We start from the raw sequence: 50,987 nt of genomic DNA, 5'->3' as shown, positions 1-50,987 counted from the left end.
CTGCCCAGAGTGAGGGCCAGCTCCACCCCTAGCAGGTCACTGAGCAGACAGACCCAAAAGAGGACCCATCTGAGCCCCCAGGAAGTCGTCAATCCCCTAAGGGAGGCCTGGCCAGAGGCAGGAATTTCACATTCCCTGACTCCCAGCCCGGAGCTTTGACCGTCACTGAAGACGACAGCCCAACCAAGGGCTTTTGTGGCTTAAACACCTCTCCAGCCACCCAAGCTAAGCAGACCCAGCTTGGCCAAGCTTTGAATGGGGCCTCCCAGGCACTGCAGCACCTTGCACGTCGGTCAGTTGGTCAGGGTCACTCTTCCAGTCGTCAGCTCTGAAACCAGTGCTTTGTCAGAGGCCGCTAAAGGTGCCAGTTTACTCAAGGCAGCACCTTATGGCCGTGAAAGCACCTCTGGCCCTAGAAGACTCATGAAGAAGACACTGTTATGGTGCAGTGGCCCTGCATGAAATGAGTGTGACAGGCCTCAGGGTAGTTTGTGGCACATGTCCAGGGCACTGGGTATCTTCAGAGCTGAGCTGTCTGCTCAAGCACCAAAGGGACCCAGAAGTCTCAGGGCTGGCAGTCCAACCACCACCAGGGGCATCCATCTCCACGTAGGCCAGGAGGAAGGTGCCAGAGGCTGCAGGCTGGGATGGGCTACTGGAAAGCAGGTGAGCTGGGCAGCGGCCAGGGCCAGAGAGCAGCTCGTGCAATCCCAGGGAAAGGGACAGCTTGGGCATCATGACAGCTGAGCCACACTGCAGGCACAGCAAGGGGACAGGCCAGCAGTACGGGTAGGATAGAGGCAGCCGTCACAGGGCCAGGCCCAGCACTGCTCTGGGTTCAGCCTGGGGAGGTACAAGTCCTGCTGGCCCATCGTAGCAGGCCTGCTTATCAATCCTCCATCCTCCCTGCAGCAGCAGCAGCCCCCTTCTCTCACCCACCCCCCGACCCTGCCCCAGCTCTGGCCCCCACTGCTTTGCTGCACTAATCCCCATCTCAGTCCCAAGCCCTGCCACTGCCCACCTCCCTGCTGGGCTCACACAGTTCTGCCACTGCCTCTCCCACCCAACCCAGCCTCCCATCCCCAGCCACGCAGCTGCCCTGCTAACCCTGAAACAGCCACCCACTTCTCTGGAAGCAGGATCGGGCCCATTTGGGGAGCATCTCCCCTCCCCCCGTGATGCCTGTCAGCACCCCTGCAGCACACAGGCCCACCCAGCCCTGCTTTGTGGAAGGGAACAAATCGGGGGGGACAGTTATTATTCACCCCAGAGACGTGGCGCTTGTTCTGGTATGAGGCCAAAGAGCAATGAGGACAGGAGGGTTTTATTTGCAGGTCCACAGGCCGCCAGCTGGGCAGTAAATTAATCTGGGGCAAGAGGAGGCCCCGACTGTTGGATCCAGCCCTCCCGTCTGCAAGCTGGCTTTGCAGAGGGTCCCACAGGAGGGGTTCTTTTAACTGTTTCTCTCCCCAGAGCTCGGCCAGGAAGGACGGCAAAGGGTTTGAAATCAACACAGCCGAATGAAACGTACAAGTGGGCAAATCAGAGCCCCACTTACCTGCCCCGGACAGAGCCCCGGGCTTCAGGCTCAGCTCACACAGTTAACTCCTTCCAAGGAGTGGCTGAGCTGGGTGTCCCCCCATTCCCCACTGGCCCACAACTGCCAGTTACGACCCACTAGCTGTCTCCTTTCCCTGCTTCTCCATACTCCGAACCAGAAACATCAGCTTGGGAGCTGAGAGTCAAGCTGGGTGGTTTCCTGTTTCCCCTCTCACCTCGGATCCGTAACAAAGGAGAAGTTAACAGAGATCCTCAGCACTAGGCTCTAAGGGGGCCCCATCCATTCCCGGTGCAGCAGGTGGGCAGAAAGGATCAGTCAGCCCGCAGGATCATGGCACACAAGGAGGCAGATGCTGGTGCCAACTTCCAGAGCTCAACTGGCCTTGCTGGATTAATGGGAATAGATCCCAGCTCCCTGTCCCAGACCAGACTAGCCTCACCAGGCTAACAGGGACCAACCCCAGCTCCTTGGCCCAGGACCAGGCTGGCCCCACTAGGCTAATAGGGACAGACTGGCCCCACTGAGGGGCACCAGGGCTGGGACAGGAGGGGGCTGTGAGTCAGGGACAGAGCTCAGCTCCCTGCCGTAGAGCAGGGCTAAGCGCAGTCCTAAGCAGCGACAAGTCACTGAATAGCTCTGGCAGACTCAGGGCAGAGCCATGGGGTGGTGGGGGTGGCAGGGGCTGTACCCATCACTTTCAGGGTGAGGAAGCAGGAGCAGCGCAAGGAATTCACCCCTTGCCCCCCAAGGCAGGCCCCACCCGCAGCCCCTGGAGGGTGATGAAGCGACTGGGGCAGATTTCAGCTCAGGCCCCAGGGGCTGGGTTCCAACACAGCAGGTGCTGAGCCCTTTCCCTGGCAGCACTGGGCAGTGACAGCCAGGCCCCATGTGGCCACACTGGCAGCAGGAGCACCCAACGGTGCTGCTATTGGCCCCATGACTGTTGTCTGCCCGACCCCCCATGGGATCAGCTGCCGGGGTCCTGCCACACCCCCGCCAGGGCATCAGGCTGGTGAGGCGCACGGTGCCCTTCAACATTCAAACAACAGGCCAAGGTCCTCCAGTGAGAAGAGGTGGGGGTGGGTGGCTGCAGCTCAGACTGAGGGGTATCGGGAGAGCCAGACACGGCAGAGGCAGGGCAGGAGCAGGAGGCGACGGTGGGGTAGCAGTAGATGATGGGGGGTGGACCTGGCACTGAGTCCTTTCCCCCAGAGTCCCAGCAGAGGAGCCAAGGACGCCCGGGGGATCAGCACAAAAACGCAAGAGGAGGGACCGGGCGGGAGTCAGGCTGCAGGTAAGACCAGCCGGGGGCAGAGCAGCGCAGAAAAAGTCACGCGTTACAGTGAGTTGCTGATCCAGGCACATCCCCCCACAAGAGGGCACACTGCTTGCCCCTCCCCGCACAGCAGGACACCCCCTGTGCACCCACCCATCCGCAGTGAAGGCATGGGCAGCCGGCAGGCCCACCCAGGCTCCTGCCAGGATCAGGGCCATGGCCCCACCCGGGGCTGTCACAAAACCAGGACCCTGAGCTCTGCTCCCTCCCTGCAGGTAGACGTGCTGGGACGCTGGGGAGAGATGACGACACTGCCCATCAGAGCTCGAAGATCTCGTCCTCCCGGTCCCGCAGCGAGGTGGCCCGCGTGGTTTTGGTGAGCGGCACAGGGCCCAGCAGGGAGCGCTGCTGGGCGCGAGGAGAGGGCTCGCTCTGCGCGGTAAAGGTCCTGCTAGCTCCCGACTCAGCCCCAGTGATTCTGCAGGGAGAGACGTGGGGGTTAGCGCTCAGAGGGGAAATGACTGCCACATACATGTCCCGCCTGCTAGCGAATCCCCCAGCTGTGCCCTGCTGGGGTTGGGATGGTGGGAGGCATCTGACCCAGCACAGCACCCTCCGCTGGGGCTGGGAAGGATTCAGGCAAGGCACATGGGGCCAAGGCAGGGGCGGGGTCCTACACTAATTTTTCCATCTGTGTGTGAAATAAATTTTATGTGCACTGAGGCATGTGCGGATGTGCACCCCCAATAGAAAGTCACACTGCCGGCTGCGGGCGCTCTGCTGATCAGCTGGGTGGCCACCCAAGTGCTCAGCTTACAGGGGACCCTGTTGCTGAGGGTGCAATAGACCAGAGATGACAGAGTACAGAGGGGAGAAGGACTGTGGAATCATGGCAGGATCTTTGTCCACAGCAACAAAACCATCACACAGCTGGGTCACCCTGGGCTGGAGTGAATCAGCACAGCTGGGAGCAGGGAGGAGGCCATGGGCTGGAGCTGCTGGCTCAGACTGAGGGGCAGTGGCAGAGCTGGGAGCTCCGGAATGGGATACGAGGGGGCTGTGGATCAGGACTGAAGGGCTGGCAGAGCTGGGGGAGGGAGGTCCTGGTCAGGGCTGAGCGGCTGGCAGAGCTGCAGGGGAGCATGGCCAGGATTATGGGGCTCCAGCAGAGTCAGGGGACTAGGAGCTCCGGACAGGGATAGGAGAGGGCTGCAAGTCAGGATTTCAGGGCTGGATCCTCACTCAGCTTCATGCAGAGAACTTCAACAGTCAACGGCGTCATCTAGTGGTCCCAGAGACTAGTCACAGGCAAGCGGCGGCTCCCTCCTTAGCACAGCCAGCTCCACCAACACAGCCTCCAAGGCCCAGCTGCAGCAGAAGGGCATTCCCAGCACAGCAGCTGCCTGAGGGTGATGGTGGCCACAGGCTCCTCCAGCTCCACCCTGAGCTAACACACTGGTGGTTTGTCCCCACTACAGCACTGCACCAAGGAGAGGGAAATAACCTGCCAGCAGCTGCCAATCAAAGCTCATGACTTCCAGTTCTAGGAGATGTGTATCTCCAATTAAATAAATAACGCTATGTCCTATAGCGACTCCAGGCCACCTGGTAAAATTACTTGAGTTCAAGAGACTGCAGCAGCAATCGAGGGTACAGATGCTCAAACTAACATCAAACTGACAGAGCCCCAGCTAAAAAGAAACAGGGTGTGGTCAGATTCTCTCTCTTTAGCATATCTTTAAGGCTTAACACAAGAACGGCCAGACCGGGTCAGACCAAAGGTCCATCCAGCCCAGCGTCCTGGCTGCCGACAGTGGCCAATGCCAGGCGCCCAAAGGCGGTGGACTGAACAGGGAACAATCAAGCCATCTCTCTCCTGCCATCCATCTCCAGCCTCTGACAAACAGAGGCGAGGGACGCCATTCCTACCCATCCCAACTAACGGCCATGAACAGACCTAACCTCCATGAGTTTATCTGGCTCTTTTTAAAACCCTCTTATAGTCCCAGTCCTCACAGCCTCCTCTGGCGAGGAGTTCCACAGGTTGTCTGCACATTGCATGAGGAAGAACTTCCTTTTATTTGTTTTCAACTGCTACCCATTAATTTCATCAGTGTCCCCTAGTTCTGATATTACAGGAACAAGTAAATCATTTTTCCCTGTTCACTTCTTCCACACCACTCTCCACTTCATAAGGCATTAGGATGCATACGGGGAGGGGGTGACACAGCTATTCCCACCTCCCTGATGTGGGGAGAAGTTACACACCCGCGCCCCTATACACCTCTAACATGTGGGGGGGAGGTGACACAAACGCAACCCTTCCTGCCTGGCTCGGCCCCCAAAATGGACCTGCCTCTCCTGGTACTGCCTCTCCCCAAGTCAGCATGTGCAGGGAGCCCACCAGGTCACACTCTGGGCCCACCCGCCCCAGGTTTCGTGAGGGCTCACTCTAGAAGGTGCCCAGAAGCAGCATTTGAGCGCTGTGCAGGTAGGAGGGAAGGGAGGGGAGCTGTTTCCAGCTGCAGGGGAGGAAGAAGGGGGATGGGATGATCCGGCCTGTGTCTTGGCAGAACTCTTCTCCTTCCTTACGTGGCTGAAAGCCCCTTTGCCTGCACAGTCCTGGAAGGCAGCTAACACCTCCAGGCTGCTGCTGGTCTCCAGCATAACCCAGCTATCGCCTGGCTACACCACAGGCAGGATTCATTGTGCAGCAGGGCCCAGGGAACAAGACTGCAGGGGCTTCAGAAAACAAGGCCAGAGAGGTGGCTCAGCCAAGGAGGCAGCATCGCAGCCCTATGCTCTCTGTGGGCAGGAGCCAGGGTTGGGATGGGGTGCCGAGCCCCTGCCTCAGGGGCAGCTGTAGCGCTCGTAGGTCGCACCTCCTGCTCCCACTACTCCAGAGCTGAACTGGAGGCAGAGAGACTTCCCCAGACCAGTACTGGGCAGGGCTTGGCGGCTCCCGACCAGCAGGTCTTGGGCTTTCCCAGGGCATCGGCCCAGCCAGAGGCAGCAGGGGAAGAAGAGCCTGAAGACCAGGCTGTAGGTGAGCCGGGTGCTCCAACCAGGGGCAGGTTCTCCCCAAAGCGCTTGTAGTGGGATAGGGAGAAGCAGCGAGGATGGGGGCGAAGCTGGGAGGCGACAGCGAGAGAGGGAGCATGTAGAGGCCCAACAGGTGGGCAGTAGAAGGGACACAATCCCAGCTGCCTGCACTCACCAGCCAGCACCGCTCGCAGCCAGGGACAGCTGGAACCGGGATGGGGCGGGAGGCCCGGCTAACCAAGTAGGGGGCCAGATCTCAGCTATCAGGGCCTGCACTGACTGACCGGCAGGAAAAGTGGCCAGCCCCCATGCACTGCATCTTGCCAAGCCGCCCACCCCCATCATCAGCCACTAGAGGCCCCACGCACAGTTATCACCAGTGGGCGAGTGGCTGCTGAGCAGGGATCCAGCCAGAGCAATGCCAACATGGGAGGAAGATACAATATGGGACAACCTGCCTTCTTCAAGGGAAAATTTGGGACACCTGTAGGAGGCCTTAAATCCAGGGTGGTCCCTTTAAAAATCGAGTCACTCTAAGCATTCTGCCAGAGATGCAGATGCTGACAGACAGGGTCAGACCCAGGCCCCATCTGGCCCGGCCCACCCCACCACTCAGCAGAGACCAAGAGCTGTTTCCCTGGAGGAGCCCAGGAAACACCCTGTTGCCCTTGTGGATTCCTTCACACCCCAGTGCCCCAGCAGCGAGCACCACACGCCTGGCAGGACCCAATTTCTCCTCTCTTGTTTGCTGAGCACCAAGGGGAGATGAAGCAGAGAGAGGGGCCCTGGGAGCAACAGCATCCAAGTGTGTCTGTGAGCGCCCACCTTGTTGTGCATGGCTGTTTGTCACCTGCAGATAACTCACCACCACACACAATCTTATCCCCACTCTTCATGGCCAGGAGCTCTGGCCCTGGGTGCAACGTGCAGGGGCTGCGTGGAGGAGCCAACCTCAGGGGCTCCCACTGAGCTCTCCTCTGCAGGGCAGCTGCTGACAGCCCTGAGGACTCCAGGTGAAATGTGATCTGGGGTGGGAGGGAGCAGGCTACAGGGCAGGACGGGAGTAAGGGGATCTCACAGGCTGTAGCACTGGGCTCCTTTAGCTGGACAAGCACAGGGTTTCATTCCTCTCTCCACATCAAGGGGTACCTCAAAGCTGAACTGGGGGTGCTCCGGCATCACTGCGCCTCCTGCGGGAGGCAGCTGGCCCCTGGGGGGTGGTCTCACCCTGGAGCAGCCCCACAGAGGATACAAGCAAACAGAGAGGCAGCCAGCAGAGATTCGACTTTAGGGGTCTACACACCAGAGGAGCAGGTCTGGGGTTCAACCCCCTGCCCATACAGCCCAGGCACTGTGATAGTGCTGCAGTAACCCAAGGTGGCACTCACGCAATCTCCTCCTGCAGCTTCTTCACTGCAGCCTTCTTGGACCGGCTGATCTCCGAGTCGAGCTTCCTTAAGAAATCTGTGGCTGAGAGGTCATGGCGGGGGATGGCCCCTGGACGGGCCTCGCAGGTGTTTCTCTGCACTGGCTTCTCCTCTCCTGCAGGGGGCTGCCTGGCTCCTTCCTCCTCCTCCTCCTCCTCCAGGTTGAAGCCGTTGGCCATCTCCTTGGGCTCCATCAGGATGGGGATGTGCAGCGTCGTCTTGAGGAAGATGGAGTCACTGGTGTACAGCCGGTTTGCCCGCTTGATCTGCTCCATCTGGGAAGGGACCACAAGACTCATAACCCCTCTGGGAGAGACTTCACCGACCTTCTCTATCGGGGCCTGTCTCCCAAAGCCATTTTGCAGGCTAGATACTTAATACCACAGCACCACCAAGATGCAACCACTTCTGGGGTGGAAGGCCCCAGTGTGCAAACAGAACCCCAGGCAACGATGGAAAGCATGCACACAGTTGAACTGGGCTGCAGATGCTGGGCTTGTGCCAGCAGGGAGAAGGGCTCAGGGTCATTAGAGACTGAATGTGGAGGACAAGGGGGAGGCAAACTCACATGCTTGTGAGGCTCAGTGTTCAACTCAGCCAGGTGAGGACTGTCCTCTTGTGCAGGAGGGGAGAGGGACATGCCATTGTCGAGAGCACTAACTGGTCTGCCCTGCCTGCTTCCTATCCTCTGCCGGGGGGTGGAGGATGAGGGGAAACAGACTGGGACCCTTCATCTCCGCACGTGCCTTGTCTCCAGCCCATAGCCTTTTCCACCTGACCACCTGCTCATTGGGTCCCTGCAAAACGAGCCGGCAAGTTCACAGCATCTGCCCTACAAACACAGCCAGCCCTCCTGGCCAGCAGCTCCAGTGAAAGTTGCCCTCTTCCCCTGCCCCTCCAGCTGCAGGGCAGCACATGCCTTCAGTGGGCAGCATGCGTGCATGGTCAGGAAGAACGAACTGGTGCTGTCAGGTTCCAGGCCTGTCAAGATTCAAAATGCTGAAGGCCACCCATGCCTGAGCACACTGCGGCCAGCAAAGCAGGCCCAGACCAGGCTGTATGTCATGGGGCAGGGGATTGTTCCCACCACCAAAGGAGTTTCTGCAGCAGAAGTCCACCTCCTGTGAGAACCATGAGACAGAAAGCCACAAAAACAGGAAATGAGAAGGGCGTGAGTGCATGTACGAGTGCACATTACCAAAGTCCTAGAAGCCGCACGAGGAAACGGCAATCGCAAGATTGAAGCCCTCAGCCCTGGCCCCACATGAGACTGCACATATTCAGCCCTCTCTAGCACTCGCTCATACACCTCCATCCCAGGGACTCCAGTGGGGAGCCAGCCCTGAGTTCCATGATCAGGGCACTGGATTGTAGATTCCTAGGGGCAGGGACTGGCTCTCTGATTTTGCTGCGACAGCCCTGGCTCCAGTCTGGAGTGATGTCAAATATTATAATTCACTAAGTGCATTGTGGAAGCCTCAGCCAAGAACTCAGAGACCCCTCTGCAGAGGGTTCAGAGGTGCCTGGACTCCAGAGGAGTGACTCCTACCAGCATCCCTGACAGAACCCTCCCTGCTTCAGTCTAGACACTCAGCAAACAAAATAAAAAAAGCACTCATGCAAAGCACTTAAGGAAAGCTAGTTGTCCAAGACACTCCAAACACAGTACAAAATGGGACACTCATAATCAGCGAAAATCGATCAGGCCCCAAGCTGCAGGATGAGGGCTAACAGGAGGAAGAAGGGAAGCTGAGACATGTCAGGAAACCCAGGGGAAGAATTCACAATACAGACATAATTGCACGTTTTGCACATTTCTTGAGGGGCTCAAAAGTGTATTTAGGAGAGAGAATATAAAAGATCTGCAGCAATGTTATATCAGCAGTCTAGCACTTTACAAAAGGTAGGACCGTGGGACCAGCTCTTTTTATAATGGAGAAACTGAGGCACAGAGATGGGGCTAGAACCCAGGAGACCTGACTTCTGGTTCCCTGCTCTAGCCAGAAGACCTCACTCCCCTCCCAAAGCTGGGAACAGAAATCAGGAGTCCTGGCACTGTGATCCCTGTTCCAATAGCAGGACCTTAGCTACACCTCCCAGATTGCAATGGGAAGCTGTCATGCACACCTACCGTGACCCCATACTTGAGCGCCAGGCCCTGCAAGGTGTCCCCCGGTTCCAGGCGATGTTCCACCCTCCGCTCCCTCACTGGGGAGCACATCGACTTGACAAGGCTGCCGTAGGATCGGGTTCTGCTGCCGCAGAGCAGTCCAGCCCCTCCAGGGGTCCCTTGCCTGGAAGGGGAGGCCATCTCTCTCCCACACACCCAGCAAGTGGGGCAACCACTGCACACAGCAAAGCTGTCTGGGCTCTGAAGAGGGATCAGGCGTCCTGCCAGCACCCCATTTTCTGAAGGGTGCTCATAGCAGGTCCCTCCTCGGGCCGAGTAAACAATGCCCCTGCCAGCCAAGCCAGGGCTCCCCCGCAACCCCCACAAAGATCCCTGCGTTCTTTTTGTTCTCCCACTTCTCACCCTCTATTCCAGGGCGGCAACTTACACCCCTCGCAGCAAAACCCAGTCTGCACAGACGGGGGTGGAGGGGCCCCTTATTTCCCCCCCACCCAGAAATGAATGAAGGAGGGGTGTCCTCTCTCTTATCTGCCCCCTGCCCCACTTCTTTACTCGGGGGGAGGGGCAAATGTCGCTTCCCTCCCCCCCCACCCCCCAAGGATCCAGGAATCCCACCACCCACTGCCCGCTCCCCACGCCAGGGCAGTCAGCGTCTGCGCCGCGTCTAGCCACCACGAACAGCTGAGCGGAGCAGGACCAACCCCCTCCCCTCCTCCTACGCGCAAAGGCATCTGGGAAATGTAGTCACCCCCTGGCTAGCACCCTCCCGCCCGATCCCTGTCAGGTCCTCCCACGCCCTAACAATGCTCCATCCTTCCACAGGCTCAGGAGGAGGCACAGCGGGGAATTGTCCTCTCCCCTCCAACCCAGCCTCAACCTCAGCTACGGGAAGAGGAGAGGTGGGCCGGGACTACATTTCCCAGGGTGCCCCTCGCAGTCCAACCGTCTCCAGGCATCCTGGGCGTTTTTGGCCTACCGGGCCTGTCCGTGAGGCGCGCCCAGGGGCATGCTGGGAAGAGTAGTTCAGGAAGTAAACCACACCGGACGTGCTGGGTGGCCCCAGTTCCCATGGTTACTGCGGCGGGGGGATCTCGCCGTTCTAAGGCGACGCCATGTCCTTCAAACGGGAGGGGGATGACTCGGGTCAGCTGAACGTGCTGCAGGTGAGTGGCCGGGCCGGGACTTGCAGTCTCCGCGGGGCGGCCCGGGGAGCTTCAGCAGTGCCCAGCGCGACCGCCGGCTCCTCAGCTGGCCCATAGCCCCCCATCCCCGGCGCGGCCTCCAGGTCCTTCTCACTCCGCCTCCAGCCCCCACCCCCGCCTCCCTTGGTCCCCCCATCTTCCGCGCGGTCCCCCGCCTCCTCCGTCCGCGCACTGCCCTGACTCCCAGCTGTCCCCACCCCCAGAGGGTCCCCCCGGCACCTCCTCAGTCCGCCTTGACCCCCCCCATCCCCCGCGTGAGTCCCCCAACTTCTGGCTCCTCCGCAGTCCCCTCCTCGCCCCGGGTGCTGGCTGCCTCTATTCCCAGAGCGACCCCCCCGGCTCCTCATCAGCCCCCCCAACATTCTCCATTTCCAGAGCAATTCCTGAAGCCGCTCTGACTTCCCAGAGCGACCCCCCGTCCCCCTAACTCCCAACCTTCTCCCCTCCAAACTCTCCCAGTTTCCAAGAGTGAGGCCCCCACCCTGCCACCCCTCCCCTCCCAACCTCCGGGTCCATCCCCCAAGTGATCCTCTCCTCCTGACCTGCCCCCATCCCCAGAACAATCTCCCGAGACCTCTCAGCCCTGGGGTCCTGCCCTCCCTCCCTTCCTGCTTATTGGGGTTCTGTTCCTAGCATCCCCACTGACCTGCTGGGTAACCTGAGGCAAGTCACTGCTCAGCTGCTGCCTCAGTTTCCCCATGTGTAAAAGTGGCCTAATGATACCAGGTCTCTCTCTCAAAGTGCTGGGAGACCTGCAGAGGAAAAGCAGTAGATAAGCTCCAGAGGTGGTTGTTCTTTGTCTATAGAGCCCTATCAAAGTCACAATCCATTGTGGTTAATTTCACAGTCATGGGATTTTAAAAATCATAAAGGTAATGTTTTTAGCAATTTGAATCTGAAATTTCATGATGTAATAATATCTGTATTTGGGGAGAAGGGGATCGAGGGATTGTTCCCTTTATTTCTGTGCTCCTGCTCATGATGGTGCTGCCTTCAGAATTCAGTATCTTGGAGAGTAGCTGCTTGATGTCTAGGAGCCCAGCTCTAAAAGCAGTGCTACCAGCAGCAGCAGCAGCAGCACAGAAGTATGCATGGCATGGTACGGTATTGCTACCTTTAATTCTGTGCTACTGCTTGCAGAGCTGAGTCCTCAGTCAGCAGCTTCTTCTCTCCAGCTGCTCAGCTCTGGAGGCAACAGTGCAGAAGTAAGAGTAGCATGGCATGGTATTACCAAGCTTACTTCTGCACTGCTTCTGGTGAGAAACTCCCGAGCAACAGCCATGGCCCTGCAGCCACTCAGCTCTAAAGTCAGAGCAGAGGTAAGTGTGGCAATGCCAGGGCTCCCCTAAAATAACCTTGTGACTCCCACAACTCCCTTTTGGCTCAGGACCCCGGATATGAGAAATGGTGATCTCCCCCATGAAATCTGTATAGTAAAGTAAAAACAAAAAATGACCAAAACAAAAAAAGCAGTCCATTAGCACTTGAAATACTAACAAAATAATTTATTAGCTGATGAGTTGTCATGGGACAGACCCACTTCTTCAGATCTGATCTGATTGGAAGAAGTGGGTCTGTCCCACGAAAGCTCATCAGCTAATTAATTATTTTGTTAGTTTTTAAAGTGCTACTGGACTGCTCTTTTGTTTTGATAGTATATAGACTAGCACAGCTATCTCTCTTTTACTAAGAAGATGACCAGATTCCATAGTGGAAGATGAGATTTCATGGCCCATGACTTGTTTTTCATGGTCGTGAATTTAGTAGGGCCCAATTCATCCATGGCTACCCTGGTGCCATGTGCTTTGCTGCCCACACCTGAGATGTTGATTCATTCCCAAGTAATATAGCCTGTTCTTTCATTCAGAAAAGAAGAGTTGCAGATCTCCTGGCAAACTACATCCCAGAGGATGAGGCGCTGTTGCTAAGGAACGGCAGGTGTGTTAGATCTTCTCCCCAGCAAGTGACATGTTTCTGAGAAGACCACGTACCATAGAAATCTGGGCACATGTGAATCTTTGAATCAGTTCAGTTACTTACTTTGTGCATTAAGCATAAACCCAGATCCAGCTTTGGACTTTGAACTTCACCAAGAGTGCAGGTGCTGCGGTCTGGCCAGGAAATTGAAGCTGGTCTGGATGTTTGTTTGTTTGGCTTTGCAGACAGTTCCTACTATCCTTCCAGTGTAAAAGAGCCCTGTGCCCCCCAGAGAGCCACTGGCTAATATCACAGACTCAGCCAGGTTAGCTCCGTATTCAGAGTTATGGATGCCTGGCAGAGAATGAATGCAGTCCAGTGGCTGCAGAGTGAGGAATTTTGGGTTCCGTTCTTGACTCTCCTTGGGTGTCATTTAAGCTCTCCTGGCCTGTTTCCCCAGCTGCAAACTGGAGATAACTTTTAACAGAATTTCCAGATCTGAAGGGCTGGGTCTGTCCCACGAATGCTCGTCACCTAATTAATAATTTTTTTAGTCTTTAAAGTGCTGCAGGAGTGCTGGTTTTTTTGTGACGATACCGGCTAATGCAGCAGCCTCTCTGGGACTGAACAGAGGGCGTGTGGTTCAACATCTAGGACTCTGGAGTGGGATCCAGCGGACGCCTGCAGTCTCCTCCCGGCTCTGTCATTGACTCATTGGGCAAATCACTCAGTTTCCCCATGTGTAAGATGAGGAGAGTAGCACTTAACCTGGCTGCCTGTGGTTCTAGAGCCTCAGCCAGTTACATCCCACTGTGCCGAGTGAATCTGAGGATCATTGTCATTTATTCTAGTGGATGTCTCTCCTGCCTAGAGAGTTGCCAATTGCGCTGTGTCTCTTAATGTTGCTAAGTAATGGGCTGGGCGCATCTGCCCTAGCAGGTGTGTGTGAGGGGGAGATGCTCGCAGCTTGATCTGACCGTCTCTCCTCTCCTAGATATGCCTGCACAGTGTGTTTCCACCGTCCGGTCTTCGACACTCTTGACATGCTGACGGTCCACAGGGCTGGAAAGAAACATGTAGCTAGTAAGTCAGCCCCGAGGATTTGGTTGCTCAGGGAACTGCAGGCCCTGGGTAGTGGGGATGGTGCAGGAGGAAGGAAGAGTCCAGCTAGACTCCCAGAGCTCAGGGCAGCTGGTAGTACTGGGGGTAAAAGAGTTGTTTTACCACTGACAGATTGGATCAGACCCAAGGTCCGTCTCCGACAGTATCTTCAGTCTGGTAGTGGCCAGCGCCCGGTGCTTCAGGGGCAGATGTGGGAGAATCTTCCTGTTGTGTATCAGAGATCAGCTGTAGCTTGATCCCCTTGATCCAGCTTGATCCCCTCCAGAATCTACGCTCTGGGAGTCTCAGAGAGACAGTACGCATGAGCCCTATGGTGCTGTCTAGAGAGCTGCCTCTCAGGGTGTGTGGCCTGTCTGCCTAGGAAGAACAACAAACTGAGGTGACCCTGCAAGGTTGGGGACTTTCTGATGCTTGGATTGCTCAAAGCCATCCATCCCCCTGAGACACAGCAGACAGTGGCAGTCTGTGCCACCCCAAACTCTCAGCCACAAGAGCAGCTCAGTGGTGATGTACCTAGGGATGTAAAACTCAGGTTGACCAATTAAGGCGGGGGGCATCTGAGGCTGGGCTGAGCTTCCCTGCCCACAGTGTGCTGGGGACCCTGGCTGCTCTGGCCCTGCTGAAGCTTCCATGCCCACAGTGCTGCCACGGGTGGGGTGCACACTAACACAGCTGGAGCAAGCCTGGTTGCTGGCACAGCACAGACAGAGATGCTCCAGCTGGGCTGGAGCAACCCATCTGCAGCAGCCCCAGGCGTGCCATGGGCAGGGATGCTCCAGCCTGTGGGCATGGTGTGGCGGCTGAGTGGCCTCCCCACCCTGGGGTTCTTCAGACGGGCTGTTCCGGCCACATCGTAGTTCCACCCACTTGCAATGGCCCAGCAGGGGGGTGCTCCAGCCCCTACTGGTTAACCTGTAGCATCCCTAGATGCAGAGTGCCTTGCAAGGAGTCCTTCTGCCTGGATTAGCTTGTGTCTGTCTCTGTGTGTATCCCAGGCCTGCAGAAGTTCTATGGGAAGAAGCGCTCACATGAGAACGAGGTGCAGAAGCGGCGGCAGCAGGAATTCCTGCGGGCAGAGGAGGCAGGCACACAGGTTGGCACATGCACCCTGCAGGAGCCCTGCTCACAGCACTTCTCCAGGTGGCTGTCCTGAGCTTGTCTGTGTTTTCTTCAGGATCGTGCACATCCTGCACCCTTGCTGGCCCAGACCAAGAAAATTACGCAGAATGCTTTGCTGAAAGCCTCTCCCTACAACAGCTGCTGCCGAAGGAACAGGTAATACCCGTGTGTTCCCTGCCTGCTCGGGTTGAGGGTCCGCCATGGCATGGAAGGCTGGCGTAGCCTTGGATGGGTCTTTGCTGTTGGGCAGTGCCATCATCTGCTGGGTAGCTGCCCCAGAGAGCAGGCAGCTAAGGGCCATTTGCCCAGCTGGGGTCAGTTAGCATGACTCTGTGTACATCCATGGCATGGTACTGACTTACACCAGCTCAGGATCTGGCCCTGGATCCTTAAACTGATCATTTTCCTGGTGGCCAGTTTCTGAGTGAGATGGGAATGATTTCAGCACAGGGGCTTGCGAGTCTCTGCCCCACCTGTTTTATATTTCAGCAGCGAAACATGTATCACATTAAGGCAGCAGCTTTGAGAGGAGAGTCAGATGAGCTGAGATGAGGACATGGGTTCAGTGCCCAGCCCTGCGTGCTCACGGAAAGGGACTGAGAGAGAGGAGGGCTGCCCCTGTGCCTCAGTTTCCCCATCTTTAACAAGGGTAATATTTATTACCCTTATGCCGGGGGAGAAGTGTAGGTTACTCCCTCCCCACAAGTCAGTTGGGGATTTTCTGTTGAATGGGGTTGTCCCAGGTTGTTCCTGTGTTGCCAGTGATCTCAGGAGACCTGTCGTCTGTTTTAGGTCTGAGGGCAGCAGCTCAAGCTTCAGTTCTAGGATGGAGCCTGCTGCCTCCAGGGGTGCAGTGCGGAAGCAGCCGGGAGAGTCAAGAAGCACTGTAGTGAGAGGCGAAGGGGGTTGTGCTGCTGCGGACACCCCCTACTCCACGCAGCTTCCAGGACATGCCAGCCCTCGAGCAGGTACCAGCTTGGAGGGGCTGTGGGTCTTGCCTCTTCCTCGGAGGTGCCTGGGAACAGATAGAAGCCTGGCCCACTGCAGTGGCTTGTACGTTTCTTAAATCCTCTGGAAATTCTATTGCTCTTGTCCACTGGTTGGAGCCAGGGGTGCTGGGCAATGGTCCCTCTCATTTTTTTCAGCCATGGGCTGAATAAATTTTGTTATGTGCACTGAGGCATATGCGGATGTGCACCTCCAACAGAAACCCCACTACTGCCCACTGTGGGTGGCCATGGGTGCACTGCTAATCAATGAGGCAGCACCCAAATCCTTCCTGGGCAGCTGCCCAAGCACTCAGCTTGCAGAAAACACTGGCGCTGGGTTCTCTCTCCAGCTCTGGAACAGGAGTGTGTAGTCTAATGGTTAGAGGAGGAGAATGCTGGGAGTTAGGACTCCTGGGTTCTCTTACAGCTCCTACCATTGATTTGCTGTGTTTCCTTGGGGCAAATACCCAGGCCTTGGTTTCCCTTGTGGTGTGCAAGACCTCATCGTCACTCCATTTTGTAAGCAGTTTTGCAGATCACTGGGGAAATGCAAAGTGCCGTTCCCCCTGTTGCATGATCTCAGCCCTCCATGAGTTGCTGTTTCAGCTTGGACCTACCCGCATCCACCGAGGTGCCGAGGCCTCCCTGGAGGTGCTGGTGACAGCAGTGCTCCATACCAGCCTTCCAAGGCCTCGCAGCCTCATCTCGCCCTTTTCCTCCCATTCTAGATTCGCAAAAGGAACCTGCTGTGAGGATCAAGAGAAGCAGCAAAAGACGTCCCTGCCCGGCTGCCCAGCCCGGAGCCATCAGCCCTGAGAAGCGCCAAGCCCTGGAGCACTATCTCCGGCTCAGGAGGTGAGCCAGCCTCTGCCTGTTCCAGCAGAGCAGCAGGGTGCATCGGCCAGGGCCTGATCCTTGGGGCTGTGTGGTAGGAGCTCATCTCAACACTCAACAGCGGGAAAAGAGCCCAAGTCCTGGTGGCCAGCAAGGTGGCTTTGCCCTGCTAAGTGTCCTCCATGGCTCTGCCCATCTCGTTCCTGGGCTCTCAGGCATGCAGTCCCATAAAGTGCTCCCCGCCCGTCCGTCTCCAAGTGTTTTACAAAGGGATGTTGTAACAGGTGGATGGAAACTGAGGCACGGGAGGAGGGATGAAGTGGCTGGCACTGACGGAATTGGTTACAGAACCCAGAAGTCCTGGCTCCTAGTCCTGTGCCCTATCAGTACAGAAGCCATCTCCTTAGCACTATCCATTGGTTTTCTTAAACTGGCATTCCCCCGTCCTGTGCTTGTAACTCTCTGTCTGCCCTTCCCTCAGCTCAGGCTGGATCCAGGACCCTTCTGGCAAGTGGGTGAAAGATGAGAACGTGGAGTTCGACTCTGATGAGGACGAGCCTCCATCCCTGCCACCCTCCTGAGTCCCCAGCCACTCCAGCTAGCAGGATATACCCAGAAACCAGGCCTGGTACAGAGCAACACTGACCACTCGTGGGACTGGCAGAGGGGGGCAGGAACAGCCTGTCCTATATCCACCCATTCTCCTTCATGGCTTCGACTTCAGATATAAATCACCAGGGAAGAGGTGTGTTTCCAAACAGTTCCTAGAACACACCCTGCCCCCCAGCAAGACCACTGGTGCTTCGCCACGTCCATGGACACTGCTGGGGTCACTTGTGGTGGCAGCTGTCATGTCGCCACTCCTGCAGCTTACCAGCGTGAGGCTTGTTCTGTCTCAGAGGATGAGCCCAAGGATGAGGTGCAGCTCGCGGCAGGACACAGGAAAGCAGGGATTGTCGGAGGACATTAGTGCTTTGGGCTCACCTAGCATCTTTCAGTCCAGCATCTTAAAGCACCTGTCAGAGGGAGGCAAGCATCACTCCCCTTTCATATGGAGAAACTGAGGCACCGACTGGCAGCAACGTCCACGTGAGTCTGTGGGAAAAGTCAGGAATAGAATGCTGGAGTCCTGACTCCCAGTTCTGTTCAGATTGTCTTTATTAGGTATATTACGGTGGCACTAGGCACCCAGCTGTGAATCGGAGCCCCACTGTGCCGAGTGCGGCAGGCACAGCCGTAAGAGAGGCTCCCTGCTCCTGAGCTCACTGGTTAATGCTGTCTCCTGCCAGGCAATTTTGTGGGCTTTTTATCTGTGGTTTAAGTTGTTTTTAAAACATCAATCTTAAAATTGGATCCGCTTCTCCTTTCGCTGCAGTGCGGGGTTTGGGATGTGAAAAAGCTGTATAGAAATCCTCTGCTCTGCTTCCTGGCACCTGTCCTGCAACAGTCCACTGGGAAGCTCGTGCCTTCCTGAGTGCATTACATGTGATGCCTCATTTAGTGACCACACAGCAACAAGAAAAGGGCCATGTTATCCGTGAGGGGTTCTGGGATATGATCCAGCAAAGCCCTTGAACATATACTTAATTGTAAATATGGGAGAAGCCCCATCTGGTGCAGGGGGCTAAAATAATTATTAGGTGTATTAGGGTAGCAGCTTAAAGCCTCAGTCATTGACTATAACCTTCTTGTGCTTGGTGCTGTATATTATTTATTATATGTATTACAGTATTAGTCAGCCCTAGCAAGGGCCCAGGACCCTGTGGTGCTAGGTGCTGTACATCATATATTAGGTGCGTTACGGTACTGCTCAGGCATCCTAGCCAGGACCCAGGGTGGTGAGCACCAACCCCTAGAGCTTCCAGTCTCTCAGACATTTTTAGCTTTAGCTCAAGATCCTGTGACAGAAACGCAGAGCTGGATCATCTTCCCTCCAAGTCCTCATTCAGACTGGAGTAACTCCGCTAACCTCAGTGCCTCCCGCCTTGTTCTCAGCAGGGGAATGAGAGGAAAGCAGCTCAGTGTTCCCCCAACCCATCAGAGCTTCCTGGGTTGAGTCAGCCCTGAAGCTGCATCCTGGCTCGTTCCTGCCCCCGTGCCATGCCTCCGTAACCCAGCATGCGCCCATCTCAGGTTACAGCAGGCTTTGAGGTCAGGCCTTCCAGGTGCCCTGGGTCCCATTCAGCTTTCCAAGTGTGTTGGCAGATCTCAGCCTTCTGATCCGGCAGGACACTGGAACTGCTTATCACTTGCCCCAGGCCACTGCTGCTGTTCAAATCCTGAAAGGTCCCAGCTACCACGCTTGCTCTTCTGGGTTCCCAGCGCTCGCTAGCACAGCTTGAACTCAGCCAGGCACAAGCACAGGGGTTAGCTCACCCAGCTACCTTCCTGCTGGGAGCCCAGAGCTTGTGTGAGGAACAGGCAGGCCTGGTCTGTTTTAGCCGTGGCTGCTGTGGCCTGTGACACACAGGCAGGCAGAGGGTCAGCTTGTGAAAGTGACTCATGTTTCCTGCTCAGGGAGGATGGAGGCTGCATTTAAGGCTCTTCGGTGGCTCTCCAGCACACCTGGTTAGCTCACTTCCTGGTTCAGAGAGCTAAGGAGGATGGCAGCTGCAGAAGCTGGGGGCGAGGGGTACTGAATGGCACTGAGTGGGCTCTGTGGATCTGTGCCAGCCCGGAGCTTATGGGCAAAAAGGGCTGTGATGCTCCTGGCCCTGGTGTCCCTCTGTGCAGCTCTGGGAGCTCCCAGAGGGCGCCATCAGCTCAATTATGAGGAGGTACAGTGGCAGCCTGCCTGCCAGCTCCACCCACTCCCCTCAAACTCCCCCACTCTGCAACTGAGGCTGGGCAAGGCCTTTATTGTCCCCATGCCTCAGTTTCCCACTCCTCCCTCTGCTCTGTTCCAACTGCGAGCTCTGTAAGGCAGGGACTGTCTCTTGCAGCATGGGGCCTTGAAGGGGCCTCGATGTAGCTACACCATCAGACAGTGTGAAATCCAAATCTGTAATGGAGTAACGTTTCCTCCCTGGCAGCATCGGCTCCATTGCAGGTGCCACTTCTCAGCCACTCCCCACAGGCGCTCTATCTCCAGTGGGGTCAGTGGGCCAGGGCCAACTAGCTGGATCCTGCTCCTGACCAGCAGGCCCAAGTTTGGAGCTGCTGATCTGAGCTCCAGAGGGCTGTGCTGGGCAGGAAAGGGGCCCTCGCATCCTCAGAATACAGGCAGGGCTGGGGGCCTGCTCTAAGGGTGATGAGCTCCCCTCCCGTCACATCCAAGGCCACAGAGGGGAAATCACAGCCCCTGTGGCCCTTGGCTTTTGGGGGGTGGACTAGATATACAGTAGACCCTTGGGAGGGGCAGGGGACATTTGGCACGCCAGGGCTGCAGCAGTTGGCCTACCTGGGGCAGTTCAGAAGCTGCTCTGCCAGCCCCTACAGGCACCTTGAGGGTACTGCTCTTCATGCTTCCCCGGGCCTGGGTCTGAACAAGGCTGTTGTAGCTGGCTGTAGATCAGGCTCCTGCCTCTAAATGGGCAGTGGGTGTCGGGCTGCCAGGCCTTCTGGGGTCCCCATCAGAGGAGGGCTTCCCCAGTGAATTGCACCAACCGGCCAGTAATGCACCACAGGGGAGGAGCATGGGGTTGGGGGCCAGTGCTAGCTGGGCATGAAAAGGGGCTGAGTATGTGGGAGTGGTTGGCCCTGGGTGTGACAGGAGCTGGAGTTACCTCTGGGGCTCAGGCCTGCTGAGTTCAGTGGAGCTGATGGCAGGCAGGGGGAACTCACCACCCAGATAGCACAGACACGTCCAGGGTGTAGAATGGGTGCGTCCCACCAGTGGCTGGCATGATCTGGCTCATCCGACAGGAGCTCCCTGCTCCGCCCACTCAGCCTCCCCAGGGACAGCTGGGCACCCACTTCAGTAGGTTGTTTCCAGCTGCTAGACGTAAATTTTAGGACTTCTAACCTTTCCAGCCAGGGAGGTCGCCAGGCGCCCCGGCCAGATGGCAGCTGAGCGAACAGCTGGGGCAGAAGGGAGTACGTACGGCGGCTCAGATCACAGTAGCCTTCATCTAGCTGAGGAAGAGGAGAGGGTAGGGTAGGGGAGGCGCCAGTCGCAGGCTGCAGCCCCCATTGCTGGGTGTGGGGGGACAGTGCTGGCCAGGCCACCCTTGGCCTCGTTCCTCTCCTTGAGGGTGACTCTGTGCTGTCCTGTAACCTGATCGCCCTCACTGCCTTTCACAGGCTGATCCCAGGGGTATAAATACACCAGGGCAAGGGTGCATGGCTGTGGTACCGCCAGCCATCGTTCCCCCCTGCCCCAGCACCCAGAGCCCTTCATGCCACAGGTCAGCCAGCGGGTGTGAGCAGGATGTTGCTGGGTGCTGCAGCCCAGGGCAGTGCCATCTGGGGGCTGTGCCAGCCCTGGATGCTGTGGGTGCCTGCCGTGCTCCAGCCCTGCTAAGTGCCCAGTGTCTGGAGACAGCAGGAATTCAGTCGCCGAGTCCATGCAGGAAGTTCTGCCTCCAGCAGTCATAGGCACAAGCCAAAGCTGAGGGTGTCTCACCTCCTCTCAGCCTCTATTCCATCTGTTCCTATCCCCTGCCACAGGCCAGGTGCTTGGGTGCCGCTGCCCTAGAGAGTTGGGGGCTTGGATCCCCCAGGAGAGCCAGGCTCTCTCCAACTCTTTGCCTCTTGCGGCCCCAGGGTACCTGTCTCTGAGCATCTCAAAGCAACTAGAGGGCCAGGGCAAATCAGGAGCCCCCTGCTCCAGAGGAGGAAATTGAGGCACAGCTGCATCTTGCCCCAGGGTCACACAAAGCCAGAAATAACATCCAAGTGTCTTGACTCCACTTCCTGCCCCACCTCTGATCTAATCACTGGACAACACTGCCTCCCTTTTCTAAAGCACTTGAGCTGCTGCTCTGATTTGCCCTTTTTCTTCCCTTTGGGCAGGACTCCTCTGGCCTGGTAACAGACCCCAGGTGTCCTGTGTTCAAATGACGCCCCCTCCCTCCCACGAGGGCTTGGGTCTCCACAGCAGGCAGGTGTGGCCACCACGGGGAAAGGGGCTGGGAGGCAGCCTAGCTCCATAGCCCCCTCCAGTGCTGCTCCTGGGAGCTCTGCAAGGGGAACACCTGTGGCCACCAATGCAGGGACCCAGCTGAGTGACTGTCCTGGAGGCAGCCCTGCCAGCTGTCCAGGCCCTGTTCTCTCCCTGCCTCCTGCCTATTCCCATCAGTCATTCCTGCTGCTCGCGGCCTGGGGCCGTGATGCTGAGTAACACACAAGTGGGAGCCGTGCTGCTTGTTTACGAGGCTGGCAGCCCCCAGCCGGGCAGGGCTTAGCATGGCACAGAAGGCGCTTGCTGACTAATGCCACCTGCCCCCAGCAGCCTGGGGATGTGACGGCTGCAGGGGCCAGCGCACCACATTACCATATAAGCCGAGTCTCAGCCACTCTGTCACCCCAGGCAGCAGGTGTGAGGGGTCAGGGCTCTGAGGAGTGTGCCCTGGCCAGCAGGAAGGGCAGGGAGGTGGCATCCTTCCCCACTCAGGACATCGGTTCCCCCTCCCACCTTTGGGTGAGCACTACCAGGCAGGGCCTGGCCCCACTGGGCCCAAGCTTTGGGGCAGGCTCTAGCATCACTGTAGGGACCGGAATAGCTGAAGGCTGTGAGGGAGAGCGGAAGGGTGTGGTGGCAATGGGGGATCCAGGTGCAAAGGAGAGGCAGGACAAGGAGGATCCAGGGAGAAAGGCTGGGGAGGAATGGGGGACAGAAGAGGCGTGAAAGCAGGGGATCTGGAGTTAGAGGTGGTTGGGCAGGGATGTGAGGCAGAGGTAGGAAGTGGTGGGGACATTAAGAGCATGGAACTGATCTCCAGTATGGGCAGCTGGGAGCCAAGTGGGCAAACAGGCTGATTGGTGGCTTGGCAAGCTCAGCTCAGCTGGGCCTAGCCCTGGGAAATACGGGTCCCAGGCCGCAGGGAGCACCAGCCCCCTATCCCACACCCCAGCGCCAGAGCCTGGGCCGCTGTCCACGTGGTGATCTCTTTATTTACAGTGATAACCAAAATACTTGCGTCGATTCTCTTCCTAGGAAAGAGTAACCTGAGCTGGGAACTCCGAGCGCTAGAAGGGGTTGGGGGGAGCGACAGCTGAGGATCAGCTCCAGGAAATCTACACAAAGAACCAAAAGCTCCACTTTGCTTTGAGCTGGAGGCAGAGCTCAGGCTGCAGGGCACCAGCCAGGGCCAATGGCTTCGAGGCACAAAGAGGCAGTAGAGACAGGCTGGCTCAAGGTGACGCCAGGCATTATGTCTTCCTCTGCTTGCGACCTGTGGGGAGACGCAGCCAGAGGGTCTGTGGGGCACAGCTCAGACCCTGTCTAAGCCACTCCACCCTCTGTACATCACCAGGCTGTTAATTCCCCGCTCCTGGGTGAAATCCAGGTCCTGCTCTCCCAGTGGGACCCACACCCATGCTACAGGAGCTTTCACATCCTGTCCCAGCCTGGAATGGCACCAGCTGGGTGGGGCAAGGAATCGGACCCTGAACCTCCACATCCAAACACACAGGTCTTGGCTGCCTGAGCTAAAGAATCAGCTCTGTTAGCACATCCCTTGGAGCTGCTCTGCCTGGCCCAATCACTAGTGGGGAGCATCATCCTAACGTCAACCAGGTGCTTCGCCCCAGAGCAGAGCACAACAGGGCTGCGTCAATGGGGATCGACCTGGGGCAAGGGGCCGTTGTCAATTCAAGGGGGCTTAGGCTCACAGAGCAGCTGCGGGGCAGCAGGTGGGAGCAGCCAGTCTGTCCCTTCCCTCCCTGCCACTTACGGAGCTCGTTGTTCTTGGTGATGGCAATGGAGGCTCTGGCCCTTGGTCCCTGCTGTGTGAAGTGGTACCCAAAGCGGATGATGGAGGGACACTTCTCCAGCATGGCAGCCATCTCCATCTCCACCGAGTCCCCCAGCCGCTGACTCTGCAGGGGAAGGAGCAGCAGCCTCGGTGGGTACTGCCGCCCAGCTGATCTGGGCCCCAAGGGCAAGGGACTCTGCACCCTCCAGCCCAACGTAACTGGCCCAGCCCACAAAGGCTGCACCACCCTTGGTGGGGGCATGGTCCCAGGGATCTATCCAGCTGTCTGTGCTTTGATTGCAGGCCTGGGTAGCCTTGGAAACACCCCCGCCCCCCCCCCACACACGCACAGCCCATTGCCTCCAGGGCCCAGCCGACCCTTGTCTCTCTGCAGAGGATGCCAAGCTGCTGGGAGCTGGCCTGACACCCCCTCTCTCCCCCGCATTCCTCTCATATCAGCTGCTGGGGGATGACCACAAAGCGGAGCCAGTCCCTAGCATGTGAGACCTCCTCTCCCGTTCCTCAGTCCCAGGAAACGGGGGTGTTGAGGGGGACGTCGGCCTCCAGAAGGCCTTGGCAGTAAAATGATGATTGCAGTTAGGGCTCAGGTGGTGCTTACGGTCCCACCAGGCACCGGAACATCCAGGACACTTTCTGCCTCAGCACCTGAGCTAGCCCAAGACCTGGGCCTGGACTGGCTCCTGGATCTCTTGCATGGGGTAGCCCAGAGCAAAAGGATCAGGCCACTGTTTCTCAGTCTGCAGGGAAAGCCAAGCAATCGGCAGGCCAGGTGCCCTGTTCATGGGGTTCAGGGCCAGGAGCAGCTTCGGACGCGGCAGCACGGCGCAAGCAGAACATCAGTCCTTGTTCCCTGCCTCCGTGGCTAGGAGCTGGGCTCTAATCAACCAAAGCAGGAGAGATCAGGGTTCTCCAGGGCCTGTGGCCCAGCATGGTGCCCACCTCAGGCTGCACAGCTGTGGGCAGACAGCTGGGTGTTCCCAGTTGCACCCTCCACAGATCTGTTGGTCCAAGGCCACACACCCAGCCCCAGCTTCTGGCTGCCTGGGCCTGGTGGAGTCAACCAGAGCATTTCCAGGGCTGGAAGCGCTGCATCCCATCTACTCCATGGACACACTGGTGTGGCGTGAGCTCAGCCCCTCCCAAGATGGGGCCCTTGATTAACAACATGCAACCAGCCAACAATAAATACTTAGCCTCTGTCTCCAAATGTGAATGCTTGCAAGCCCCAGGAGGACATGGGAGTGTCAGAACAATCCCCAGCCAGTGAATCCCAGCTGCAGATGTCAACACTCCTTACAGCAGTGGGGCATCTGTCACCCCCATTTCACTCTGGGGAAACTGAGGCACGGAATGACTAGCTTCCTGGTCATGGGGTGAGTTGTTCCTGCTTGTGTCATAATTAGCAGCCTCCTAACGTGAGGGGGCAGGACTAAATGAGGAACACCTGGACCTTACAAAACCCTGGTGAGGGGAAGCCGAGGCAGTGATACAGCAGAGCCATGCCAGGCCACAAGGGGACACGCAGGGGCTCCCGCCCAATTCCCGCCATGTACGTCGGGGGCCAGGATTTGATCTGTCATACCTAGACAATCTGAGCTTGAATGAACAGCAGAGTTCCCATCACCCAGGACTGTATCCCAGCCACTGATGACATCCAATGTCCATTGGTCCCATCTTTCACTTCCTGCCCACTGATCAACCTGTCCCATAACGCCTGGACTCATGAGCCCTTTTGGTGCCACACCTCCACCAAGCCGCATATCAGCCCTGGCTCCAGCAGTCCCTGGTGGCTGGGCTCAGCAGCCGTACCTGGTTGTCCACTTTGAGCTCAGCCAGCGTGGTGTTCTGCTGCACGCCCTTGATGACGGCCATCATCCCGGCACTGGTGATGAAATTGGATTCGATATTGAGGCTCTGAAGGGTCTTGTTCTCCTTCAGCATCTCAGCCACAGCCTGTGGGAGTCCCAGACCAGAGTCAGTCGCATCGACCTCTCTCAGCCTGCGAGCAGAGTTTGCTGTGGTGACATCCTCCCTATGCGGCCTCCGGGGCAGAACCCACAGCCCAAAGGGCTCTGGCCTCGTCTCGAGCCCCCATGTCAGTAGCTCCCAGGGAGACACCATACTCAGGACCCCATCTGGCTGGAAGTCAAGGCTGGGAGTTCCCAGGGTTGTTGTTGAGTGACGTGAGACACAGCTGAGGCACAGCATGTACAGGCTCCAGCCAGGCCTGTTTGTAGCACGGCCCTGGAGCTCTGGGCTGAGGGGTTCTAACAGAGCAGGAGGTTCTGAGCTGAAATGCTACCCAGGGCTGCTCAGCGCAGTCGTCTGCTCTTCTAGCTTCAGTGCTTCCAAAGCCAAAAAGGGAACGTTGTTGCCATTGGCATTGCCTAGTCCAGAGGACCAGCACCCCCCCGCCCCAATAAGACCTCCAACAGATCTCTTAGAGAAACATCCCATCACTGAAACATCAGACAACAAATCCGCTATGACCCTCAGGGAACTGTGCCAATAATTCCCCTGCGAGCCACAGGCCTTGGAAGGGCTCAGGGTAATAACAACCCAGAACTCTTAGCTACAGTTCTGCAGCCACAGATCTCAAAGTATCATCACTTTCATTGTACAGCTGGGGAAACTGAGTCGCAAGGCAGTGAGCTGACATGGTCAAGGTCACCCAGTGAATTGGTGGGAACAGAAGCCTAGACTGCAAGGCCAGGGCCCTATGGACTGGACCACCCTGGGATCGCTGTTGGTCGGGGGCTGCAATAACTTTTATGAGGCAGGTGCTGAAGCTGCTTAGCCAACCTGGAAACCCAGTATACAATGAAAACCACTTAAAACCATCCCTAATGGCAACTGCTTCTCCACTGGAGCTTGTATTCTGAGTGTGGCTCGTACATGGCCCTCACCACCTGGGCTCCCTCCAGAAAGCGGGTTCAGCCTTGGACTCACATCTGTCCCAGGGGGTTCTTTGCTTGATACGCTGAGGATCCGTGACTGAAGACCCCCTTCTGCAGAGCACCTACGCCCAAGCGTAGAACCCACGGATTGTGTCTACAGGGAGGAGACCTGCCCACCTCCCTGGGATCCAGCTAGATCGAAGCTAGCGCAAGGCCAAAGAGCAGGGAAGCTGCAGCCCCACAAGCACCTGCTGCCAGGCCCCTGGGGATGTGCACAAGCAGATCGTGGGAGCCACCCTCTGGGCTGCTGGCACGTCGCTGAGCTGGGTGACTCGAGCTCACTAGAGCCCCCAGCTGGCGTCCAGCCACCTGTGCTGCAGTCGCACCTCCCAGCTGCACGGCTGACCTACCCCTGAGGGAACAGGGCCTAACTCACGGCTGGATGTCAAACACCAACTAAGGGCTTTGCTGAATCCAGCCAGGGACGATTCTTCCCTCTGTCCTGTCATGGAAGTGGTTTCCCTCAAGGAGAGTCGGACTCCCAGGGCATTCTGGGATCAGTGACAGCGCATCATAGCTTTGGGGCTGGGAGCATCCTGGCTTACCGTGGCCACGGCGTCGTTGCTCCGTGTGGCCACCAGGCTCAGCTTCTTCACGTGGGTGTTGGTTTTCATGGCTTGACAGATTTCCTTCAGCAGGGGGATGGGAATGTCCTGCGGGGGGCCGGCGGGGAGAGTGAGTAGATGGGAATCTCAGAGGTTGGGCTCACCTCACCGTGGAGGGATGATCAGGGGGTGGGTCAAAGGGGCAGAGGGAGAGAGGTGGATAGTGGCAGATAGGCCGAAGGGGTTGACAGACGCAGGGAGGTGGATGTCAAGTGGGGGGGTGGAAGGGGGCAGCCCAGGAGGCTGGTCAGTGGGTCTGGTTTGAGCATGTCTCAGTTGTTTACTCCGCTCCAATCAGTGGGGTCTCAGGACCCCTGAGACCAGCCAGCCCCTGGAGTGCTCCCATGGCTCCTCTCTGAGTGGGAAGCACTGACTCATGAAACTGGGGTGTCAGAGGGGGACAGTCACACCCAGGAGCCCCCAGTGCACTGTCCCCCCTGCCGCCCTGCAGATTGCTTTTCAGAGGGGGGACATCTTTGCCCCAACCACCTCCATTTGCTCCCCTCTCCTAGGCTGGGTCTACACTAGCACCCCCCTTTCGAAAGGGGAATGCTAATGAGACACTTTGGGATATGCTACTACGGCACTGCAATGAATATGCAGCATCTCATTAGTATAATGGCAGCTGTGGCACTCCAAAAGTGCCACGGCCACTATTATGCTAATGAGGTGATGCATCTTCATTGCAGCACCTCATTAGCATATCCCAAAGTGTCTCATTAGCATTCCACTTTTGAAAGGGGGTTGCTAGCGTGAACCCAGCCCTAATGGCGAATCAGGGCTCTGAACCCTGGCCTGGCCACCACCTCCCTTTGGTCAGGGAGCTTGGCTGCCCTGGAGGGGATGGAGCTGCTGCCCAAGGCAGATCAGCTCAGGGGGGCAAAGAAGGGGCACACAGATGGTGCTGGCAGCCCTAGTTGCCCTAGGAAAGGAGAGGAAGGCCCTTAGTTCCTGAGGCCACAGCCCATCTGTGCTGATCTGCTCCTTGCAGCTCTCTCCTGCATGGGACCAGAGGAGACCAAGCTGGAAAAGGTGCAACAGAGCCCAAGAGGGTGGCCCATGCTCTGTTTCCCAAGGGTTGAGGTCCTGGCCCCAGTGAATCAAGAGCCCCACTCTGCTTGACCCCATTCAGGCCTGTCTGTCACCCAGGGCTTTGCCCAGATGGATGTCCCCACACCAGAGGCTCCCCCATCTCCCTTGGGAGAAGCTGACCTTGATATTGTTCAGGTTGACCTCCTCCAGGTCCTTGTCATTGCTCTGGATTTGTTTCAGTGTCTCCTCCACGTTTGTGGGGTTAGGCGGCTCATCTGGGACCGGTTTGTACTTATCCGGCTTGACCACGCCTGCAGGGGACACACACAGCACCTGGTTGGCAGAGGGAGGTTGGCCAACCCCATACTCTCCTGCTCCACCAGGCCCGAAGCTCAACTGGCATCAACCAGCCTCGAAGAGCCAAAGAGGCCACTCCCTCCTGACTTGTGCCAGCATAAATGCTGGGAGAGTTTGGCCCCCTCTGGTCCCTGGCATCTCCTGCCCTGCGTTACACCCAACGATCCGAACAGAGGATTTCATGCTCCTCCCACAGCCGCTGGTCTCGTGCGTTTCACATCTGATAGCGGGTTCCCAGCCCCGCCGGAGGAACAGCCAGACCTAGGGACCCAGGCCTTGCACTCTGCGACGGACAGAGCGACCCCACCCCACCGCAGACAGCAGGCGCACAGGATGACTGACCCCGCACCCCAACCTCCCTCCCCACCAGCCGGCTGAAGCACACTCACTGTTGATGCCTTCGGTGCTGGTGATGTTGCCACTGCAGATGGCTTCATAGTACTGCTTGTTGCTCATCAGGGTGTACATGCCCAGGATGGCTGTTGGGGAGACAGCAGCAAATGGGCCACTGGGTTTAATAGCCAAGGCCTAGGGTGTCAGGTGCAGAGGTCGGGGAAGGGGGCTGCTGCAGCTCCTCATTCCTGGGCTCGCAGAAGTTTTACTAAACTGCACTAAGTGACAGTCAGAATGTGTCTGTTTGCTGTTAACCAGCTACCACCTTGCACCCCAGAAGTGGCTGCATCTCCGCTCAGATTGTACGTCTGATAGCTAAACTGCTCCTGAACCTCCCCCCCAGAAGTGGTTGCATCTCAGCACTGAGGAGAGAATCTCTGCACAAACACTTTGTTCATTGCACCCCAGAAGCTGCTGCGTCTCGCTGCTGAGAGAGGGCTCCCTGTATAAAACCTTGCACCCCAGAGGTGACTGCATGGCCACTGTGGGTGCTTATGCCTTGTATAAATAGCTTCCATGTTCCACCCCAGAAGTGGCTGCATGTCAGCAGGTGGGCAAGCTCATAAGGTGCCCCGTGACCCTGAGGGTTGAAGGCACTTTGCTATTACTCTGACTTGCCACAGGCAGCCCCATGGCCCTGCTCACAACCTGACCGTAGCTGGCTGTGGGAGGCCATAGGAAAAGCCCCTATGTGTAATCTCTCACCACATGCCCCATGTATTTTTATTGGCCTAGCATCTCCCCAGCGGGTGTAAGCGGATAGCCCTGGAGCCTGCCATTCTCATTTTAGCCACCCGCTGGCTCCCGGCCAGCTTGCTCGCTGCTGAGCTCTGGGAATCGGAGCTCCTTGGGGCTTGTATGGGCAGCACCGGTAACACCCCCCGGCAGCATGGGGGCAGGGAGGCTGGAAACCAAAGCTGAGTCTTGGTGCTAAAGCAAGCCAAGCTCCGCGCTGCTGAACAGGGGAAGGGGTGAGCTTGAGTCGGCTTCACCCCCTTTTCTCTCTATGCACGTGCCACCCCAGGGAGCTCAGAGGGCTGCTGTGCATCTGTGCCAGGCAACGAGCCAGCCAGCAAGCGCGGGGAGCTGCAGGGAGCACAAACACACACAAGTCTTGCACACACCAGGCCATGAGTATATGGATTCCCATAGGTGTGTGTACTCGCACAGGTGCATACAGGCAGGCAGGCACAGCACATGGGCTAGGAGTGCGTACGCCCATGTACATCTGCTCAGAGACGCACGTCTTCACACCAGAGCATACACACATGCAGACCCCCCCGGCACACACGTGCACACAGACACAGGGCCAGGCATTCACACAGGGCATGGGTGCACATGGCTGTAGCCAAAACACAGGCCTGCCTAAACCCAGGGGCTTAGCCAGGTGCAGACACGCCCATCCACATATGTATGTATACATGCAGACATGCATTCACATGGGGACATGCATACAACATGTGTAACTGCCCCCCCACCCCAGTCCGGTGCAGCTTAGTGCAGGAGCTTCTGCAGGTTGAGCTAAAAGCCAGCTGGCTCTTCGCTAAGGCTGCAGAGGAGACACCGTCTTTCTCTCTGTAAGTGGTGGTGCCACCACATGGGGCAGCAAACCCACACCCCAAGGGTGTGTGACACATGCACAAACACACGTCTGCTTGCACACACACGCATGCGGCAGACACACCAAGGCCGGCGCTGCCATGCTTGATCTGGACACGACTTCACAGCTCCCCCGCCTGGCCAGGCATCCCCTGCCACTAGCCCCAGTGGAGTTCTCGTGACCCACTTGTTAATTACAGGAGCTTGGAGGGGGTGAAATTCAGCCCTGGTATATGTTGATTTCACCAGTGGCTGTGCCCCCAGGCCTGTGATTTGCTCCCCGCTAACCTGTCCCTGACCCCTAAGTGATGGTTTAGGGCAGTCTGTGCCCAGAGCCCTCTAGCTCTGTGGCCTGAGGTCTGGGATTACTGTCCATGCTGGGAAGCACCAAAGGTTAGAACCCTAAGACAGTGATGTTTTTGCACCGCTACCCTCTGCTGTTTGGAATTGGGAATGTGTGTCATAGACCCTCTAGTGCGAGCAACCAATGGAGATTCTCCTGCAGGTCCTGTGGCAGGAACCTGGACTTTGGGAGTAGGAAGATGTGTTTCCTATTCTCCCTACCACATAACCATTCCTGTGATGACACCCAGGCCCTTAGGGGGACAGGCAGGACCCATTCCTTGCTGTCAGCATCTCCCATGCCCTGAAGTGGATACACACAGCAGATGATGAGCCTGCTACAGCCTTGGCTAACACCCTTGCCTTTCCACCTTGGCAGCAGCTCTCTGGCAGTGAGAACTGAACCTATGGCCCAGCCAGCATCTCACCAGCTCCATCTCAATGCCCCAGTAGGCCAGGGCCTGGCCAACCTTAGCTCAGCACCAGTCACAATACACGCCCCCCCCCAGGAATGCCAGGCCATTCACCACTAGCAGATACTCGATGTTGCCCACTGTCGTGGCCTCAAAGCAGATGGGGTTTATGGCCCCTGCGACACCTCCCCCCAGACCCTTCACCTGCAATGTCGCACATCTCTGCATCGGTGGCATGGGCCAGGGCTTCCTCCAGCTCGGGTTCCAGAGTGATCTTCTCCTCCTTGGGGATTTCCCGCTGGGGGGTCTTTGGGATAAAGGGTTTCCCTGCAGACAGACAGACAGACAGACGGACTGGGGTTAGAGTCTGGCCTGGGGAGCACCAAAGGTTAGAGCCATAATATAGTGTCATATGAGCACCACTGTCCTGTGCTGCAGAGAATCAGATGTGTGTCGTAGACTCTGTACTGCAAGTGGCTGATGGAAATGCTCCAGCACCTCCTGTAGCAGGAGCCTGGACTTTGGGAGTAAGACGACATGGTTTCTATTCCCAAATTAATGCCACGTAGGCACCAACTGGTGATGGCGTCTTAGATCCCCACAATGCCTTTTGCCCTCGAATGCCCGCTCCCTCCAGGGCTGGTGCGGGAATTGCTGTCCCAGGTTAGATGGGTGGTGCACAAATGCAGCCACCTCTGGGGACAGAATGCGGCAGCTGCTTAACAGCCACATAAGTTGAGGCCAGGAAGCAAAGGATAATCCATCTGAAAGAGCTGGGGGAATGCAGAGTGCAGCAAACCCCTTTGACTCCTCTTCAGGGAGAGTTCTGGCCTCTGCTCTGTAAAATTCCTGTGGCTCCGTCACTCCAGCCCCTTCCCAGCTGGAAGGATGTGCCAGCCCCAAGGTACAGATTATCAGTGTGTGTGCTGCAGAGCCCCCAGCCCCACTGCATGAGGTGCCCTGTGCCAGTGTTTCTCAACCTTTTTTTTAGAACAGACCTCCTTTTTTTTTACATGCTGAGGACTCGTAGACTTCATGTACCATCCGGTTAAGAAACATAGTCCTAAGGTAATCTGAGGCCTTGAAACAAGTGCCAGTCAACCTTTCCAGCTCACTGTTCCCTTTTCAGGAGTCAGCTCTGTTTTTGCATCCCAACAAGTTACACCACACTTAAAAATGACTTACAGTAAGGCCTCAGAGTACATGACCCCTGAGTACGCAACCTGCTGTTACGCAGCTGACCCCGATTCCTACAGTAAACCCTGGAAATGCGCAATTTCCAGTTGCACTTAACTCGCTCCCCACCCAGCCCCGGCCCCAGCCCCAGTTTAGCCCCCGCCCCCGGCTCCACACAGCCTCAGCTCAGCCCCCCTCAAGCTCCACTCACCACCCGCACACAGCACCTGCTGGCCCCCCCACCGCCTCTGGCTCCAGCTCACCACCCGTCCAGCGCAACTCCGGCTAACCTCCCCAGCCCCGGTTCAATGGCCCCGGTTGCTCACCACCTGTACGCAGCTCCAGCTCACCCACCATCCTGGCTCTGGCCCTGGCGGCGGCTCACCACCCCTCCAGCTCAACCCGCTCCAGTTCAAACCCCCCAGTGGCCCAGCTCACCACCCCCATGCATGGCTGCGGCTCAACTGCACCCCCTGCAGCCCTAGCCCACCCCAGGCTTAGCCCCCTCCGCCCACTGCCCCAACCCGCCGCCAGGCTTAACCCTCCCCAACTGCCCCAGACTTACCTTTCTGCTGCTTCCCCGGGTGCAGAACGCGTGTTCTGCCAGGGAAAAGGCCAGTCCCCACTTATGCGAAATCCGGGTTACGCGAGGGTGCAGGCAATGGAACCCTTGCGTAACTCGGAGGCCTCCATGCACAAATATCACAGAAAGTGACTACTGACAACTGGCATCAGGGAGTGGCCGGGTCAGTCTGTATCCACAAAAACAACGAGAATTCCTGTGGCACCTTATAGACTAACAGATTTTTTGGAGCATCAGCTTTCGTGGGCAGAGAGCCGCTTTCTCAGCTGCTGTGCCTGAGCTGGGGAGACCCCAGTGTGAATCGGGTGGGACAGCCCAGCTGCTCCCCAGGATATTTCAGAGCAGCCGCAACCCCTGCACTGAACTAACTATAACTGCTCCCGGCCTGCCCCTGCAGCCCAGCACTAGGAAGATGCTTGGCCAGCAGCCCCCATCGCCAGCCGTGCTCACAACCAAAAGCCAGGGCAGGGCCCCATGCAGTCCCTGAGCCATTCTCACTGGCCTGCGTTACCTGACCCAGCGCTGCCTGGGCACCCAGGGACACAGGAGGGGTGTGCCCCATGGTGCTGCTCCTGCTTTGATGGGGGCACCTACTCCATCCCAGCCCTCTCCCCACATAGGGGCAGCACTGCCCCCTGGGGAATGGCCTGCCCAGCTGGCCTTGTGGGGGACCACGTACCCCTTTGGCCTGCCCTTGCCTTGGGGGGCCATGTAGCCCTGTCTGTGGGGTGCAGGGGCACATACCTCCTGGCACTGACCCCATGTCAGCCCAGGAAACTCCTGGTGTCTTGGGCCCATGAGAAGGGTGATTAGGTGAGTGCAGGAGTTCGTGACATTTGTGCCAGGACCAGGTCAGACTGCGCCAAGCTCCTTCCCCCCATCCACGGCTGCCCCACCCAGGTACCTCTCTTCTCGCCGGTGAACGGCACCAGGTCCTCACGCTCCTTCGCCTCCAGCGCCTGCTTCTCCAGGTGCTGCATGAGGGCATCACGATCCAGTGGCCCCGTCGGGCTCTTCTTGGTCTGGTCTCGCTGGCGCAGCCCGGCCGGGAGCATCATGTTCTGGAAGAGGTGGATGGAAAGGGGGTCACAGATGGGACTAGCCCCTCCACGGAGATCACAGCCCCTGCCCTGGAGGAGGGGCCCAAAGCACTGGGTGGAGGCTGGTGCCAGCATTCCATGTTACAATAGGGAAACTGAGGCGCGCAGCAGGGGCCTGGCCAGTGCCAGAGCTAGGCATAGAACCCAAGAGTCCTACCTTGCACCCCTGTGCTCTAACCACTGAACCACACACCCTTCCCACCACTGGGCTGAGTTTTGAAGGGGTTCATGCCTCTCATGGCTGTCCCACAAAGGCCCAGGTGAGTGTCAGAGTGGGCGGGTGGGGACCCATCCCACTCCAGACACCATACTGGCGATGGGCTTGAATCTTTGAATCCGGAGGTCAGCGACCCTCCCTGCCAGCTGCAGCATCACTCCCCTCCCATGCCAGCCCGGGGCAGCCTCACCTCGGGATCCATCTCCTGCAGCTCTAAGTCAAGCTGGTCCAGCTCCTCTGCAGAAAGTTCCCTCAGGAGCTTCTCCTCATCGATGTCCCGGTACTTCTCCAGTTCCATCCGGTAGGAGGTCATGGTTCAGTGATGGTGGAGGTGGCCCCTCCCCAGTAACTGAGCAGAGAAACGTACCCTGGATGGGGACATAGACAGAGGAGGGCCCTCCCTCAGGGCCACCCTTGGGACTACCTGCTACCACATGAGACCCCTGGAACTCAGCGCAAAGGGACAAGACTGGTGTTAACTTGTGGAACTCCCAGCTGCAAGGCACCAGTGGGGTTAGCCTGGGGCTCCCTGCTGTGGGATAACAGACAGATTAGCCTGTGGAACCCCCAGCTGGCAGATCTAAGGGAGGTTAATCTGTGTAATTCCCTGCTACTTGATATTGGCAAGGTTAGCCCCAGGGACTCCCCACCGCTGAATACCAGGGAGACGTCTGTGGAACTGCCAGCCAGATAGTAGTGAGACTGGACAGTGCAGCTCCCCGTCACTGGATATCAATCAGGTTAGACTGCGGAACTCCCTGCCACTGGGTATTGGGAAACGGTCCCATGAAACTCCTGGCCAGTGTGTGGTTATTAGGTTAGTCTGTGGCAGTCACTGCCAGTGACTGTTAGTGAAGCCACCCCTGCAATCTGAACACACTGTAAGGTCCAGAGTAGCAGTGGGCTGGGATCCAGCAGCCAGGCCCAGCTGAACCTCCTGCCCCTGCCCAAGGGGATGGGGTATGAGCTGCCCTCATCTCCCACTTCCTCCCCCAGGCTCAAGGTTCCAGTGCCGGAACAGTTAAATCTGCCCCTGTTCCCCCACCAGCTGCCCCTCCCTGCCTCCAAAGGGCTGCGGTAGCTCAGTGGCCTTATCAGAGCCCTGCAGCCATCAGCACTGCCAGTTAAGGGAGAGAGTCTGAAGCAGAGGCGCTGAGAGAGAATAGGGTGGGAGAACAGAGGGGGTAACGGTGAGCCCAGGCCAGAGGGGACAGGCCCTGGGGAGCATCAGCGAGTCCATGGGGGACCATAGTGCCAGAGGAGCCATGCTGGGAGGGGAACATGGCCAAGCATGGGAGGTGGTGAGGGGCTACAGGTGTCAGGGGGATGGGACTAGAGAAGCAGGGGGACTGGATGCCCTGGGGAGGGAAGCGGCGCATGTAGCATTGAGGAGCCATTATTGGGGTGGAGGGCATCATGCTGGGGGTGGAAGAGGACCCTGGGGATTAAGGCGGCCCCAGCCAGGGATTGCTGGCCCCAGCCAGGGCACTGGGGGCAGAAGCTAAAGGCCAGAGGCGGGGTGATGCAACCAGCACCCTCCACTCTTTGACTGATCAAAACTGCCCAGGCAGCTGCTCCAGGAACCTGCCAGCCTGGCTGGACAGGGGTCAGCCGGGCACCCACCACCATGTCCTGGGATGAGCGTGCATAGATCACCAGTGGCTGATGGCCGCAGGATAGGTGGGATGAATGCCTCATCCCTGCCCAGCTGCAGAGGGGTGTGAAACAGGCCTTAACAACACTGCGCTTGCTGCTCCCTGGTGCAGGGTGGTTCCCCGCTCTCTCGGGGCTCCTGCAGCACTGGTAAATCGGGGGGGAGGGGAGGGCACAGGGGAGCTGCGAGGATTAAAATGTGCCTAAAAGGGAGACACTCCAGGAGCTCAGTCTAGTTAGCTTCACCAAGAGATCAAGGGCTGGGGGGAAGACTTGACCATGGGGCTACTATAAGGTGGGTGCAAAACTGGCTGGATAACTATACTCAGAGAGTAGTTATTAATGGTTCTCAATCCTGCTGGAAATGTATAACAAGTGGGGTTCCGCAGGGGTCCGTATTGGGACCAGTTCTGTTCAATATCTTCATTAACGATTTGCATATTGACATAGAAAGTACGCTTATTAAGTTTGCAGATGATACCAAGCTAGGAGGGGTTGCAACTGCTTTGGAGGATAGGGTCATAATTCAAAATGATCTGGACAAATTGGAGAAATGGTCTGAAGTAAACAGGATGAGGTTTAATAAAGAGAAATGCAAAGTGCTCCACTTAGGAAAGAACAATCAATTTCACACATACAGAATGGGAAGTGGCTGTCTAGGAAGGAGTGTGGCAGAAAGGGATCTAGGGGTTATAGTGGACCACAAGTTAAATATGAGTCAACAGTGTGATGCTGTTGCAAAAAAAGTAAACATGATTCTGGGATGTACTAACAGTCGTGTTGTGAACTAGACACAAGAAGTCATTCTTCTGCTCTACTCTGCGCTGGTTAGGCCTCAGTTGGAATATTGTGTCCAGTTCTGGGCACCACATTTCAAGAAAGATGTGGATAAATTGGAAGGGATCCAGAAAAGAGCAACAAGAACGATCAAAGGCCTAGAGAATGTGACCTATGAAGAAAGGCTGAAAGAACTGGGCTTGTTTAGTTTGGAAAAAAGAAGATTAAGGGGGGACATGATAGCGGTTTTCAGGTATCTAAAAGCGTGTCATATGGAAGAGGGAGAAAACTTGTTCTTGGCCTCTGAGGACAGAACAAGAAGCAATGGGGTTAGGTCTCAGGTCCAGCTCTGGGAAGCTGGTGAACCCCGTGAAATGCGGGGCAATTAGCCTCTTTTGCAAAATAAATCAGGACGTCAGAATGGCGCCTGAAATACGGGGCTGTCCCGCCCAAAATGGGACAGATGGTCGCCCTAAGCAAATACAGTATAAGTTTACAGACTGCAATGTTACCGTCGTTGGTAAATAAGGTACTCTGCATGCATTTTTGTTTGTTTCTTAACAGCTAACCTTGTTCTTCTGTAGTGTTTCTATTAACCCAGAGTATTTGAATATCCAGCAACTTCCCGGTCCTGGGGCTGCCGGATATGAAAGGGTTTATGGGATAACCTGCAGAAGCCCCTGTCACTAACAATCCCCAAGTGCTTCCTCCCCAGAGCCCCAGCATCAAAATTGGAATGTTGCCTCCTTATTATTCCTCCTGCAGTTACAACAGTCAGCCCTGTCCTAACTGGTTACAACAGCTGCTGCAGCCCATCCCAGAGGTGGCCACATGTCAGCACTAGTCCAGCCAACCTGTGTGGGTCTGTTCACATGTACATGGTGCTCTGGGCTGCAGAGCGCTCTAGGAACAACCATGTCAGAGTCACATAAGGCTTTTTGTACCCTTCTGGTAGGGGAAAAGCAGGCCTAGCCCCCGAAACCCAGCTTCCCTCAGGATCGTGCCTGGATCCATGATAAGAGACAAAGCTATTTACTCTGAGGGCCAAGGACAAGCAGTGCACGTCCCGGACAGAGACTGCCCCTCCGAGCTCCAGGGAATGGCGCTTCCATGGACCTACAAGGACACACGCCCTACAGCCCACAAAAAAGCAGGTGCCAGTCCTGTGCGGGCAGCCCGTCCACTCCAACACAAGCCGGAGATGAGATTCCAGAGCCCAGTGCACAGGCAGGCAAGCCAGCCCTGTGCCCCTTCCAAGAGACAATTCAAACATGAGCTTTGTGATTAGCCCCAGCTCACGCCCTGTATAGAAACCTACCGCCCGTGAGTGGGGCTTGCCACTTACCTTCCCCGGGCAGAGCAGGACGCTGCCTTTCCAGGCTGGGTGAAAGTAGCAGCAGCACAATGCTGAGGCAAGGGATACCGCCAGTGAAGGGTGTGAGATCAGCATTTTATTATTTTAGCTCCAGCTGGGCAGAGGGGGAGGTGGGAGAGCGAGATCACATTTACAGCCTGGTTATCAATCACTCCAACTGCCCGGCCAGTCTTCCAGAGCCCTGCGGACCCCTACTGGTCAAATGCCAGACTCACTGCCGAAAACAGGCAGCTCCCAGACAGCACTTCTGGGCTATACTCACCAGCCCCCCGCGTCCCCTGGCAGAGCAGAGAAGGAAGAGCCGTGTGCCCTGTAAGCTGAACACTTGGATGGCCACCCAGGGGAGATTCAGATGCTACCCAGCACCCACAATAGGCAGCCTGTGTTTCTACAGTGATGCACATCTCCACATGCCTTGGTGCATGTAACAAAATTTGTTCCTCCCTTGGACAGAAAAAAAAGAGAGGGAACACTGGAGAGGACCCCTCTCCCACCAGCTCCCATGTGACGGCTCTGGGAATCTTGGGATTAGCTCTGGACTGGATATGCCAGAGAAAGGCTGTCACCTGAATCAGAAAACTGGATTAGTCTGTGAGGCAGGGATCATCTCTGACAGGCCTGTACAGCACCAGGCACGGTGACTGTTAATACATCGCATTATGCACAGCGCCCAGCACAATGAGGTCCTGGTCCATGAGCGAGGCTCCCAGCAGCTACTGTAATGCGTATAATAAAGATCCCTTCTGGCCTTGTAATTTATTAAACTGAATTAGAAAACAGAAAGGAGGCGAGGGACAGCATTCCCTGTAAGCTGAGTGCCTGGGCGGCTGCCCAGAAAAAATTCAGGCGCCGCCCAGCCGATGAGCAAAGTGCCCACAATCACCCACAGTCGGCACACGTGTTCCTACTGGTGGTGTACATTCGCTCAGGCCTCGGTGCATGTAACATTTATTCTGCCCATGGTTGGCAAAAATTAGAGGGAACTCTGGTGCTAGGGGCTGATTTATGAGAGCAGCGTAAAGGAGATGGGGTAAGGAAAGAAGAGTGAGCTTACAGTGAGCTTGTGGCCTGGGACTCAGAAGATCTGGATTCAGTTCCCAGCTCTGACTCTGCTAGCTTTAGACCTTGTGTCTCAGTTTTCCAACTGTAAAAAGGGTATAATGCTACGTCCTTGGAAAGATCAATACGGGCCCTAAGGCAAGGCGTTCAGACACTTCGGGTATTGGGCCTGGATAAGAAGTTAGAGATGCCGAAGCAAGGGGCACCCTGGGGGCAGGGGATGACAGTCAGCTGCAAGGAAAGAGACGCACTTGGGAGTACCTAGGAGCGAGAGGGAGACATTTCAGCAGAAGCTCAGGAATGGCTTGTTAACAAGCTCTAGTACTGCAGACTCAGCCCCCCCAGGGATGGAGTCCCCAGTGCCCAAGATGCTTAAGCCTGGCCTGGAGTGGACAGGGAACAACGTGGATGTAAGTAGAAAATCACTCTAGGCCGGGGGGGTTCTTTTATTCCCCTCCTGTCCTCTCTTCACTGAAGCAGCTGGGCGGGCGGTGCTGCCTCACAACCCCAAGGAACACCCACTGCTCCAGCCCACCCAGGGTGTTACTGACAGCGCTTATCAGAGCCAGGCAGGCTGGCCCACCCCCAGAAGAGAACTAGCAGGAGGCAGACCGGGGCTAACCTGAGACAGAACTGCCTGTACTTTACAGCCCTGCCAAAACTCCAGTGAGCCTTGACTCAGGGTTTCCGCACAAACAGCTCTTTGCGCCTCCACCTTTTGCAAAGGGAGTTTTTCGCCCTCTGCAGTCTCAGCTAGACCCAAGTGAATGTTACAGTGCCAGACACTCCAGGCAGAGCAGTCATACATTGGCCCTACCCCTGCTATAGCTGATCAGCAAGAGTTAGCCCCGTCTGGCCTCTTTCATGGGCTGCTCCGTCCAGGCAATGAGCCACACAGGACAACCAGCATCTGTCCTGTCATTTTATCATCTTTCTAAACTGTTAAACATCAGCCATTTCAGAGCTTAAAATGCATCCTGATCCCACTCACTGTGGGAGCGCACTGGTCTGGTTCTGGGAGGGTCTCCTGGGAGGGTTGGGCTGGGCACACTGGTATGGTTTTGTGATCTGCTGGAATGGCAGGCTGGGCATGAGGTTTTGTCTTGTATAGCATCTCCCAGGCAGGACCGGCTGTGCACGCTGGTTGTGTTTTTGCAGGGTCTCCTATGCACGCTGGTTGGGTTTTTGTATGGTCTCCCAGGAGGGTCTGGCTGTGCATGCTGGTTTGTTGTAGCAGGACTCCCACAGGCGCTGCTTTTTAGTTTAAAGAACCAAAAAAAAAAAAAAAAAGAAATAAATTACAAGCAACGAGCCACCACCGGTTTGAGGTTGAAAAACAAAGATATCTAGGGAAGAAGGAGGAGGAGTCAGTCAATAGCGAGCCACCCAAAGGTGCCCATGTCCCTTTAAGAAGTTCGTTTCAGGAAAGGCAACAACCGTTCCTAGGCTTTATGTGGCTGGGACACTTTGTTTGATGATGATTTTCTGCCTGGTGGCCCGGATGTTTGGGTCTGCTGCGGGCGGCCCCACTCCCAGGGCTGCGGAAGCTGCAGCGTTGGGCAGCCCGTGGGCAGTGATGTACTTCTTGTAGGCCTCGCGGATGATTTTGAAGGCCCGGATGTTGGAGTAGGGGATGTCGGTGATGGGGTCACGGTAGATGGCCAGCTTGTGGGTGACGGGACAGATCTCCTTCACAGGCAGCTTGGGCTGCTTGCCCTTAGGGAAGAAGCGCTCAAAGGTCTCATCATCGCTGAAGGTGATGAAGGTGCGGGAGCACTTTCCAGCCAGGGAGGCAGCGCTCTGGGCAGCCTCTGCTGTTTGCTGTGTGTCTTGATCCAGCCTGGGGGGGTGTGGGGAAAATACAAGAATCAGCTCAAGTTTCAGATGCACAGTGGCAGCTAAAGCACCCAGGGCACAGGGATTTGTGGGAGCTGCTGGGGGGACAATGGACATATCTGGCACTCATGTTCAGTAAAGCTCTCCAGGCAACCTCAGCATGAAGCAGGGCGAGAAGGCCAGAACTCCAGACAAACCCCAACTTGAGGCAGTGAAAGGAACCCACGGTCCTGCCTTCCCCGAGCCTGAGCTCTAATCCTACCAGCCCCACCTGGGATATCCTTGGAGCATGGGATGTGCTAGAGGTCACCAGGGGCCTGAGTGGTGTTTGAGACCCAAGCGTGGTCCACTTGGGAATTCCACAACTGGCCCCATGACCTTGGCAGGAGACTAACCAGAGCCCAAACTCCTGCTGCCTTGGGGGAGCCAGGTCAGAGAAGCAGCTGAAGGCTGGGATGCCAAAGAGGATGGAATGAATAGTGGAGGTCTGCAATATGGAACTGACGTCTCCCACGAACTGGCTCAGGGACGTCTGCTAAGAATCGGGGTTGGCTCCTGACAGCCAGAGTGCAGGAGTGGGTCAGCAGGGAGTTGGCAACCCTTCCCAAAGGGCTACATTCAGGCTTGGGAGGTGGGATGAGCGAACACAACCCCCAACACCTACCCTTCTACATCCACGTTCTCCTCCTTCAGCCCCAGGTCAGTGATCAGCGGCATGGTCCCCGAGTAGTAGCGGATCACCGGCCCCACGCACTTCCGCTTCTTCTGTACCTGCTTCTTCTTGTCAGCTTCCAGCCGCTCGTAGGTCTCTGCAAAGGTGAGTGAACGGAGGGTGAGCAGAGCAGGGTTCAAGGCAACGGGGAAGCTTGGAAAACACCAGCAGCTAGCAACCCAGGCACTGGCCACTCTGCTGCCTTCAGAGCTCGGAGCTCTTGGCCTCATGCTGGTACAACCCACGCAGAGCCACTGTAAAAGCCATCAATGGCCAAGTGGCTGTGACTCCAGCATTTCGTCAGAGGGGTTTGTGCCACGCCAGCAGCTCTCACACTGCTGGTCATGGGCCACCCATCATCTGCAAACTGTTTCCTATTGGTCTGAGAACCAAGGACAGGCACATGGGCTCCTGTAAGCAGTGGCTGGTGTCTGACTGAGCCAGAGAATTCCTATGCTGTGCCTATCATTCTGACCCATTCATGATGGGGAGTGGAGGTAGCGAGGCACCTCCACAAATCATCGACGGAACTATTCCCTGGATAACATTAGCCACGCTTTTAGCTGGGGAACCTGAGGCCCAGAGCGGTGAAATGAATGGCCCATGGCAAAGCTGGAAATAAAGCCCCGGAGTCCCAATTCCACACACCCCACCCCACCTCCCCCCAACACTCTAACCACTAGCCTATTCCCAGTTCCTGAAGGAGAGTGAAGAACCCAAATGTCCTAGCTCCATGTCCCCTGTAATTACGAGAGCACACACCCTTCCAGAGGTGGCACCAGAACCAGGAGTTCTGATTCCCAACCGTGTGCTCTGCCTATCAGCTCACACTGTCCCAGTGGGCCACAACAACCCTAACTTGTACACCAGGTTCCTGCTGCCAACCTGAGCGAAGAGCCTGTGTGTTTCCCAGGACCTAGAGAGGTGGTGGAATCTCCATCCCTAGAGGTTTTTAAGTCCCGACTTGACAAAGCCCTGGCTGGGATGATTTAGTTGGGGTTGATCCTGCTTTGGGCAGGGAGCTGGACTTGACCTCCTGAGGTCTCATCCAGCCCTGGGAGTCTATGACTGCTCATCCAGCTGCAAACACAACGGCTCGGACTGCTCTAAGCACCACTCTTGTGTAATTCCCTAACTCCAGTCTTTTCACTTCCGGACCTGCTGTCTGCCACTTGCGTCTCCTGCACTGCTCAGTTCGAACACTGCACTGGAGTGAAGGCTACTACCTTGGAGACTCCCACAAGCCCTCTAACAGGCTCTTGCCTTCCCACCCATGTCACGCACCCAAAGACCGCAGGTTAATCTCCTCTGTGATCTTTGCCTCCTCCAAGAGCTCCTCCTGCGTCAGCGGCCTGTCGTAGTTTGGCCCCCCCTTCTTGCGCTTTGACTGCACCTGACGCTCCTGGACACGGAGGAAGGTCTGGCGTGTGTGCTCTGTCGTCGACTGGCGCATGTACTTGCGGCCTGTAAGCCCAAGGAGCAGGGGGGAAAAATCAGGAGACTGGATAAGGTGGGTAGTGATAGCGTTGCTCCCAAGAAACCAGCATAGCAGCTCCATAATGGTTCCTCCCTATCTATGGGTCACAACTAGCCCAGTAAGCTGTACTTGAATAACTTGAATCAAACCTCTGTCCTGCAAAATGAGGCAGCAGCTTCAAGAGAAGCCTTATGATCAACACATTACTGCTCACCTGCAAGTAACACATTTGACCCCCAACGAGTGTCAGACACACTTACTGTCTCCCACTTCATCTTGGAGTTCCAGGGGTGCAGACTTCTCCTCACGTACCTTCTGGGAGCAGCTGGCTGCGGTAACAGGCTTCTTTGGTCTCAAGCTTTTTATGGGCTCCTAATGGGTTCAGAGAAGAGCTAATGTGATGACAGACAGAACCTCCTACAGATTTCTTATCTGATGCTGCTTTAGAGATTTCAGACCCATTTAAATAAAGGGATTATTTAAACAGGGAACTCTGCAGCTTCTTTTTGCTTGAGGGCCCCTGTCGACATAATTGCCTTTAAATAGAAAATTCCTTTGTCTGTGTCACTAGTTACACCTTTGATTACAGAAAGACCATTTTCACTCTCTGATTTGCTTTTACCTTCTAAGCATTAGACATCACTCCCACTAGGAGTAGAACCCAGGAGTCCTGACTGCCCATTTCCTGGTTAAACATGAGGCCACCCTCAATCCCAGAGCAGGAAATAGAACCCAGGAGTCCTACCCAAGAGACTGAACTCCCACTCTGGAAAGTATTGGAGGGGTAGCCGTGTTAGTCTGGATATGTAACAGCAATGAAGGGTCCTGTGGCACCTTATAGACTAACAGAAAAGTTTTGAGCATGAGCTTTCGTGAGCACAGACTCACTTCATCAGATGCTGGTCTTGGAAATCTGCAGGGCCAGGTACAACTAAGCCAGAGCAAGGGTGGGGATAACAAGGTTAGCTCAGTCAGCAAGGGTGAGGCTTACTACCAGCAGTTGATCTGGAGGTGTGAACACCAAGGGAGAGGAAGCTGCTTTTGTATTTAGCCAGCCATTCACAATCTTTGTTTAAGCCTGAGCTGAGGGCATCAAATTTGCAGATGAATTGTAGCTCAGAAATTTCTCTTTGGAGTCTGGTCCTGAAGTTTCTTTGTTGTAGGATAGCTACTTTTAAGTCTGCTACTGTGTGGCCTGGGAGATTGAAGTGCTCTCCTACGGGTTTTTGTATATTACCATTTCTGATATCTGATTTGTGTGCATTTATTCTTTTACGTAGACACTGTCCAGTTTGTCCGATGTACATAGCAGAGGGGCATTGCTGGAACATGATGGCATAAATTATATTGGTAGATGTGCAGCTGAATGAACCCACTCTGGAAAGTAACTGATGACACTTTCAGGCTTCTGCAGCTGCCAAAATCATAGGTGAAACAGCCTATATGTGGAATTGCTGCGAACTCCCCGGTAACTCCCTAAACTAGGTTACAATCTGGCTGTACTGAGAGGTTTGGCAGCAGTCTTCATCCAGGTTCCTCCCTCAGCTCAACAAGACTATGGCTGAAACAGGGGTTAAGAAGCTCACGTGTCGAGATCATTGCCCATCATACTCACTGTGATTGTCTTGTCATCTTCCCCCACCCCCCATCTGTAGTCATCTGGCATCTCCTGTCTTGAACTGGAAGCTCTTTGGGGGCACAGACCAACCATCATTTTCTTCACAGTCCATACAGCACCCAGCATACTGGGCTCCTGCTTCATGATTAATGGGTGCTTTTCAGTGCTACTGCCATACAGACCTAGGGAGTGGGTCACTCAGCACCATGGGCATCGGCTCCATCCCCACCTTATAGGCCTTGGTGACCACCCTGCGTTTCCTCTTGGGCTCATCATCATCCTGGTCGCTGGCCGGCTCATCACCCTCATCAATGTCGAAGTCAGAGTCCACTTCATCATCGCTGTCCGACTGGTCGCCTTTGTACTCATCATCTCCCGACTCCTGCCGGGGAGTGGGGAGCGCAAATGACAATCATGGCTGAGCTACCCCTGCTGCCCCTTGGGATCCCCACTCCCCCAGCCATGCTCCCCCCCAATGGACCCTACTGCCCCTTCACCCCACCCACTGCCTCCACCACTGCTTCTCCCCAAGTGGCCCACCCCCCAACTCAGCTTTCACAGGGTCCTGCTGTCCCCAGTTCTGCCCCCCAGGGGCCCTGTTGCTCCCCGCAAAAGCCCCCCATTGTCCTCCAGGGATACCTCACAGCCCCTCTTCCTTGGCCATTGCTGCCCACCACAACCGTCCCCCACAAACTCCACCCCAAGGGGGCTGCCACCCCTTGCCCCCAGCCTTCACAGGGTCCCCAAGGCCCCCCCACTGCCCTCGAGGGACCCCTCATAGCCCCACCCCCACCGCACTTGCCCCCCCCCCCACGTGGCCCACAGCCCCTCAGCATGCTACAGCACCCTGCCACCCCCCGGAGGCCCGGCCCCTCCCCCACGCCCTACAGCCCCGCCCCCCACCTCCGTGAAGCCCCCGTAGGTGGTCTGGTAGAACTCATCCTCCTCCTCGGCCTCCAGCAGCCCCGCCAGCCGGTTCCCCGCCGTGCGCCGCGGCGCCCTGCCCCCCGCCAGGCTCATGCCGCTCCGCCGCCGCCGGGCCCCGCGAGCGATTGCTCCGGCCTGACCCCAGGGGAGAGCGAGCGCACGCCCAGCGAATTCACCCCGCCCGGGCGGCGAGCGCCGAGAAGCGATGAGGAAGAACGATCGAGCGCCGAGAGATCGATAGCGGGCTGCTGAGCGCCCGCTCTGTAGGCTGCTCAGACTGTCCCTGTTATGCCCAAGATCCCTGGAGCCAGGGTTCTACGTTGGGGGTGGGGTCTCCCTTCCACACACTGACCCAGCTCGGCCCTGCTTAGCTTGTGAGAGAGACAAGACACCCATCCCAACCCTCCAGGTCGGGAGGAAGTTCGTTTGTTCTAAGAAATCCCATCCATCCTCTACCAGCCCTCTGCCACCAGCCAGTCCTCCCCGGAGCCAGGTGATTCCCTGCCCCACAATGACATGCTCAAGAGCTGGGTCTCTCTTGCCAGCTCCCTGCATTCAGCAGACACGGTCAGCTCCACGCCCCCTGAAATCACAAGGCTGGCGCAAAAAATCACAGTCACTGAACCCTAGGGCTGGAAGGGAACTCAGGAGGTCATGGAGTCCAGCCCCCTGCACAAAGCAGGGCCAACCCCAACTAAATCATCCCAGCCAGGGCCCTGCCAGGCTGGGATGGAAACACTTTTACAATCTCCCCAGGTAACCTGTTCCAGTGTGTCACCACCCTCCTGGGGAAATAGTTTTTCCTCACATCCAGCCTAGACCTCCCCCACTGCAACTTGAGACCACTGCTCCTTGTTCTGCCATCCCTCACCACTGAGAACATCCTCTCTCCATCCTCTTCGGAGCTCTCCCGTCAGGAAGCTGAAGGCTACTATCAAATCGCCCCTCAGTCTTCACTTCTGCAAACTAAATAAACTCAAATCCCTCAGCCTCTCCTCCACCATTACAATAGTAATGTAAAAATAATCCAATTATTGGCCATCTGGTTTTTGAGACTTAAGTCCTGATTTTCAGCTTTTACCTGCAGCCTTGAAGCCTTCTGGCATGATAAGTTGGGGCAGATGAACTGTTGTGGAGTGAGTCAAAAGTGTGATTCCCCCGTTGAAATAAGACACACTTCAGGGACCATTGCTGAAACGAAGCCTAATAAAGTCTGCCCCACTGAGTTCAACTAGGTATTGGGGTGTCGGAGAAAGATAACACAGAAACTGAGCAGAGGAGCACACCTGAAGCTAACTTGAAGGAATGAGCAGTTGAAAGCATGTGGCCTATGACCCCAAAAGAAATTGGAGGGGAAGGAGGGAGTTGGGTCAAAAGTGCACTGTTTGGTGCTGAGAGCAAAACAATTCATTTCTTGCTACAGTAAAATTCCTTTACTCCGGCATGTCCAGGACCAGACAGGTGCTGGATTGCCAAACTTTCCATGCCCCAGTTCAAGCCCCCCTGTCACAGCTCACTACCCCCGCGCCCAGCTGCAACTCACCACTCCTGCAAATCCACAGCTTTTTCTCTACCCTGTGCTCCTAGAGCTGCTTGACCACCCCTGGGCTTCTCAGCTTCACCACCCTGCACTCCTGCAGCTTCTTCACCCCCACGCATCTCCACCTTCACCTCCGCCGCACAGCCTGGCTCCAACCCCCACACAACCCAGCTCAACTCTACCCCCCAGCCCCCTGCAGCCCTAATCTACCCCAGGTTTAATCCCCCTGCCCCCCTCCCACAGCCCCAACCCACCATCCAAGCACCCCCGACTTACACGAATTTCGAGGTATGTGTCTCTCAGGGGATGCCAGTCCCTCAGGATTTCCAGACCTCCAGAGGCTGGGTTAAAGGAGCTTCACTTTATTTGTTTCCTTCTGCATCCTGTCTCCAACTTCTGTTCCCACCTGAACACTCACAGGGCCCTGCACTTTGGCTAACAAGTTTGTTTTTATGTGAAGGAGCCCAGCTGTTTGCTCCAGGGTCTTCATTCCCCATTTCATGTAACGCCTCATGATTACACCTGTATAAAGTAAGCATGAAACAGGCTGTCCCAATCTGATTTTGCTTCACATCTGCTTGGCACAAGCAGATCATTGGAATGAGCAGGTGTAACTCCGCTATCAAACCTGGCCTTTTGTTTTAGACCTGAGTCAGGAGGACACATAGATTATCAAAACAACAACAACAACAAGTCCTGTAACACCTTAGAGACTAGCAGTGAGCTTTTGTGGGTAAAAATGTTAGTCTTTAAGGTGCTACAGGGCTGCTTGAATTTTGTGAAGCCATTGACTAACATGGCTATCCATTTGAGACTCTTAGCAGCCACTCAATAACAAGTAGGGTGTCTTCATGTCACCCTCCTATTTGTAAACCCATTGACGGCTGATCAGCCTGATTCTGGAGCTGTAGGCCTTAATACAGAAGAAGCAGGTGTTGGTAGCTGTTGGAGGGCACAGGACAGGTTTTGCCCCTCTTTTCTTCTTCTCCACCTTCTCTATCTGCAATGTGGTGGAACCTCTCAAATAACACCACCCCCTGATGCATTACCGCTCCCCACTGGGGCCGGCCTTGTGCAAGGTTCTCCCAAGTGCCGACACTGAACCTGCACTTTTTCATGCACGCCTTCAGCATGTCCTTATATCACTTCTCCTGGCCCCCAGCGCTCCTCCATCCTTCCTTCAAGTTGGGAAACTGACTCTAATTTGGGAGGCACTGATTAGAGATCTGAACACTTGGCCAGTCTAAAGAAGTTGTTGATGAATGATAATGGCTTCAATGCTGGTCATGTCTGACACTTCCAGGATGCGAGTGTTCTTACACTTATCCTACCAAGAGATATTTAGGATTCCCTGGACAACACGGATGACATTATGCAACTGCCTTCAAATGATGCTTGTATGTTGTCCAGGTTTCACATGCGTACAGTAGCATTAGAATAACCACTGCACAGTATACAAGGAGTTTTGTCTTGGCATCGATGTCCCAGGTTTCAAAGACCCTTTGACTCAGGTGGGCATAAGCAGAGTTTGCACACCTCAGACAATGCTGGATTTCTGCATCATGTCAACTTTAATAGAAAGATGACTTCCATGGTATGGGAACTACTCCACATTTTCCAGCAGTTCTTCATTGACTTCAATAGAAGGTACATGAGATTGTCCCGTCAGCGAGTGTTGGTGGAGCAGCTTGGTCTTTTTGATGTTCAAAGTGAGGCCGAGATTCTCACATGCTTTGGTAAAGGTGCTTTATATGGTCTGAAGGGATCTGGAAGAGGAATCAGCAACCACATTGTCATCTGTGTACTGGAGCTCCATGATTGAGGTTGTTGAGGTCTTGCTTTTAGCCTTCACTCTACTGAGATTGAAAAGCTTCCTGTTCATTCTATAGACAATCTTCACACCATCTGGAACCTTGCCATCAATGAGGTGAAACGTCATGGCAACGCAGATGCAGAACAGTGATGGGGCAATGATGCAGGCTAATTTGACTCCCATTTTGACCTCAAAGGGGTCACATTGGGATCCATTGTTGCTAAATATTGTGAGAGTCATGCTGTCATAAAGCAGCCTCAAGAATCTAATGAATTTTTTGGGGGCAGCCAATCTTTGATTGAGTCGGATGCTTTGGTTAGATCGTCAAAACTCATGGGTAAGTCTTGGTTTGTTCACATTATTTTTCTTGCAGTTGCTGGGTGGTGAAGATCATGTTTGCTGTTCTTCAGAATGGTCAGAAACCACACTTGGATTCTGGGAGAGTTTCTTCCGAGAGTGGCAGGAGTCAGTTTGCAAGGATTTGAGCCATTGCCAGGAGGGAGGTGCCACAGTAGTTTCCACAGTCCAACTTGTTGCCTTTCTTGAAGAGATTGATGATCAGTGTGCCACACTCATTCCATTATCTATCTGATTAAACCTGCTTTGCATTAATGGAAATAACAACACAGCATTCAAGACAAAGAGGAATGGGGCTTGAAGTACAGACTGTACATGTGTATTGCTGTTGGCTTGTGCTGCCCTATGGATCTGAAATTGCTTTTGCCTTCGGAGCTCCATTGCGGAGTCGTCGAAAGGTTCATGTGTCTTCTTTTAAATCAACGTCAGCTTTGCCTGAGTACAGACTGTAAGGTGGCACAGTTAATTACATGAGACAAAAAGGCCTGCTCCTGCCCTGATAAAACTCCATTGATTTCAATGGAGTTACATCAGGGATAAATTTGGCCCAGGATACTTACAGATTATATGTAGGGGCACTGTCACTTGCCAAGGGGTGACAGTTTTTAGAGCCAGATCCACAAAGGTATTTAGGCACCAATGGGAATTAGGCACCTAAATACCTTTGAACAGTGTTTTTTTTTGTTTGTAAAAAAAGAGATGGTATTCAGCTGGCTCCTCCTTTCCCCCCAGGCAATCCCACATCTGTGGCTGACAAGGTGCTGGTACTCAGTATCAGAGGGGTAGCCGTGTTAATCTGTATCCGCAAAAACAATGAGAAGTCCTGTGGCACTTTACAGACCAACAGATTTTTTTGGAGCATAAGCTTTCAAGGGCAAAGACCCACTTTGCCAGATGCAAGATACTCTGTACCAGCAAGTACCAGCACAAAAAAAACACTGCCTTGAGGATCTGAGTCTTAGTTACTATTCCTGTATTAGTCTCTGTGATTTTTAGAGCTGTTAGTCATCTTTCTATAACATGTAGGGTCTGTTCTTGTGTGTATTAGTTAATGGATATGTCGGGGGCAAGGTTACACAACTAAGGTCTTACGCAAATTGAAATGTTACTAGTTACAGCATCTAGAATAATGCCACCCAGTAACTCCAGAAGCATTCTGCAACACAGGAAGGAGTGCTTTGCAAGTAAGCTATTTTTAATAGCAACTCTTGCAATTCTTATTCTTGCTGAACATATGCTGGGCTTTGGTGGATACAGATGTAGGTATAAGAACTAAAGGATTTAGTTCACATGACCCCCCTCTCGCTACATTGATTCTGTTTATTTCCCAGGGATGGTCACACAAGCAGTCTTATTTGCTTCCAGCTGCACATCAGTGCTGTTTGTTTTGAGTCCCATTGAAGAAATATGGAGCTTAACAGCTCTCCGAATTCCAGAGGGCTCAGAATGCTGCTGGCTGGCTGCCTCCTGGCCGCATCCTGCTAACCCCAAGCCCAAACACTGCGTGATGTGGCTGAGTGACTTTGCGTTTATAAGCACTTTGAACACATATGCCGTCCGTGTGCTGAGTA

At 55.7% G+C, this 50,987-nt stretch overlaps 4 protein-coding genes across 6 annotated transcripts; 1 reads left to right on the top strand and 3 right to left on the bottom strand.

Moving 5' to 3' along the window:
• Window positions 1–1,314: 1,314 nt before the first annotated feature.
• Window positions 1,315–10,090, bottom strand: LYSMD1 (LysM domain containing 1). Its single transcript, XM_074981230.1, has 3 exons — window positions 9,438–10,090; window positions 7,268–7,581; window positions 1,315–3,315 (listed from the first exon to the last, which is right to left on the bottom strand). The coding sequence occupies exons 1-3, from the start codon at window positions 9,615–9,617 to the stop codon at window positions 3,156–3,158; spliced, it is 654 nt and encodes a 217-aa protein (XP_074837331.1). The 5' UTR covers window positions 9,618–10,090; the 3' UTR covers window positions 1,315–3,155.
• A 390-nt stretch (window positions 10,091–10,480) lies between these two features.
• On the top strand, window positions 10,481–18,150 carry SCNM1 (sodium channel modifier 1). 2 transcript variants are annotated; one of them, XM_074981228.1, is made up of 8 exons: window positions 10,481–10,600; window positions 12,507–12,577; window positions 13,551–13,639; window positions 14,674–14,771; window positions 14,853–14,953; window positions 15,590–15,765; window positions 16,515–16,641; window positions 17,107–18,150. In XM_074981228.1, exons 1-8 carry the CDS (start codon window positions 10,550–10,552, stop codon window positions 17,144–17,146), a joined length of 753 nt encoding a protein of 250 aa, XP_074837329.1. In that variant the 5' UTR covers window positions 10,481–10,549; the 3' UTR covers window positions 17,147–18,150. The 2 variants fall into 2 exon arrangements, with proteins under 2 accessions (XP_074837329.1, XP_074837328.1); XM_074981227.1 differs by having other exon boundaries at window positions 17,102–18,148.
• Window positions 18,151–22,654: 4,504 nt separating this feature from the next.
• TMOD4 (tropomodulin 4) lies at window positions 22,655–38,144 on the bottom strand. 2 transcript variants are annotated; one of them, XM_074980709.1, is made up of 10 exons: window positions 38,048–38,144; window positions 34,463–34,621; window positions 33,860–34,016; window positions 31,401–31,523; window positions 28,839–28,928; window positions 28,273–28,403; window positions 27,001–27,108; window positions 25,308–25,451; window positions 23,457–23,601; window positions 22,655–22,955 (listed from the first exon to the last, which is right to left on the bottom strand). In XM_074980709.1, exons 2-10 carry the CDS (start codon window positions 34,583–34,585, stop codon window positions 22,933–22,935), a joined length of 1,044 nt encoding a protein of 347 aa, XP_074836810.1. In that variant the 5' UTR covers window positions 34,586–34,621; window positions 38,048–38,144; the 3' UTR covers window positions 22,655–22,932. The 2 variants fall into 2 exon arrangements, with proteins under 2 accessions (XP_074836810.1, XP_074836811.1); XM_074980710.1 differs by having other exon boundaries at window positions 34,463–34,640; window positions 38,048–38,139.
• Window positions 38,145–40,044: 1,900 nt separating this feature from the next.
• VPS72 (vacuolar protein sorting 72 homolog) lies at window positions 40,045–45,838 on the bottom strand. The gene is made up of 6 exons (XM_074980805.1): window positions 45,683–45,838; window positions 45,009–45,161; window positions 43,422–43,533; window positions 42,969–43,148; window positions 41,637–41,781; window positions 40,045–40,976 (listed from the first exon to the last, which is right to left on the bottom strand). The coding sequence occupies exons 1-6, from the start codon at window positions 45,797–45,799 to the stop codon at window positions 40,586–40,588; spliced, it is 1,098 nt and encodes a 365-aa protein (XP_074836906.1). The 5' UTR covers window positions 45,800–45,838; the 3' UTR covers window positions 40,045–40,585.
• Between the last annotated feature and the right edge of the window lie 5,149 nt (window positions 45,839–50,987).

The sequence above is a fragment of the Carettochelys insculpta genome, chromosome 30 (assembly GCF_033958435.1).
Source record: "Carettochelys insculpta isolate YL-2023 chromosome 30, ASM3395843v1, whole genome shotgun sequence".
NCBI lineage: Eukaryota > Metazoa > Chordata > Testudines > Carettochelyidae > Carettochelys > Carettochelys insculpta.
Note: the sequence above shows the minus strand (reverse complement) of the source record. Positions and strands in the feature narration are given on the sequence as shown.

Bases quoted from the DNA above. Each gene is read 5' to 3' on its own strand.
- LYSMD1 (XM_074981230.1), bottom strand. From the start codon at position 9,617: ATGGCCTCCCCTTCCAGGCAAGGGACCCCTGGAGGGGCTGGACTGCTC. The intron at 7,582-9,437 runs GTAGGTGTGCAT...GTCCCTTCCCAG, and splicing joins CGCTCAAGTATGGGGTCACG to ATGGAGCAGATCAAGCGGGC. The intron at 3,316-7,267 runs GTGAGTGCCACC...CTCTCCCTGCAG, and splicing joins AAGCTGCAGGAGGAGATTGC to AATCACTGGGGCTGAGTCGG.
- SCNM1 (XM_074981227.1), top strand. From the start codon at position 10,550: ATGTCCTTCAAACGGGAGGGGGATGACTCGGGTCAGCTGAACGTGCTG. The intron at 14,954-15,589 runs GTAATACCCGTG...CGTCTGTTTTAG, and splicing joins AGCTGCTGCCGAAGGAACAG to GTCTGAGGGCAGCAGCTCAA. The intron at 16,642-17,101 runs GTGAGCCAGCCT...CCCTTCCCTCAG, and splicing joins CACTATCTCCGGCTCAGGAG to CTCAGGCTGGATCCAGGACC.
- VPS72 (XM_074980805.1), bottom strand. From the start codon at position 45,799: ATGAGCCTGGCGGGGGGCAGGGCGCCGCGGCGCACGGCGGGGAACCGG. The intron at 45,162-45,682 runs GTGGGGGGCGGG...ACTCCCCGGCAG, and splicing joins CCTACGGGGGCTTCACGGAG to GAGTCGGGAGATGATGAGTA. The intron at 41,782-42,968 runs GTGCGTGACATG...TCACCTTTGCAG, and splicing joins GATTAACCTGCGGTCTTTGG to AGACCTACGAGCGGCTGGAA.
- TMOD4 (XM_074980709.1), bottom strand. From the start codon at position 34,585: ATGACCTCCTACCGGATGGAACTGGAGAAGTACCGGGACATCGATGAG. The intron at 28,929-31,400 runs GTGAAGGGTCTG...TCTCCCCAACAG, and splicing joins AGAGATGTGCGACATTGCAG to CCATCCTGGGCATGTACACC. The intron at 23,602-25,307 runs GTACGGCTGCTG...CTTCCCCTGCAG, and splicing joins AGCTCAAAGTGGACAACCAG to AGTCAGCGGCTGGGGGACTC.